Source organism: Emys orbicularis, chromosome 20 (genome assembly GCF_028017835.1).
Source record: "Emys orbicularis isolate rEmyOrb1 chromosome 20, rEmyOrb1.hap1, whole genome shotgun sequence".
Taxonomy (NCBI): domain Eukaryota; kingdom Metazoa; phylum Chordata; order Testudines; family Emydidae; genus Emys; species Emys orbicularis.
The window spans coordinates 8,279,877-8,334,242 of record NC_088702.1 but is presented as its reverse complement, the minus strand read 5'-3'; the positions used below and the strand labels follow the sequence as shown (position 1 = coordinate 8,334,242).

Genomic DNA, 54,366 nt, shown 5'->3' with positions numbered 1-54,366 from the left:
TGATATTCTATGATTCTATGACTTTCCCAAGGCCACCCAGCAAATTGATGGCGCTAGAACCCAAGAATCCTGACTTCCAGGCCTGTGGGTGCAATCTGTCTTCTAATCTGGTGACAATTAGTGGGTGCAGCAGGAGGAAACTAAGTAGAATTTCTCTAGTCCCCTCTATAGCCATTGAATGTGAAATACAAGGCACTGTAGCCCTAGTTTCTTCCAAAACAGGCTATAGTTTCTTTCTCAGCAAAGAGAAGAGAGAGTGACCAATGCTTATTAAATGTATAGTTTTAGAGGCAATGAGAAAACGTTCTCTATTGCCAAGGAAAACGGACATATTTGTATTCCCGTGGAATACATGTCTTGCCTTTTAATCATTATTTACCTTTCACTGCTGAAAGTTGTGCAATGGCTGCGAAGTGGGTTGTATACCTGAGATTCCATTCTGTCTGCAGCACCTGCAGGCAAATCCTGTGTGACGGAAATGGTGCTGACTCATTTAGAGTACTTTTTTTTTTTTTTTTTTTTTTAACTGTCTCATATTTCTGACTGCCTGGCCAGCACAAACTTCAAGGAGTGGCCACAAGATCTAGTCACCATGGGTCCTGATTCTACAGTGTGTTCCACCTTGCACATTTTAATGCAGTATGTGATGCCATTTTTTGTGTGTGTGTGGCCCTAAGATCACTCATACATTTGGAATGAAGGGTGGCTACTTTTCTGACACCACGCTCAATCTGTGCCGGTAGATATGCTGGCTAATTGCAAATGGATTGCAATTCTTGTGGGCCCACACTGGAAATGGCTTAAAACGTTGTGGAAGGGAACAGGAGGAAATAGTAACCATTTCTTTCCATTGTGCTAGTTAAAATAGGAGGGCATAACTCAGTGATGTCACTCTGGATGTGGTCTATCTGGCCAATTCCTTAGACTATTCCAAGACTTGAGACTTGTCTTAAACAACATTTCCCATATGTAGAGCCCTGCCAAATTCATAGTCCATTTTTGATAAATTTCAGTCATAGCATTTGAAAAATCTTGAATTTCACGGTGTTGTAACCATGGGGGGTCCTGACCCAAAAGAGGGTCACAGGGTGTGTGTGTGTGGAGATATCACGGTAATAGACACCATTACTGCTGCGCTGCCTCCAGAACTGGGTAGCCCAAGAGTGGCAACTGCTGGCTAGGAACCCAGCTCTGAAGGCAGTGCCGCTGCCAGCAGCAGCGGAGAAGTAAGGGTGGCAATATCCTACCATGCCACCCTTCCTTCTGTGCTACTGCTGGCAGCGGCACTGCCTTTTGGGCTGGGTGCCTGGCCAGCAGCCGCCGCTCTCGGGCCGCCCAGCTCTGAAGGCAGCGCGGAAGTAAGGGCAGCAATACCACGACCCCTCTACAATAGCCAGCTTTCACGGAGGAGGCCAGATTTCACGGTCCCTGATGCGTTTTTCACAGCTGTGAATTTGGTAGGGCCCTGCCTATATGTGATACAGCTGTTTCTTCAGTAGCCATAGGGTCTAAATTACAAACATTGAGCTGTGTGATCATCTAGGTGCATTTTCCCACATCTTGCAGATGTTCGGACTCTAGATTTCCTTTTTGAATTAAGAGGATTTATATTGCAGCTCTCCACTTGTTTTCCATTCTCTTTCTGCCAGTTGCAAAACACCCTTTTGGGTTAACCTGTTCCCAAAGGTTGTGGTATTATTGTGGTACTATTGTGTTACTATCTCCAGGAGCGGAAGTTGGCCTCTTTCCATCAGTAAAACAGTGATTCAACAGCCCCAGGTTGGTGTTGGGGGTGTGTGTGTGTGTGTACGCGTGTGTAGACCCATTAGCAGTCTACAGTTGCCTTTCCTGTGTTGTCCCTACTTCCTTATCTTAACTCTGTGGGCCAAATTAATCCCTGCGATATACCACTGAAATGGCTTGCATGAAATCCGGCACAGGCTTTGGTCCTTCAAGGGCTTCCAGCTGGAGGTATGCCTATACAGCAGCGGACAGGTGTGGTTCCCAGCTCAGGTGGGCGTACGCGTGTTAGCTCGTCTCACTAGACATAGCTGTGTGGCCACTGGCTCGGGCTAGCCGCCTGAATACATACCCAGGGGGCTGGGCAGGATAGCACTCTGGCAGCTAGCCCGAGCCACCACCTGTGCGGCTGCCGCCACGCTGCTATTTTTAGTGCCCTAGGCCATGTAGAGCGTGTGTGTGTGTGTGTGTGTGTGTGTCTGCCCAAGCTGGGAATAGCCCCTCCCAGCTGCTGCATGGATGTACCCTGAGAGATTGGAGTCCCAAGTTCTAGCCTCCTTGCAGAATTACTCAACGCTTGTGCTAATCCAGCAAACAGTGGAGAGGCTATTGCAGGGCAGAGTTAAGATGCAATTGTGTCCTAAAGCTCTAGTTTGGCTATGGCTGGGTGAGCAAAGTGCTCTTCTCCTCCCCCCTCTGTTTTGATGCGTGCTATCTTGTACACACTCCAATCCCTTCTTTGGGACAGCGTTTGGGCTGGGTTTCCCTCAGGACTGCTCTTCCCCTTTTTCATGTGGGAGCGGAGTCCAGATAGGCTGTTTCTCAAGCCCCTTTATCAGCTGAGCTGGACTGTAAGAATTCCTGAGAGATTAAACATTTACCATGACTCACCCACCTCCTCTCACGTCCACCTAGGACAGGGTGTGATTCAGATGCAGCATACTCCTACACTAACTCTATTCAGGTAGCACCGAGGCACCCCAGTCATGGATCAGGATCCCACTGTGCTAGGCGCTGTACAAAGAAAGCCCCTCCCCCAAAAGCTTACAACCTATGTAAGTCTCTAGTCCCTGCCTCTGTCTAAACGTGGTTGTATGCAACAAACATACGGGAGTTGCAAGGTGCAAGCTAGGGAGTTCTGGGGTTGTGAGGCAGTGTTAACATTCCAGCTGTGTGTTCTGCTTGATCAGTGTTTTTGCACACTGTAATAGTGATGTTACCTCTGCTTCCCCTGGCACTAGTTCCTGGAATCTGGTATCCTCCAACTTTATTGCCTTTCTGCTTCCTGGGTACTGTCTCTTACATTGTTTGTTCTCTCTTCTCCCCCTGCCTCTGTCAGACTTACCGCATGTACTTCTTATAGTGGCTGTTATAGGTAAGCACAGCTGATGCATCTCAACTTCTCCCTCTCCCGTACCAGTTGCTGTTTCCTTCGTGCAGCGGCACGTCGTGCGTGCTCTGTCTGACTGTCTCTTGAGGCTAGGGATGGCACCTACGAGCAAGGCTATCTCTGACCTGACTTCACTGTCTCCATTCCCCCTTGATGTGCTGCCGCATCTGTTCTTTTCCTGTTACAAAATCCACCCACCACTTCTGACTTGCTGTGACCAGCCAGGCTCCTGTTGCTTCTCTCTTATATCAGTTGCTTTTGCCAGATTTTGTTCCTTCTTCTAGTCACTAGGTGGTCGGAGAGTCTTGAAACAGCTGTTCTGAATCCTTGATCCTGTCTTTCCTCCGGCACCATCCAATCACAGAGGTGTCTCTCACTAGGTGTTTAGTATCCCTCTGCTTTACAGGGTCTTTCCTCCCATGCATTCAGAGAGGAAGATACTTCTGCATCTTGTTGATGCTCTGCATCGCCTAGCCTGGAAATATGAAAATAATAGGATTGATTAAGGGTATTTGCGATCTGCTTGTGATCTGGGTATATTTACAGATGCTAGGGATAAACTCCCCTGGATAAAATCAATCTTGTTATCTCAATGCTCTACAGACTGTGTGAATAACCAGCTCAGGACACGGAGTGTAGGGGGATCCAGCATCTTGACACTCTCTGTATGTTGCAGAAGGCTAGTTGTCTGGTGATGGTCAATGTCTGGTACATGTCATGCTGAAGACCTCAGGCTAGATTCAGTGTGAAACAGGTGTAACTATGGAGTTACCACATTTATGAGAGTATAGACTGGGGATTATTTCCTGTCTTCTCTCTCCCTGCCCCAGGTACATATTTTAACTAGACCGTGCTTCCCCACTCCTCTCCTCCTCCTCCCCCCCCCCCGCCCCCCGGGCACAATATGGACCTATTTAAGGACAAATTAGATATGGACAAATTGGAAGATTGGGCTAAAAGAAATCTGATGAGGTTCAACAAGGACAAGTGCAGAGTCCTGCATTTAGGACGGAAGAATCCCATGTACTGCTACAGACTAGGGACCGAGTGGCTAGGCAGCAGTTCTGCAGAAAAGGTCCTAGGGGTTACAGTGGACGAGAAGCTGGATATGAGTCAACAGTGTGCCCTTGTTGCCAAGAAGGCTAACGGCATTTTGGGCTTTATAAGTAGGGGCATTGCCAGCAGATCGAGGGACGTGATTGTTCCCCTCTATTCAACGTTGGTGAGGCCTCATCTGGAGTACTTGTCAAGTTTTGGGCCCCACACTACAAGAAGGATGTGGAAAAATTGGAAAGAGTCCAGCGGAGGGCAACAAAAATGATTAGGGGGCTGAACACATGACTTACGAGGAGAGGCTGAGGGAACTGGGATTATTTAGTCTGCAGAAGAAAAGAATGAGGGGGGATTTGATAGCTGCTTTCAGATAGTTGAAAGGGGGTTCCAAAGAGGATGGATCTAGACTGTTCTCAGTAGTAGCAGATGACAGAACTGCTACTTGGTCTCAAGTTGCAGTGGGGGAGGTTTAGGTTGGATATTAGGAAAAACTTTTTCACTAGGAGGGTGGTGAAGCACTGGAATGGGTTACCTAGGGAGGGGGTGGAATCTTCTTCCTTAGAGGTTTTTAAGGTCAGGCTTGACAAAGCCCTGGCTGGGATGATTTAGTTGGGGATTGGTCCTGCTTTGAGCAGGGGGTTGGACTAGATGACCTCCTGAGGTCCATTCCAACCCTGATATTCTATGATTCTAAGGGTGGATTGTAAACCTTAATTCTGAATTTCCACTCAGAGGATGAACCAAACACTGAGACTGGTACTGTGATTGGCAGAAAGATTTCCTCAAGTCTTCACCTCCACCCATACAGTCCTAATGTTAGCTAGTGGAGGCTGTGAATTGGGACTGCTGGGCTCCTGTAGTGTGTATCCTTTTAAAATAGCTGTGAGCCTACTATTGGTGCCCATTGTGTTCTATGTTAGAAGCTGCAGAACACACATGGGTATGACTGGCCCCAAATAACTGTGCTTACTGAACATACACAAATATTTCCAACCTAGCTACTCACATGCTCCTGCTCCGAAAGCTTCTAAAGTATAGCACACAGTGAGCACCACTGGAGGGCTCTCAAACTATTTAAAGGGATACTACCCTCCACTTCCAGTCCAGATCTGGACTGGGAACCATGGTGTCGTGGCTAGTGCAGGGACTCCTGGGTTCTGTCCCTGACTTGCTGTGTCACCTTATGTGAAGCAAATTTTACCTCTTTGATGTATGTGCACAGCTGTAGGCGACTTCACTGGGAACTGCTCACACCTCGGGGAAGAATCTGTCCCTCTGTGTTGGCTTCTCCACTTAAACAATAAGTGATGAGAGGTATGAGGAATAGTGCCCATCTTCATAAAGCACTTGGACCCAGCACAGTGGGCCCTGGTGTGACCTGGGTGATACTGAAATACAAAGGACATGAACAGCGCTAGATTAAAAGGGGCAGTGTTTGGCATTTTCCTTTTCTCATAACTTTAATAATCCCCAGCTCTCTTCATCCCTAGCTTTCAAGCACTTTACAGTGGAGGTCAGTATCCGTACCACCATTTTACAGATGGGGGAAACTGAGGCACAGAACGGGGCCGTGACTTGCCCAAGGTCACCCAGAAGTTCCGGGGCCGAGCTGGGGTGGGGGAGTAGCATATCTGCTCTTGCTCCTGGTCCTAGCCTCATGTCTTTCTCGCTCTCTAACCTGAGTGATGGCTACGGGGATGTAGCGGAAACCACTGGCCTCCTCTTCCAGAATCTGCTCAAATACTTAATTGCCATGACCTCATTACACTAAAAATGAGACCTTTTAGAATCTGGCAGAGGTGGATTAATAACACAAGCAGTTGCTCAGGAATAAGGTTTTGCAACATGGTTTTAGGCTTTTACCTTTTGTGCCTATTTGGAGCAGTGATGATCAACTGGCAGGTTACTGTATAACAGAAATCATCCTGTTATCTTCCTCCTTCCAATAGGGCTATGCCCAATTTTTCCTCCTTGCTTGTCCTGAAGTCTCCCCATCAGACTGAAGATATGTCTGTTGCTTCCGGTCTCAGTTTTGGACACTAGGATAAAGTGTCTCTGTGTGTGTGTGTGTGTGTGTCTCTCTCTCTCTCTCTCTCTGTCCCCCTGGTTTATTCCTGGATGGATTTGTGCAGTGCTCTGTATCACCCAAATTTCTGCTCCTGGGATCTGTGTCTGGGGAGAGTCTGCCAGCACCTCGCTAGTAGTGCTTGCTCTGTTGTGGTACCGTGACCTGCTAGCATGAAGCCTCCGTGTAGGAATCTGTAGCAGGCTCATGACTCTTCCAGGGGCTTGCACTCTTGTAGGGAAAGCTGGATAAGTGACCCCCCAGCAGGCTCCGCTAAACCTTTAAATCCTCAGCTGAGAGTAGCCGGAGTCCTCCACTTACAGCGCAGGGTCTTCCCCCTCGAGGTAGAGAGGGAGGAGGAAATTGATCCGTGTGTGTGGTGGTTTTTGTTTGTCTATCTCCCTCCCTCTCTTTCTCCCCCCAACTGATTTTGCACATGGAGAATTCAAAGGTCAGCCTGGGCCCGATCAAGCTGAGTGCTGGGCACTTCACAGAATCGGGTCCCTTTTTATCAGCTCTCTGCAGTGTGTGGTGGAAATACCAATTCTTAGGCTGCCTTGCAAGCTTAATAAACTGAGAGCAAATGGCTTCTTTGCAGCCTTTAAAATAAATAACTTGCTGTGCTCCCTGTGTCTCCATATGCATTCTGAAAACTGACTCGTGCCATGAGGGCTGGTTTAGTGCTGGATGGGGATGGTAAAGAGACCAATCTGAAAAGGTTTATTGTAGCTCTAATTAAATCTCTTCTTCAATAATCCCGCTGTTTCTGAGAGCAACCACTTAACTGCATGTGCTACGGGTGCTGAAATAAGACCAAATGCATCTCTTTACCTGTGTCACTGCACATCTTGCTAGCAGTTTTAAATAAGCGATCTGCTGATGTGCTTTTAATGGCTCCTCGCTAGCTGAATCTCTTCCAACGTATTTTTTCTTTAGGCTTAGTGTTGCCCATTGATGCCAGCTGATTAGTCTTGCCACCAAAGAGTCTGGACAATTCCTGGCTGAAAATACCTTTTTGGGTTACGAGGCTGCCTACATCACACAAGCACCTAGAGGTCCAGATTGCAATAATCAGGGTCCCATTGTGCCAGGCGCTGCATAGATGGGGTGCAGGAGTCCCTGTCCTGAAGAATTCACAGTGCAAACTGGTGGAAGGAAGGAAGTTGCAATCCCATTTTACAGATCAAACTGAGGCCCAAGGCAAAATGATTTGCCCAAGACCACAAAGAGTCGATGGCAGCCGGGATTAGATTGTGACCTCTTTGGGGCAAGGACTAATTTGTTCAGTTTGCACAGCTCCTGGGTCCTGGCCCACTGTGACTGAGGCTCCTAGGGGCTACAATAATAACTCTGCTTCCGCTCTGCCTCCGGTGGGGAGGAGATGCTGTGAGGTCCAAACTCATGCCTCTTCAAAGGCTCTGTATTCAGGGCTGGCGCTTCCAGTTTGAAAGGCTCATAAGCAAGCAGAGGGCCTGGGAATCCTTTCAAAAATCAAACGGGGATGGGGGCCAGATGATAGCTATCCATAATCTGGGGGAGAGGTGAGAAAGCTGATTCTCAAAAATAGCTGGTCTGGAAACACAAACCAGTTGTGATTTAAAAAGTCTCCTTTCTGGATCTCCATCACGCACTAATTAGGATAACTGAAGGTTGCTACCTGGTTGCTGAACAGCCAGTGCCTATCGGCTGACTTGTCTCCTTAACTGTGGTCTTGAGGCAACTTATTTACAGAAAAATCTAGCACCGTTGTGGCTGGAAGGTGGCAGGACTTTGCATTAGAGTGGAAATCCTTCCTGACTTCAAAGCGCTAGAAAACCTCCTCCCTTCCCCCAAACAGTCACACTTGCCAGAGTAATCGGCAGGCTCATTTCTGTCCAGAGTGTCCCTGCCGCAGACCTGCAGGAAAACCAGGAGAGGGGTCATGTGCTGCTTAAAGAAACTAACTCAATGCTGCCCTACAGGGAGGCTGCCTGAATGCAGGCGTTGCAAGTAGGGATCTGACACTGCTTCCTGGGGAAGACAGGGATTTTTGTGTTATACAAACTGTGCTACATGCCATGGGCCTTTGGAAAAATCCCTCATTGTCCGTATTAGTCAAAGAAGCCTGTATTTAATCGTTTTGCTAATCCATTGCTTCCGTAGCACTGAGGAAGGATGGTCAGCAGTTCGGGCTCTTTCCTAGCACTTGGGAGATCTGGGTTCAAGTCCCTGCTCCACCACAGACTGGGTGACCTTGGTCAAGTCACTTAGCCTCTTTGTACCTCAATTCCCCATCTGTACACTGGGGATAATGGCACTGCCCTACCTGCCAGGGGGTGGGTAGTGAGGATAAATACACTACTGACTTTGAGGTGCTCAGATACTATGGTCATGAGGGCCAGATAAGAACTTTCAGGTTGTCCTTAGCCATATTTACCTCCCAGAAATGTAATCTCTGAAGTGCCATAATTATTGTGGTAGCAGCCCCTATCCTGAATCAGAGCCCTCTGGAGTTAAGGACTCAGAAGCCCAAGAGATGGCTTTCAAGTGCCTGGCTCCCAAGGCATCCTAGCGAGCGGTGAAATGCTGTTGCGGCGCCCTGGAAATGAAACAGGACCCCATTGTGCTTGGTGCTGTACAGGCTGCTGCGATCTCTCTACCCTTGTACCAGATGTATAAGCGACACTGCTTGTGAAGTGATCCCGTGAAAACCTGTATACAGAGGGGTACGGTGGCTTTAGGGCCTCACTGCCTGAGATTCCCCCCCACACACACACACACTCACACTCCCTATGTTCCACCACAACAGCTAATACAACCTACCCTGGTTGCTTTTAACAATTTGTGTGTGTGTGGGGGGGGGGGGAGATGAGGATCCCAATTGGAAACGTCTTAAAGGGGCCCAGATTGTTAAAGTACAGAGCACCTGTCCTCTAAGGTGCCTGCCTAAAATCACTGGTCACTCTGATGACTTAGGGCTGGTTAACACTAGACTAGAAAATTTACATCAACTCAGCTGTGTCACTCAGGGGTGTGAAAAATCCAGCTAAGCCGACCTAAGTCCCTGCGTAGACAGCGCTAGTACTAGACTTAGCTACTGCTTCTCGAGGACATGGAGAGAGTCTCCCATCAGGGTGGTGGCTTCCATATAGGGTCACACTTGGGGTCTTTTGCACACCCTGAAGGCTCTTCCTATAAGCCTCAGGTGTCGATTCAAATGTAAGCAGCAGAGCTTTTGTGAACTGTTCGTAGTCCCCAGTATCAACTCTGTCCATCTGGCTGCACGCCTCTATGGCTTTGGGACGAGTACCGGGTGAAACAGCGGGGCCGGTCCGCAGCATCAGCCAGGTTCAAATGGCAAGACTGCTCAAAGGCAGTGAGATAGGCGTCTATATCTCCCCTCCCCTCTTAAACTGGGGCAGCAACTTGGTATCGAGGTACCCGAGAGCAGAATCCTGCTTTTCCTCCAGCTGGAAGGGCAGTCTCCAAGCTGCTCTGCAGATCATGGGTAGAAGGAGCCCTGGGGAGCTCAAGCAGGTAACTTGCTTGGCTATCAGACAGCTGGAGTGGAGGCAAATCAAACACGCCTACAGACGCCCTGACTGCCGGTCAGTTACATGCTGGAGGGAATTCAGGCAGGCTGTCATTCCCATTATGTGCTGCCGGCCGCCTGCCCATGCCTACGGTGAAGCAGTCCATGTAGCTTATGGTAATTGCTCATCTAACATATTGCAAAGGGAACTGATGCAGTGAGGCTCACTGCATCCAATGGGGAGCAAAAGACTCTCTTCAGGCAGGCTGCCCCTGGGACTGAGGAGTGTTGCATCACTTTTGTGCTCAATATGTCACTGCTAATATCTGTTCCCACCAAATGGGAGTCTTACGGCTACCGAAGTGCCAGGGACGCTAGCCTAGATCGGACACCGGTGACCGGGTGCAGTGGCGTTCTTATTCAGATCTCTTGTGGATGTCGGGCTTCTGCTTTCGTACCCAACAGAGGTGCTAACCTTCAATTGCAGTGAGTATGCAGCACTCTGCTTGTGTTTCTTAGGCAAGCAAGCCAGAAGAGGTGGGTAGTCTGGTCTTCAGAGTTTTCAACACATGCACAATTTCTCTAAGATCGTATCCTGCTTTTCTCCTCTACTTTCCCATGTGAGCATGTACATGTTGTATTTGCTGCCGCTGCATATTTTTTAATAGGAGCCCGAGACTGTAGGCGCTTGAGCTGTGCGGCTGATCAGGATTTTGATCGGAGAAGGAGAATAGGATGGGTTGCATCTGGAATGCTGGTGACCAGAAAGATGGCATGTACTCCGTGTTAGGATAACAGGCTTTCAGTGTGTGTGAAACTGCTCTGTCCTAGAAATGCAGCTCGGTTCAGCGGTGGTAGCGTGAGGCTTCTTGTTTGTCATATGCTTTTTTGGTTTAGTGTCTCATAACGTTTTAACAATTGCATGTTTGTCTGCTTCTGGGGAGATTTTGAAGGAAAAATGCTGCTTACAAACTTCAGAAAGCTATTAATCTCCAGCCTGGCTAATCCTCGCATGAGATGCATTGCTAGTGGGACAAGTAAAAAGGAATCTTCAGTGTTGTCTAAGGTTCTGCAGTAAAATTCCCCCTCCCCCTCCCCGAGATATTGGAAACAACAACAAAATCTTGCGCTTGAGAAGCGTGTGTTAATTTATTTATTTAAGGGGTGTCTGTTGGATAGAGAGAGAAAGGGAGTTGAGACTCTTGGGTTCTATTCATGGCTCTGTTGCTGATTTGCTGTGTCCTTGGCAAGTCACATAGGCCCCAATCCTAGAAGGATGTCAGCATGGGGGAAAACCAATTTGTGGGGCTTTGCTTAGGCCCTGATCTGGTGATGGATCACTCTCTGCTTTGAGCACCTTGAATTTCTATGGTCCTGCTTTTAAAGGGCCCTGCCCAGGGCGCCTTCCGCTTGTACCTGTTTTTCAGTAATAAACGGAGACACGTACTAGGCCTGCCAAACTTTAATCTCTTGAACACTGCTCCTTATCTCCAGTGTAAATAAACTCTGTATCAACAAAGCATTCCAGATTTGAATAGGATTGAGAGAGAGCCTGCCTGCTCTGGTGGGTTATGCTCTGCTTTCATGAAGTTAATCACATGCCTTTATAGGGGTTGAGCTCTTTAGCTTAACAAAGAGGAAGTTTAGAGGTGACTTGATTAGCCTGTGTAATGGGGTTCAGTCACCACTGTGGTGCCTCCTGCTGGCTGTCTTGGGAATTGGCAGCAAGACTCCACCTGAAGAGGGCGCTGAGCTATCACTCCTGCTCTAGGACCCAGGTGTCTCCAAGGACCGTGGCGTCCTCTTCAGCGACGCAGCCCTCTGGCCGTGCCACACACTGTGCTCCCCTCTTCCGGGGGACCTGCAGTCCGCTGTTAAGCCACTTCCCTTAGTGGCTACTGCAGCTAATTGGCCACTTCCTCATGGCCCCAGTATCCTCTTTGCCCTTGCCTCAGGGCTTCAGCCTGCAAACCCCAGCAGCCAGCCAGAAGCTGTCTCTCGCTCCCCCAGTCCCTGCTAGCGGCACTGCTCTGTCCAGAGTGCTGGCAGTTGTCTCAGCCCTCCCAGGGACACAGTCCTTCCTCCCTGGGCTCCTAGCAGAGAACTCCCCTCCTCTGCCCTGCAGCTCCCTTTTTATATGGCCCTGCTTGGCTGCTCCCCTCGGCCCTTCTCTGATTGGCTGCCACCTATGCAGCCTCCCTAGGGCTCTATTAACCCCTTAGAGCCCAGTGTGGGGCAGGCGCCCCATCACAGCCTACAAGTACCTACATGGGGGGGAAAATATTTAATAGTGGGCTCTTCAATCTAGCAGAGAAAGGTCGAACACGAGCCAATAGCTGGAATCTGAAGCTAGACAAACTCAGCCAGGAAATAAGGTGTGTGGGTTTTTAAAAGTGAGAGTAACCATTGGAACAATTTACTAAGGGTCATGGTGGATTCTCCATTGTGGGCAATTTTTAAATCCAGATTGGATGTTCCTCTAACAGATCTGGCCTGTGTGATCCAGGAGGGCCGATTGGATGATCGCAACGGTCCCTTCTGGCCTTGAAATCTATAAGCCCAGTTTCCTCAAGCGCAGCCTTGCCAGCAGTTGCTCCTGGCTCCCTACCTAACCCCAGCTGGGCCAGTGGCATGAGAGTGTTTTCCTCTTTCCCCTGCAGGAGGCGGGAGTGCTTTTAACCCCCGGGGATGGAGCGGCATGTGAATGGAGCTATGGCCGAGAAGCCAAATCCCGTGGACTACGGGGTTCAGATCCGATTCATAGATGACCTGAAGGAAATGAAGAAGCCCCAGAAGATCAGGCCCAAGCACTCCAAGGCAGGCTCCTATGGGGTCGCGGTGAGGGTCCAGGGTATCGACGGGCAGCCCTTTGTGGTCCTGAACAGCGGGGCGAAAGGAGAGGACTCCTTCGGGGTGCAGATCAAAAGCGAGAGTAAATACGGGAACCCCGCTCCCAGCCAGTGGCCTGAGCAGCTGCCCCCCAACTCCCTCAGGGAAGGCCCGGGCTCCATCAGCTCTGATTCTGAGCTGCCGGAAAGCCGGTACGTGGCCAGACATTCCCAGTATAACTCCCAGTACAGCACCTCTGACGAGGAGCTGGGCTCCCAGCGCTACCCGAGGGAGACGAGGCCTGTCAGAGCTGAGGCAGCTCATTCCTACCGCAGGGATGGCTCCTCGTCCCCTCAGGGCAGCTCCAGACAGCTGCCACCCCAGAGGCCTTTTGGGGAGGAGCTGAGGAGGACTCAATCTCACAGCTCTCTGTTAAGCCCCAATTCCGAGGAGGGCTATGGCCCAAGCCCCCTCAGCATGCAGAGCGGGGGCACATACCGATCCCAGGCTCCAGCCAGTGCCAAGAGCAGCAGCACGCTGGACATTGCAGGCAGGAAAAGGACTGACCCCGGCCAGGAATCCCGTGCAGCTTCTGGACAAAGGTTTGTAGGCAAGCAGCCATCACCAGACCCAGAGTCCTCCGGGCCTCGGCAGCCAGCTGACCAAAGTGACATTGACACGAAGCCGCTGTCCTCGGTGGATTCCCTGATCACGAAGTTCGATGGGAAGGTTCAGCAGAGGGGCCGAGCCGTCAGGAGAAGCCGGATCTCCCTGGAGGAGAGGAAGCGGTCGCAGAGTCTCGACAGCAGGGTGTCCTACCACGACACGGCCGATGCCAGAGAGCTGAGCTCCGTCCAGCTCCAGGATCGCCTCAGGGAAGGGCCGAAGGGCCTGGCCGCCAAACAGCCTGGTGCGGCCAATGCGCCTCGCACCGGCAGCCTGAACCGAGCGCTCCGGGAAGATCTGAAGGAAAACTCAGTCAAGGCCCAGCTGACGCGAGACTGGAGCCATAAAAGCTTGGAGGAGCCTGTCGTTGAGCAGCAGCAAAGTCAAGTGCAATCAGAACTGCAGGTAACTGTTGGTTCGGGGCTCAGGCCTGCCCGGGGCTCGGCACGCTGGCCGTGCTTTGGCACCTATTTCATTCTAAGCACGGGAATAGCGATGTGCTTGACTTCTCGACAGCCCAGCAAACCACCTGCTGTCGGTGCTCAGGATGGAGCCTTAATCATAGAATCATAAAAGATCGGGGTTGGAAGGGACCTCAGGAGGTCATCTAGTCCAACCCCCTGCTCAAAGCAGGACCAATCCCCAGACAGATTTTTACCCCAGTTCCCTAAATGGCCCCCTCAAGGATTGAACTCACAACCCTGGGTTTAGCAGGCCAATGCTCAAACCACTAAGCTATCCCTCCCCCCCAATTAGCTCTCTGGGCCTCAAGGTCACTGCCCAGGTGACGCCATTGGTCCCTGATCTCAGGATATGCCTCCACTGCAGTCGGGAGGTGTGATGGCAGTAAGGGTAGCAGTGAACCGCCGCTGCCCAGGCTAGCTCCGCCTGGCACCCTGGGGACAGAGTCAAGCCACCCCTGCTCGTGCTGCTGAGACTTTGCTGCTGCGGTTGCCACTAGCTTTGTGCTCCAGTCGCAGCGTAGACGTGCCCTGCCAGACGCTGGTGGTGGCTGCAGCAGTGTGGTTATTCAACCGGAAATCGGCATGCCCCATCTTCTGCTGCTTCCTACGGAATGCTGTTCCCAGCTGGCCTATTTCCAAGTGCTTTATGCACTAGAGTTCAATGCCGGGAGCGTAGATCCCGAGGTGCATTTGACTCGGAAGTTCGCTAGGCCCTTAAGGGCTGCAACCTAACTGCCACCTACACCTAGTTACATCCGATCCCAGCCACGTTTGCTTGCAAAACTGCTGCTGTTGTCCTCTCCTAACATAGGGAGCACGGTGACGGCGTCCTAGGTGGATGCAGATCTTCCTGCTTCGGGGCATAAGCCAAGCACTCATTGCCTGGGCTTAAGAAGAAACTTACCCTGTGGGTAGGTTATTCTATAAAGAGAGTGGTGGGGTTGGCTTGCGCCTTGCTCTGAATCAGCTGGTTCTGGCTGCCATCAGATGGGATACCAGGCTAGATGGGCCCATTGGTCTGATCCCGTCTGGCAGGTCCTACTGCTGTGCAGTGAGCATCAGGTGACGCTTGTCCTGTCTCATTAGCAGCTTAAGTCCACTCCAGACCTTCTGAAAGACCAGCAGGAAGTCTCTCCGCCTGGGAGCAGCGAGTACACCAAGGAACTGATTTACAGCATCCTGAAGGATGGGTGAGTGTTGGGCCGAGCGCTCTTGGGTCCAGTGTTAGACAGGATAGCAGCGTCTGATATGCAGCTTGCTCTGTTGGAGCATGGGGGACTGGAGGCATTGAGTGCTTCGCTGCCATGAACTATGGGTGACGAGGTGGGGGAGGGAATATCTTTTATTGGACCAGCTTCTGTTGGTGAGAGGCACACGCTTTGATGCTTACAGCTCTCACCAACAGAAGTTGGTCTAATAAAAGAGATTCCCTTGCCCCGCCTTGTTTCTCTCATATCCTGGGACCAACATGGCTCCAACAACACTGCATAAACTCACTTTAGTGAGAGGTTTCTGAAACAATACAAAGAAGTGCTGTATCATCTCGGGGGTGAGATCAGGGCTGACCAGAGGCAGGGGGTAAAAGGGGGCACAATTCTACTGGGGCCCTGAGCTCAGGGCCCCCCTCCCCAAAACATCTGTAACATCTGTGTAAATAAAGTGAAATGGGAGGAGGTGGGGCCCCAGCAAACATGATGTATCAGGGACCCACATTTCTCTCAAAGGGGCGGTGGTTCTCAAATGAACTCTGCCCCACAGCTCTCGCTAGGCAAATCTATTCTAAACAGGAGCCTAGCTATCGAGTCTGTTACACAGGAGCTCAGATGAGCTGATCACAATGGGCCCTTCTGGCTTGGAATCTAGAAAATCTAGATCTTGGAGTCTAGAAAATCTGGCCCCAGATGTGCAGGAAAATTGGTCCTTTAATGAAACAAAACTCTGTCCCTTTAAATCTAACCTTGGGATAGGAGTCTAGTGCCCTGGGCATCTTGTGGGAGTGTACGCTTCAGAACCCTTGATCTACAGCTTAGCCCACGAACTAACAACTGTAAGCCTCTTGGCTAAGCAGTAGCGACTCTAGAAAGGTGGAAATTGGCAACCTTGGAGCCGACAAAGGGAATTAATTCCTAGCGTAGTTGCCTTCTGTTTTAAATAATCCTGTGGAGGTAGATAGTGTCTGTTGGGTGGGAGTACAGGGCAAATGAGGCAGCTGATCCGCTGAACTTAATCACGACAAGGATTCTCTACGGGAAAGCGAGGGTTTAAAGACTACCTCTCTTCTTCCCCCTTCCCCGCCTTGTGGACACTTGACTGAAACACTCACTTTCAGATTTTCACTCCCCTGGCTTCTTGTAAAGAGGGACTTACCCCTTTACCTTCAATTCATACAGTATGAGCCTCAAACTGCGGGGAGCGGTGAACAGAACTTTCCTCTAACTTGCCCCAGAGATGCTCATCTGAAGTGTTACCTGCAACAACATTAAGTTAAAAATTCCGGACAGAAGTGTGTATGTCTCTTAAGTACTTACCTGGTCCCTGTTACCAAAGTACCTGAGCACTTCACAATCTTTAATGTATTTCATCCCCTCAACGCCCCTATGAGGCAGTGAAGAGCAATCATCTCCCTTGTTCATATGGGGAAACTGAGGTACGGAGGGGTTAAGTGACTTGCCCAAGGTCACACAGGTCCTGTGGCAGAGCCGGGATTAAACCAGAGTCATAAGCGAGTGCCTTAAACACTGCTCTGCTTCTCCCCGCGGTGGCTATGTCCCTTTTTAACCTGAATGATTTTCTTTGTTGGTATTTGCTTGTTTCTTTTTCAGGAGCAAAGAAAGTGAAAGCTCGCTGAAGAGAAAAACCAACCTGATGTTTGAGAAGATCCAAGCGCTCGCTGTAAGTCTCCATACCAGCCTCCCCTTACTTTGCAGAGAGTGACATTCACTCCTGGATGAAGTCCAGTGCAAAAGCCCTGTGAGATTTGTGTGGCACCCGGCTCTCCGCAGAAGGGTGAATTTTTCACCCCCTGTATTATCAAGCCTGGGTGGTGCTGATCGGCCAGGATGACTGCCCTCTCTCTTGGTGTACATCTGCACTGCAGCTGGAAGTGTGATTCCCTGGTTGGAGAGACGTACACCCGCTAGCTCTGATCAAGTTAGTGCACTAAAAAGAGCAGCATGCCAGGGCCGCGGGAGAGGCTAACCGTCCTCCTACTTAGCTACTGTTTCACATGGGATTGTTCTCTGGGCAACTTGCATTGCTATGGTAACACTGCTATTTTTAGTGCACTAACTCAGTCAAAGCTAGCCCAGGAATGTTGACCCGAGCTATAAAATCATGACTGGTGTAGAGAAAGTAAATAAGGAAGTGTTGTTTACTACTACTCATAACACAAGAACTAGGGGCCACCCAATGAAATTAATAGGCAGCAGGTTTAAAACAAATAAAAGGAAGTATTTCTTCACACAATGCACAGTCAACCTGTGGAACTCCTTGCCAGAGGATGTGAAGGCCAAGACCATAACAGGGTTCAAAAAAGAACTAGATAAATTCATGGAGGATAGGTCCATTAATGGCTATTAGTCAGGATGGGCAGGGATGGTGTCCCTAGCCTCTGTTTGCCAGAAGCTGGGAATGAGCGACAGGGGATGGATCACTTGATGATTCCCTGTTCTGTTCATTCCCTCTGGGGCACCTGGCACTGGCCACTGTCGGAAGATGGGGCTAGATGGACCTTTGGTCTGACCCAGTAGGGCCATTCTTACATTCTTCTTATGAGCTGGAAACTTACAGCTGCAGTGTAGACATTACCCTCTTCTCCTGACCAGCACCAATGGGCTGAGCGTCTCCATTAAGCCTTTTAGTTCATCGCAACGATGCAAATCTGTAGCAGGAAAGGGCCTTCCCCAAAGTTTAGCCCTTCTGAGTTGTTCCAGCTCAATGCATCCTGCTGAAAGAATACCCCCCCACACGCACACCCATTTCTGGGGAGAACTGGTGAAATCGCAGTCTGCTTATAGCTTCATGCAGTGTATAGCCCACCTGTGGAACGCCCTGTTCCAGGAGGGAGCTGTACTATGTCCAGATTTCTGCAAATATTCATGCCCATGCATGTGAAGATAACAAGGAGAGTCCAATCTCGTACTTGAGGTTTTAACTTGGCTGCCTGTGGCAGGGGGTCAGGAAGGATGCTTTTCTCCTCCTCCTCCCCCCCCCCCCCCCCCGCCTCCCAATACGCAGCGTGGTCAGATGCATTGTGGGCTTTTCAGCGGTTGGCCCCAGCTGGAGGTTGGATTCCAGGCTTGACAAGTTGGCGATCTGACATGCTTTGCTCTGTAGGGCTCAATATTTTTACCCTTTCTGAACTGCAACTGTAAGCAGTTTAAAGCAAGAATGAAAGTTTTGGGGCTGGGAGTCTGTGTGTGTTTACATGATCCCATTAGCTGGAAGAGATCAGTTTCTCCTGTGGCCCTGGAATTGGTTGTTTTTTTTGTTTTTGTTTTTGTTTGTCACCTTCTCCAGGGAAGCAGACAGAAATGACTCTCTTTAATACCTAGAATTAGCTGTGTATGAAAGCAACATGGCTTCCTTTCAGGAATCTGCTCTGACGCTGTTGGAGATGTTAACAGAGAGTGCATTTCCCGTTTAATATTCTATATTAAAAGATCTGAACCCATTTTGCCGACTCCACCATTATCGCAGCTCGTCTGGTGCTGGCTGCTGTGTGCTGTGCTCGGAGCTTGCCTGACATGACAGCGGTCTTGATTAAAACTGGCATTTCTGAGCCTCCTGCTTGAGGCCCAACATACCTCTGGCAGGACTCGGAGCCATATCTTTTGATGCTGGCATCAGAGGGCTGCTTGCTAGTGTCAGGTGTGTGTGTAAAAAAAAAAAAAGCATTTCCCGCCCTTAACTTAAGGGAAGTTTAAAATTGGTGGCCCGAACTACTTGAGCATTGAGGGAGAAGGACGAAGAACACTGGACTGGCACTCAGGAGATCTTGGTTCCATTCCTGGCGGAGCTGGGACTTGGCCCCAGGGCTCCAGAGTCCCATCCCAGTCGGTGTCTTAACCACAAGCCCGTCCTTCTTCTCCAGTAATTGACTTCAGGCAGCATCTCCAGAGTGCTTGTGTTACACAAAGAGGGGGCTCTGTCTGACAGGTGGTGCCTCCTGAGGACGCGAGAGCATCTGTTTCCCAGAACAGTGAGCTGAAGAGGAAGGTGGAGGAGCTGCAGCAGAAACTAGATGAAGAGACCAAGGTGACGCCAGTACCTGGTCAGCTAGAGGCACTGGACAGTAAACTCCTGCTTTGCTGGGCGGGTGGTGGGAGGCTGCCAGCCCTATGGAGCTGCCACCCCTCCACTGCCTTGGGTGGGGGTGGGCTGCAGGGGGGCCTGGGCTCTGGGCTGTCTCCATACACCCCAGCATGGAATGGGGAGGTTTCGGGGGGAGACTCGGCCAGTGACTCTGTAATTATACTGGTCCAGGGGCTGTAAGTACTGTGTAGGGGTCTCACCCTTTACTCCTGGACTGGAATATCCGCTGTAGGGCTGCCTGTGGGTTGTGTTCTCTCTCTGCCTACCCCTAACCAGTTCCCTGCACAAACTCATCCCCTTTTTACCCCCTTCCCTCCCCCTGAATTAGGAGTGAGGTGCCTGATCCCCTTAGGACCAGATCCTCAGCTGGCCCAGTTCCGGTGAAGTCAGTGGGCTGGCTTACGCCAGCTCAGGATCTGTTTGCGGGATGCCGCGAGAAACCTTCTCTGAAGCTAGCTGGTGGCAGCGTCCCTTTAAATCCTAGCCCCTCCCTCTTCCGTGGCCGCTAACGCTCTATTCTCCCCTCTCCCAGCTCCGCCGGAAAGCAGAGCAGGCCAGGAGCGGTGCTGCTCGGAACCTGGAGAGCCGGCTGGAGGAGGCGCAGGACGAGTGCAGGCGCCTCAAGGGGGCCTTGGAGAAGACGACCCAGGAGCTGAAAAGCCGTTTGCAAGAGTAGGAGCCGTTTCTTGTGTCTGGGGTGGGCTACGCGGGTCCTGGCAGAGCGCTAATGATCCTCGTGCTGGATACCGTGCTCGCCCTCATTAACAAGCCCTTTCCACCCGCTGAGTTAGGCTACAGGCATCCCTGTGTTATAGATGGAGAAACTGAGGCACAGAGGAGGAAGTGACCTGCCTTCTCTAGCTGATCCTAACTACCTGAAGGCCATTAATGGCTTTGTCCTCTTGAGGTACTTTACCCCGCTTGAGGTATTATTCCCATTGTACAGCTGGAGAACTGAGGCACAGGGTAGATGGAATGACTTGCCCAAGGTCCCACAGGGAGTCTGTGTCCGAGGCCAGGAATTGAACTCCGGTCTCCTGACTCCCAGCCCAGAGGCCTACCCACTAGGCCACCTGGCCCCTGAGGGGGATCACAGCAAGCCGGTGTCTGGGCCAGAATTGTATCTGGGGCTCTGGCTGTACTGTGCTGAGACCCGGCTCTGCCCTGGCTGGCTCTGAGCAGGCTCGCATGGTCTCCTCTAGGCTGATGGAAGTGAAAGTTGCCAGAGAGCAGGCAGAGGACAAACTGGGAGACGTGGAAGAGCAGCTAATGGGGATGCATGAGGAGCTGGACAGGCTGCGGAAAACCTCGGTGGACTCTGCAGACAGAGACGAGCTCATGAAGGTACGTGACTCTCGCCGCCCGATCGCGCGTCTTGGATCCTGAGTGCGCCGTGGGCCCGGTTCTCAGCCGGGGTAAATGGATGAGGCTGTTGAAGCCGACGGTGCTGCGCTGAATTACAGCACTGGGGGGAGCAGGGCCTCTCCCTGAATCAGCGTTTCAACAATAATCCCTAGCGCCCTTCACCCCTCTGCACCGGAGGTCAGTCTCATTATCCCCACTGAGCAGATGGGGAAACCGAGGCACAGAGGAGCAGTAACTTGCCCACGGTCACCCTGCAGGCTAGTGGCAGAGCTGGGAATGGAACCCAGGTTGCCAGAGTCCCAGTCCAGTGCTCTATCCACTAGCCAAGATTGCCTCTCTACAGCACTGCTAGAGATGTATCGCATAGCTCCAGGTGGTGAAAGCATCTCTGTCCCTGCCCTCCCCTCAGGAGCTGCTGGAAACCAGAGAGGAGCTGGAGGAGATCCTCCACGCCAAACAGAAGCAAGAAGAACAGCTGCGGCTGCGGGAGCGGGAGCTGACGGCGCTGAAAGGAGCCCTGAAGGAGGAGGTGGCGAATCACGACAAGGAGCTGGACCGGGTGACACAGCAGTACCAGAGCGACATGGACCAGCTGAGGCGAAACATGGAGGACGTGTCTCAGGTAAAGCCACAGACGCGTGAAATGGAAGCGTAAAGCGAACACGTTGGGGGAACGGCTGGCGTCTGCTAGGAGATTAAGGCTTGCTCGTCTTACGGACTGGATTTATAAACCATAGAAAATCATAGCAGTGGCCTGCTTCCCTTAAATGCCCTCCCCCCGAGTTATTTTTCGGTTGGCTACGACCTTTGCTTCCTGTCCTAAAGTATCCTAGGGAGCAGTGTGGCCATGGGCACTGCACGTCCCTGCTCAGCGACAGTGACCCTCTGGGCTATACCAGAAAGTTGCACCCGTTTTAACTTAGGGTATGATCTCTCTTAAACAGCTTTCTAGCTGGTTCAGAAAGCTCCATGGATGCTCATTTGGGTCAGAACCTGATTTATTTCTGCTCCGCACAGCTGACCAGAATCCGCGTCCGTGCAGCCTTCAGTGATTTAACGAAAGCCGGTTTAAAAGAGGTCACAGCTTCACTTAAACTGGTGCCACGTCTCAGATGATGCCTTGGTCGGTGAAAAGGGGCACCGTACTTAGCGCTCCTCCTCCCCCAGCACTGAACTTCTGACTCCGCTGACCCAAGCGCTACATGTGGGTGCTCAAATCACTTGCTTAAGTGATAGCTCGAATATGTCTCTCCGTGGTGCTGAATTCTGCTGTGTTACGCTAGTATCCAGGTGGAGGGAGCTCCCTAGATTTTAGAGAAGCTGCTGCAGATGACCCTGGTGTAACGAAGGATAGGATCTAGGCTGGGTGTGCATTGGAAGCATAGGCGCCGACTTCCCCTCTTTCCTGTGGGTGCTCGACCTCCCCTGTGCCCCCGGCCCTGCCCCCACTCCGCCTCTTCCCACCCCTTCCCTGCCCCCATTCCGACCCCTTCCCCAAAGTCCCTGCCCCGGCTCCGCCTCCTCCCCTGAGCGCACCATGTTCCCGTTCCTACCCCCCTCCTGGAGCGTGCTAACGCTGCCAAACAGCTGTTTGGTGGCAGCCAGGTGGGAAGTGCTGGGAGATAGGCGGAGCAGTGGGGACGTGGCGCGCTCAGGGGAGGAGGAGGAGGTGGGGCAGGGGGTGAGGGGAGCTTGCCTGCTGGTGGGTGCAGAGCACCCACTAATTTTTCCCCATGGGTGCTCCAGCCCCGGAGCACCCACGGAGTTGGCGCCTATGATTGGCAGGATCCACTGAGTACACGCAAAGCTGTAAGGAACCCTGTGTAAATTTTACAGAGGTTTCTACCAAGGCATAACCTTCCCCAGCCTTCTTGCAGTAAATGCACCCAACCCAACAGCAAATGCTTGACAGCTTGGTTCCTGTCCCCAGGACCAAGCCAGTCTAGAGATCGAGAGGCAGAAAATCAACTCGATCGTGAGGAACCTCCAGAAGGAGCTGGAGGAGAGCAACGAGGAAACCAGCCACTGGAGGGAGATGTTCCAGAAGAACAAGGAGGAGCTGCGCAGCACCAAACAGGAGTGAGCTCTCATGGATGCGCTGTGTCTGTCCCAGGATCGCAGCTGTGACTGGGCGTGGTCAGCGAGTGCCGATCTGCCCAGGGGCTAGAGTGGCCCTAAAGGGTTCGGCTGCTCCATTTTATCCAGTCAAACTTCTTTCCTGTAAATCCAGGAAAGGTGACTGGGGGATGTCTCCAGACCTGTCTCTAGGGTGTCATTCCAGGGAGAATCGAGGCAGGATTCTTGGCTGGGGCTCACTGGCAGAAGCTGTGATGCGGCCGGTGGACAGGCTTACAGGTGACTGGCATTGCCGATGCAGAGCCCAGCAAGGAGGTGCACGGTGCCTCTCTCTGATCCTGTCAGCATTACCCAAGGGAGGACGGGGGGGTCATGTAGCTCAGGCTCGGCTGGTGTGCACAGGGCATGCTGCCACCATCTGAGTCTCTGCACCCCTCCTGGTGACCTTCATAGGCTTTCTTCCCACTCAGCCCAGCTTCCCCCAGGGTCAGACTCCCCACGGTTCTCCCATGGGGCAACGGGGAGCCCACCTGGCACTACTTCTCTTCCCGCACGCAGGCTCATGCAAGTGAAACAGGAGCGGGAGGAGTTTGAGGAGGAGCTGCGGGAGCTGCGGGAGCGGTTCTCGGCCATGCGGGTGGAAGTGGACCAGGTCAGGAACAGCACCGTGGATGCCAGCCAAGCAGAAGCCCTGAAGAAGGTATGATGGGCAGGGCGTGGTCAGAAGGAAGGTGGCTCTTGACTCCTAGAGCAGCTGTGTGAACTGCCTGAAGGTTGGGGCCTGGTTCTCCCGGGTACCAACGCCTCTTCAGGCCACTCTGGTAGCAGAAAGGTGCCTTAAAATGAGCTCTCTGAGATCCCCATGGCACGTGGGGCTACTGTACCACTGGTGTAACCGCTGGCATAGAGGGCAGGGTAAGGGAGTGATCAGAGCTTGCCCCACTATTCTCTGCTTCCCAGGGCCCAGGGGGTTATGGCTAGAGCAGGTCGGGAATCTTTTGCTGAAAAGGTTCGTTCGTTCTCTCTCTCCAAAGGGGGGACAGGAAAAACCACTTCCTGCCCAGGCCTAGCTACCACAACGCAGTGGCCTTAACGGGGACCACCGCTATACTGGGGGTAGCAGGCTCTCTGGGAGCCCAGTCCCCTCTCTGTTAGGCCGCTGGCTACCTCGTGAGCGCCTCCAGGACACCCAGAGCTTGGGGCGTGTATTCAATGCTCTTTAAAGCCTGTCAGCAACTCTCCTCCTCCTCCTCCTCCCCCCGCAGGAGCTGCGTCAAGCCCAAGAGGAGCTGAGGGAGCTGGCTTCAGAGAAGCAGGCCCAGGCCGAGCTGGTCCACCAGAGGGAGCGGGAGCTGGCCGCCCTGAAGGGGGCGCTCCAAGAAGAGGTGGCCAGCCGTGACACGGAGGTAGAGCAGCTGAAGCAGCAGTTCCAGAAGAACTTGCAGCAGCTCAGGAAGGACTACGACGAAGCTGCCAAGGCAAGAGCCCAGGATCTCCCAGCTCGGACCCCCTATAGCAGAGGACCCCCGGGAATGCCTATCCCGGCCTGACCTCAAGCCAGGCGTGCTGAAGGCTGCACACCTGGGTAACTGGCACCGGTGGGCAGTGACTGGAGCCGCTCAGGGGGAGTGGGGCACAGGACTGTACCCAGGCCACAGATCTGGGACGCCTTCTGCATAGCTTGTATTGCTGCACCTTCCCCCTGAGATGGCAGCAAATCTCTGAGCCCACAATGCCCCCTGGGCGTGTCTGGCTGCGTGCTGCCTCCATCTCCTTGGAGTTCCGTCATATGCTCCATTTCCCACCCCCCAGCCACCTCCCGTTGACCCAGCAAGCGAGAGGTGCTGCCTCTTGCAGAGATGCCCGCTCACTGTGCATGGGGCCATAGCGGAACGGGCACCCTCTGTCCAAAGATCCGCACCTGTGAGCCCGTTGGCCCTCCGCTGGGCAGAAGCCTCTGGAGACCTGCTCCTGTGAGTGCCGGCTTCCCATGTGCCAGCGGATGGTGTCCAAGTCTGGCCCTGGACTCACCAGTACATGTTTTCTTGCCCGGCGTGCAGGTGAAGGTGGCCGTGGAGAGCGAGAAGGAGGCCACGGAGCAGATGAGGAAGGCCGTGGAGTCTGCTCTGCGGGAGACGCAAGAGGAGAACGACGACTTGAGGAGGAAGATCCTGGGCCTGGAGATGCAGGTCAAGGAGTACAGGCACTTCTCCGAGAACTGGGAGGGCTCGGAGGCCAGGCTCCGGGAGAAGATCGGCAAGCTGGAGGTACAGGAGGGCCGCAGCACTGCCCTGCATACAGACCCACCTCCTTCCCCAGCTTCCTCCCCAGAGGAGCCTCTTGAAGGCCCCATGGTGCTGGGTGCTGCACAGACCTAAAGGAAGTCAGTGCCTCAGGGCATGTCTACACTATAAAGTTAAGTCGGCCTATAGAGTTACAGCCACTACTAATCACTGCCCCGTGATTTGTGTCCACGCTGCCCTTCTTCTGTCAGTGGGACACGTCCTCGCCAGGAGCGCTTCCACCAACTTTAGAGGGGTAGTGTGGGGGGGCTGAGAGTCCCGGCAGGGAGCTGAGAGCCCAGGGGGATCCACGCCCGGTGTCCGGTCGGCTGCCCCATTCCTAGCGGGGAGCTGAGAAGCCCGGGGGGCAGCCTGAGCCAGGAGCGGAGGCGGCGCAGCCACCCTGCTGGGGAGCTGGCTTGTCAATTTCACGGCTCCAGCTCAGCCCCTGAAGTCCCCGGGAGCTTTGTGTTTCTCTGAGAGCTCCTCCCCTTCCAGGCTGATCGCAGACAGATGGAGGAATCCTTGGAGGAGGCGGTGGAGCAGGAGCAGGAGCTGCTGATGGCCAAGAGGTCTCTGGAGAGCCGCCTGGAAGAGGCCCAGAGGAGTCTCAGCCGGCTGTCTCAGGAGCACCAGGTGCTGAACTCCTCGCACCAGGAGGAGATGAAGCAGAAGGAGCAGCTGAGGAGGACCAAGAATGAGCTGGAGGAGCAGAAGAGGCTGCTGGATAAGACCACCGAGAAGCTGACCAGAGAGGTTTGTGAGATGCCTCAGCTGATGTCACCGGCTTAAAGCCTGGGGGAGGGGCCAGGTGTTGCCTATGGTGTCCCATGGCGGCTTGGATCAAGTTATTGCACTGCATGCTGGGACATGTAGTCTCTGTGGGGTGTGGCCATCTTAGTCCTGAGAAGTTCACACTTAAATCTCCCCCCACCCCCACCAATCTTACACTGGTGGCATTTGCTACCAACAAGGGGAGAGGCCTCTGTTTGCAAAGGGCTGGGATTCTGATCTGTCCAGCAATTAGGGTGACCAGATAGAAACTGTAAAAAATCAGGACGGGGAGCTGGGCTGGGGAGGGGTAATAAGTGCCTATATAAGACACAGTCCTGAATAATGGGACTGTCCCTATAAAATTGGGACATCCGGTCACCCTACCAGCAACCTTCTTGAAAACAGGACTTGGCTGCGTTGAAACGTTAACGCTAAGACGCATCAGGTTCATAAGCCGTTCCGCTCCACCCCACCATGGTGTCCTGTTGGCTGGGGGGGCTTTCAGAGACATTGGGCTTGATCCTCTGAACATCAACTGGTGTCACCAACAGATTAGGTGACTTGCACCCTACCTGGGCCGTACTAGCACACAAGGTGGGGAGGTGGTTTTCTAGGGGACGCCTCTCTTCTCCCTGTTAGGCAACCAGCCTGCCCACTCCCAGCTAACACATCCGGCCCAGCCAGCAGCAAGCACCGCCGGTCACTGTATTTTGCTCCTGCTCACAGTTCCGTCTGGGAGCCCTTTAATAGAGCACACACGGAATAGTCTTTCTACTTCCTCTTCCTCCGGCTAGAGTAGAATTTAGTCTTTTAATCTCCGGCGCTAGCAGAAGCCAATGAAACCTTTTGGGGGGGAAAACAAGTTAGTCATATTCTTAGCCATAGAACGAGATGGTTCTCGGGTGTATCGTTCTAGCTTGTGAGCAGCGAATACATGACTAGGAGTTGCCATGCAGCTGTCCTACAAGCTCTGACACTTCTGTTTTTGTTTATAAGAGGCTCTCTTAACCTCTTGTGAGCTAGTATTTCATCAGCTTGTGAGAGTGGCCTCTACTGCGCTAGGCACAGAGGGCAGGGTAAGGGTCTCAAACCCCGTAAGAGACCCCAGCAACTGCAGGGAGCTTTTACAGATAAAGTCAAGCTTTTAATAATCCCTGGCTTTTATCTAGTGCTCCTGATCAGTAAATCCCAAAGGAGGTCTGTACCATTGTCCCCATTTTGCAGATGCAGAAGCTAAGGCACAGAGCAGGGAAGTAACTGGGCCAAGGTCACCCAGCAGGCCAGAGGCAGAGGCTTGGTCCACACTGGGGCGGGGGATCGATCTAGGAAACGCAACTTCAGCTACGAGAATAGCGTAGCTGAAGTCGACGTTTCCTAGATCGAACTAAGTTTACTTACTGCGGGACCACGCGGCGCAGGCAAGCTCCCCCGTCGACAGCGCTTCCTCCTCTCGGCGAGCAGGAGTTCCGCAGTCGACGGGGGAGCGCTTTTGGGATCGATTTATCGTGTCCAGATGAGACGCGATAAATCGATCCCAGATCGATCTCTACCCGCCGAATCAGGCAGGTAGTGTGGACCTAGCCAGAGCTAGGAATAGACCCCCGGTCTCCTGAGTCCCAGTCCAGTGCACTGTCCACTAGGCCACACTACTTCCCATTTAGGTGTTTCCAGTCTAGGTTACAGATAACGCAGTGAGGAGCAATAACTGGCCGTTGTGGGAAGCGAGCAGTAAAGCAGGTGACGCCTCTTAGGCGGGGCGGCTCTAGCTTTTTTGCCGGTCCCGCGGATTCAGCGGCATGCCTGCAGGAGGTCCGCCGGTCCCGCGCCTTTGGCGTACCCACCATTGAATTGCCGCTGAATCTGCAGGACCGGCGGACCTCCCGCAGGCATGCCGCCGAAGGCTGCCTGACTGCCGCCCTCACGGCGACTGGCACACCGCCCCCGGCACTTGCTTGGAGCGCTGGTGCCTGGAGCCGCCGCTGCTCTTAGGAGAGATGCTCGTTGTTGCAGCAAAAGCTTCTCTGCCGCTCTACCAGCGACCCTCCAGACTCTCTCCAACGCTGCAGGGTAGGAAAGTTATTACTTGCTCAGTGCCTGACACAAGGGGACGGCCAGATCATTACACAGTGTCTCATGGCTGCCAACTCCATTTGTCGCCAAGGCTTACAGAGCTGACACTTGGCGTTCGGCTGGGATTCTGCAGAGCCGACTAGTGACAGGCGCGGCGGGCTGGCCCGCTAGCTGGAGCGCATGTGGCTCGTGCTGCCATGGCTTGGCTCTCCAAGGGGTGGCATTGGGAGCTTGCCCAGTAGAGTAACTGGAGCTGCCTTGCAAAACCAGCTGAAATATGGAGCCATCTGGAAGGTGCTGAGCCACCCAGCTTAGGAGGATATTCGCATAGATGAGCTTTTCTTCCCTGCTAGTCTCCATAAAACCCATTACATCTTCCCAGCTCACTAGAGACCCCAGGGGATGCAGCATCCTGGCATCTCCCGGGTGCTAGAAGATTTGGGAGTTGTAGGGTGAACTCTGGTATCCATTCTGCAGCCCTTTGGCCCCGCCAGGCTTGCTAATGAAATTCACTGGAGGATGAGCTCTGGCGCTCGGATTACCCCAGCGATAGGTGCTGTATAAATCTAAGCTGTGCTGCTGGGTGACCTGCAAGGACTTTGTAATGCTGGCCCCAGCCGGGTTAGCCAGCTGCGTTTTTAATAGGCATTTCTGTGCTAAATCTCTGTTTTGAGTTCAGCTTTGCACATCTCCTTCGGACGTCAGTGCCATTCCTAGCCGCCTCAGCTCTGTCGTTCAAACCAAATGTCTGGGGGGAAAAGGGGAAAGTCTAGCCCACTGACCAGTATTGTAGGGACATCCTCGTATTTCCTTCTCTTCCTCTTCATGGTGGGTCTAAACCTACTAGAGCTCCCTTCCCTCCGCTCCTATTGAAGTTAACTGGGATTCCCCCGTGTGACTCCAATGGCATCGTTGATCCCCATGTGGCCTGGGGGAGGTGGTTGGGCGTGGACACTAATTGTGGGTTCCTAAGTACTCCTTCTCCTGTGCTCTAGCTGGACCAGATGGCCCAGGAGTCCCACCGCTCACTGGCCATGCTGCAGTCGCAGCTGGAGGAGTACAAGGAGAAGTCACGGAAGGAGATTGCAGATTCCCAGAAGCAGGCCAAGGACCGCAGTGCAGAGGTGGAGAAGATGCAGTTCACCATGGGCCGGCTGCAGGACGAGGTAGACCACTGGCTCTCGGGTGGTTCGTCTTGCTCACAACCTGCCAGGGGCTGTCTTCAGAGAGGGCATCTACGATGCGTTTGCCAGGAATCACTAGCGCAGGGAAGATGTGAATGTCCCTCGTCCACTTTCAAATTACCCAGTGTAACCAAGTCGTGCATTTTCCCTGCCTCAGGCAAACTTCCTGCTCAGCTCAGGCCTTGATCTGAAGGCAAGCATAGCCCTGTTAGAACACAGGAGAATACAGGAGCGGCAGCCAGTGTAACTCTCGACAGTACTAGAGCTCCCTTGCCCCCAATTCCAGAAGAGGCTGCGCTACCTGAGACTGGCCGCTTTGTATCCTTGAAGTCAGCTGTGCTCAAGGGCATTGCGGGGGCTGTATCGCCAGCAATCACAGATCAGATCTGCTCAGTAGACAAGTAAAGGGATGAGCGTCTGTAACAGCAAGCGCCAGCAGGGACCAGAGTCGGGCTGGGTGCCTTCTGGCTCCCACATGGGCAGCAATAAAGATCCTGCAGTCAGAATTTAGTGATTCTGTTTGTGAGCCAGGAAAGTGTCTCCCTCCCTCTTGCATCGCTGGGGGGACTTGGGGACAGACTCTGGTTCCCTCCCCTGGAGCTGGGCTGGCCCTCCCTGGCTAAGAGGAGTGACAGGTAGTGGAATCTCCCTTGAGTTCAGTCAGCTGCTGTGCTCCGACGGAACACAGACTGGACAGATCGAAGCTGGAGTAATTCCCGCCGTCCGCGTGAAATTGCAGCATCTCTGCCTGCCTGAGACCAGAAACCTCTAAGGTGCTTCCTGGGAAACCCACAAGCCCGGTGCTGAGCCCAGCATGTGTGGGTGGGGTTGTGCCCTCGCAGGGCTGGAGAGCTCTGCCCGGCTATTCCGAATCCAGCTGCTGTTCAGAGGGCCTCTCGCTACCTGAAGTACATAGCTTGGTGGTGTCTGGCCCCTCCTAAACCTGTTAATCACCCTGATGACAGAACTGGGTGTTCTCCGGTATTCAGAGAGCAGATCACTGGTACTATGCGTGGGTGCCCAGATGTGTCCTTAGACCAGAGCCTGCTGGGTGCGGGGGAAGAGTCTCCTCTCGCCACCCAGTGCAGAAACGGGGGCTGTTGCTCTTTTCTCTCCCTCTCTTCCAGCCGAAGCAGGTTGGCCATGGCTGTCTGCAGGGCTCGCTAGCGCTGCAAGCATCAACCACACGGTATCACCAGAGGCCCCTAGGTGGGTCGTTCCAGGGTTGGCACCACACTGGTCCTATCTGGCCCAGCCTTTGCTTCTCCCCCCACCATGATCCTCTGCTTTGTCCAGCAGCTGCTACACCTGTGAGCCAGCCTTATATTGTGGTCACTAGGGGAGATCTTCAGATGCCTGGCGCGTGCAGCTTTCTGCAGGCTCTGGGGGAACGCTGGGGGAGCGCGGTAGCTCTCTGATGCCGTCTCTTCCCGCAGATCACGCGGCTGAAGCAAGCACTGCAGGACAGCCAGGCCGAGCGGGAAAGCGCCATGCTGGATAAGGAGGTGCTGGCCCAGCGCCTGCAGAACCTGGAGCAGGAGGTGGAGTCCAAGAAACGCTCCCAGGACGATCGCTCTCGGCAGGTCAAAGCGCTGGAGGTTCGTTTGCTCTCCCTGACCCTAGTGCTGCTTTGAACTCCTCTGGCACAGGGAGCTCGCTGGTCTTTATGACCAAGTCCCCCATCTCCACTGGCCTCCTTGCTGCGATCCTGTCTGTGCCGTCTTCCTCCAGAACGTCTCACCGGCACTAAATCCCCACGCACAGAACGTAGCGTTGTTCTCCGTTCCGCCGCAGAACGGGCGGGACAGCGAAACTGCAACTAGCTCCTTTAGCGACGCACCCCAGCCCCGGCACCCTGCCTGGGACCCCCAACAACACTCTGGTGACTAGACTGCCCTGGTACCAGTGCTGCCTCTCATGCTTGCAGCCCCAGTAATGCCGTAGCTGGGGGACACCGCCCCATAGTCTCATCCATGAGCATGCAGTGGGTGGGGGCCGTATCTCCAGGTCTCGTTCCCCAGAGTCCAAGCCTCTGGATTGGCCTGTTTTAGTGCTATCGCTATGTAGGTGCTGGTCAAACGCTGCTTCTCCCCAGGAGCACCTGTAAGCACACGGTCTGCTCTCCCCTCCAGCACGTGCAAACAGCAGGTCGGTTAATGCTGATTGCTGAGGTTCTGGGCCAGTAGGAGCCTGATGGCCACAGCCTTTCCTTAGGCCAAACTCCCACTGACTGCATGTCGGGGGCTTTTTGTGATGTAACCCTGCCCCCCTCCCCATAGTGGTCATGAAACCATCAGAGTTAGTAGAGCCCAAATGTTCACCTGTTTTTAAGGAGGACTCTTTCAGCTCCACATCCTAGGCTGTGGGGCTCTGAATAGGTACTCAAGAACAATAATCAAACTTTCTTGCAACAGCCACGGGCTTCGTGCTGTTAAAGGCAACTGCTAACGAGCAACTATATCTGCTGTAACTGGGATTTTTAAAACCAAGCGCTTGTAGATGTTAGACTAAAAGCAACCAAGTAAGTTTTTAAGAGGAGCCAGCTGTTGCATCTGTGTAATGGTGAGACAAATCACCAGGGAGCGAGACTTTGGGAGCTGCCTGGCTAGAAATGACAAGGGAGGACTCTGTTTTGAGGGAGAGCGGAGAGTTTACCCCAATGTTCCGCCCACGGCTGAGAGCATGCACTCAATCCAGGAGAGCATCTGCGCTGTTTGTGGTACAAAGCCTGCTTTTAACAGCAGAGGGCAGAGTTGTCTTCAGAGTCTCTCATTCACTTGGAAACAGGACCTTTTGTTTAACACTTTCTTTAATTGCCAAGTAACTGATTTAGTTTCAGCTCTTTCAAGCCTTGCAGCATAATTGTTCATGGCAGAGACTTGCTCTGTTTCCGGGGTTCTTTATTTATGGATTTATAAAGTGGCTATTTTGGTCTGAATGCCAACAGCAGGCTTGAGATTCTTTGGGCAGGTCTGTAGTGATCTGCAACCCACCTTACGGTAAAACTTAAATCCCTTTGGATCAAATCCAAGTCCTTGTTCACCAGCACGTTTAGATGGCGCTCCCAGGCAGATCCAACCCAAACCAAGCCCTTCGAAAAGTCAGATGGCTTTTGCGGTATGGAACAGAGCAGAGACAGCGGAACCCAAGCAGCCGCGGACATGGTGTCTGGAGATCAGGCCTTTCCAAGCCACGTTTGAGTTCTGGAAAGTCTTCCGATGCACTCGAACCGTCTGCATTGTCCGTGCAAACGATATGGTTTGAAACCAGCTTAGTGGCAGTGAAACTTAACGCAGGATCAAACTCTCTTCTTTCCAAGCATGGTTCAGATCCCATGGCAGACGGGTCCTAAGGCTGCTTAACTGGCTCTCTGCTGCAGTCTGCATTGAAATCCCCAGTGCCCTGCAGTGCAGCGAGCCTGTTAAAGAAGGGATTTCACGAGGGGACACTCTCTCTGTTGGCTGACAAATGCCCCCCTTCAAAGAGTGTAAATTGCAAGTGCTGGGGGCCAAGTTATCTCCTGTCTGGCCTCAGAGAATAAATAGCTTTCCAAATCTGACGCCCTTCTGCTCCCCCCTCCGACCTGGCCCGTAGGAGTCCTTAGAAAGTTGTGGCTCTGTGAGGAAGGAATTAATGGGTTGGGGTCAGTGCCTCGTCAAAATTAAAATGGCCGCTGATCTTTGGTTGCCTGGCTTGAGGCACCCTTGCTCAGCACCTCTGAAAAAAGTGAGGGCCACCTGCCGCTGACTCCAGTTCTGGGTGCTCAGCGTTCTGGAAATTCAGCCAACGGTGCCTCCTGTTGGGCGCCTGAAATCAGCGGCCCTTCCTGGAAAGGGTGCTAGGCATCTCCTTCCTGCAGGCTGTTCTGTAGGGGCAGCCCCTGGGGCTCTCGGCGCCCCGCAGCAGGCAGTGAGGCTCTGCACAGGCCCAGGGACCAACTTGTGTGGATCACGTTTCAGGAGTAGGGACTTGGGGGTCCTACCGAGCTCTCCCACTGAGTCCCCGTCACACACACATCCTTACTCCAGCACTCTCGGGGTTAACCGCCTAGCTTCACTGATGTCTTAGTGAGCCCATAACTCCTGGGAGTGCCACAACACTCTGTGAACGGCCCTCTGTCTGATCCAAGGTTGGGGTGGGGAGCGTTAGTGTCCCATAAAACACCCCCCACCCCTGGTCCTCCCCAGAATCCGAAGCTAGAATAACCCGGGCTCTGCTCACAGGAGAAATCCAAGCGCCTCGAGGTGGAACTGGACGAGGAGAGGAACACGGTGGAGCTGTTGACTGACCGGATTAACCGCGGCAGAGACCAGGTAGGGGAGTGTGCTGCAAAGGGAAGGATTTGAAAACCGCACCATAGCCCAGCTTCAGCCAATGGGTTAATGGAGACCTGGTGTGGTGTGGGGAGGAGTGGGCCAGCACAGAGTCCCTGCAATGGGGGAGAGACTGAGGACCCCTGGTATGGGGGCAGGAGGGGGCCAAAAAGGGAATTTGGGGGGGATGGAAGGATGCAGGGAACCCCTGGAGCGTGCAATAAGCTAGGCTAACAGAAGCCTGCTAGTCTAAGCGCCCTGCATTGTAAGCTCTCTGAAGCAGGGGGCCATCTCTTCGTTCTGTGTCCTTACAGCTCCTAGCACAATGGGGTCCTGAGCCATGCTTGGGGCTCCTTGCTGCTGCTGCGATATGAACAATGACCAAATAACCCCTCCCTTTGCAGATGGGGAAACTGAGGCACAGAGGTGGGGACTTTACCAGGAGCCCTGGTGCTCCAGCAACTAGACTATGACTCTGCTCCTCATTTATAATCGTTCAGCATTTCTTTCCAAGCTAGTGTCTGACACAGCACGGAGCCTGCCGGGCGCAGAATGCAGCCCTTAGCCTTACTGATGCTAACGTAACTGCTTCCTGGAAGCTCTCTGCTGTTGACAGACTTGCCAGTGGAGCAGGGGCTTAGCTGTCTGGCTCTTGGTTCTCTCCTCCCATCTATTCCCCTGCATCATGTCGGCGTGTGACTGAGGTGGATGCTCTGTAGCTTCAGTTGCTTCAACAAAGGACACTAAAGCAGAACTTCCCTCACTGCAACGGACCCATACAAGTGCGCTATCCATGCCCAATAGGTGCCATTATTTTAGCAGTGCAGTCCCGTTCAGACACCGTGATCTAGTGGCTAGGTCACCCAGGCATCAGGAGTCCTGGATCCTTTTTCCTAGCTCGGTGACTGAATCCACTGTGCAATCTTGAACGAATCCCTTCCTTCCCCTGCCCTTTTTCCTCGGCTTCTCCGTCTGCAAAACTGGTGGGGGGTGGAGGGAGAATCTGTGTATGTTCATGTCTAAACTAAGTTTCATCCTCTCAAGCGACCTCTGACTAGGAGCTACTGCCTCTTGGTTGTTCCTAGAAATATTTGCTCGGCGCGAGCTTTTTCTTTTCTTTTCTGCTTTCCCTGCCCCCTCCTTGCCAAATGCAGCAACAACTTAAGGCAAACATTCCCCATTCTTGCGGGGCTTCCCTGCTTCACAAACGTGCTACTAGAACTGACTGTTGGATGTTGACCGAGCTCCTACAGACCCGGTCTCTATTGCTTTCCATCTGGCAATCTTAGCATCTCTTAATAGTGCTCTGAAAACATGTTCGTAGCTTGAATCCCTGTGGTAACAAAATCCTCTAATGTGTGCATAAAACATAAGCGACGATGGAGCCTCTTAAAAATAAAAAGCTCGTTAGAAGCTTCAGATGCTGCTCTTCCGCATTTTGCAAACTGCTCTGCCACTGGCATGAGTTCCCTTCCCATTATCCTGCTTGAATTATGGGTTCCTGCTGTATCTCGTTTCTCTGGTGGCCTTCTGACCACTCCCATCTCTACCTAGGTTGCTGTTTTCTGAATCCAAATGGCAGAACCCTATTGACGCCGCAAGTGCGTTTTGAATTGCATGGTGATTATTTTAATAGCAGAGAAAGAACCGGTTACATACAGGTGGCATGGCTTTCTTGGCGCTTAAATTCGCCGGGCAGAATTGTCTATGGCTTATTAACTCTTATTAGAGCCAGCCTGGAAGTGCTGTGAAGGGTACATATTTTTGAATTGCAGTCTATATTTTGTCTGCTCCCAAGTTGCTGACGCATGCAATCTGAAAGCCAGCTGTCAGCCCCAAGCCAGCTATTCCGTCGTGCTAAGCCATCAGTGGTCTATGGAGAAGTTGCAAAAAGTTTGGGGACTGCCTGCTGTAGAGAGAGACTCAGTGCTTCTTAGAGCCAGGTACAGCCCTGGTGTACTCTCCAAGTAGCCACAGTTCTTCAGACTCTACATAGCTGTTACTGAATGGTCCTCAGTTCTCCATCACATGCAGTTTAAGACAAGACTGGACGTCCCTTTCTCAACGATCTGCTCTAGCTTGGTGCAGAAATGATTGGGTGAAGTTCTCTGGCCGGCGTTCATGTACGACGACAGACTAGATCGTAATGGTCCCTACTGGCCTTACCGTTTACTAATCTGGGTGCTTCTTGCCTTCAAAGTCTGAGCGCCGCATTTTCAGACTGGGAAAGTGAGGCACAGAAATGGGGGGCAATACCTGGATTGTAAGATCTTCGGAGCAGGGACTCTTTTCTTCTGTGTTTGTACAGCGCCTAGTGCCATGGGGGGGGGCGTGACTACATCCATCAGTAGGTGCAGGGGAGATGATGTATAAGCCAAAGGTGCTAGAAATGCACTGCTAATGCCCTGCAGGTCACTGATGTCTTAAGAAAATTTCTACATGCACAACAGCAGTAAGAGCCTAAGTTCTCCTGCCGGGTCTTTCAGGTGTGTCTACATTAGAGTTGCCAACCCTCCAGGATTGGCCGGGAGTCTCCCGGAATATGCCCTAATCTCCCGGTGACTATTAAAGGCAATCTGGGAGATTTTGATAGGTCAAAGTCTGGTCGGCAGTGCAGCAGGGCTAAGGCAGGCTCCCTACTTGCCCTGGCGCCGTGCAGCTCCCAGAAACGACCGGCATGTCCCTTTGGCTTCTAGGTTCAGGGGCGGCCATGGGGGCTCCGCGTGCTGCCCCCGCCCTGAGCGTCAACTCCGCAGCTCCCATTGGCGCTGCGGAGCGGTGCCTGCAGGCAGGGGCAGTGTGCAGAGCCGCCTGGCCATCCCTCAGCCTAGAAGCCAAATGTGCCAGTCACTTCCAAGAGCTGCCCGAGGTAAACGCCGCCCAGCCGGAGCCTGAACCCTCTCCTGCACCCCAACCCTAAGCTGCACCCAAACTCCCTCCCGGACCCCTTCTGCACCCCAACCCCCTGCCCCAGGCTCATCCCGAAGCCCCCTCCCACACTCCGAACCTCTTGGCCCCAGCCCGTTGAAAGGGAGGGAGGGGGAATAGAGGGGGGCGGGGTCTCAGGGCAGGGGCGGGGCAGGGGTGTTCGGATTTGTGCGATTTGATAGTTGGCAACCTTAGTCTACACTGCAGCCGGGACAGACTCGTGCTAACGGGGCATGGCCGCTGCACTCAGAATAGCAGTGCGGACATTGCGGCATTGACAGAGGCTTGGCCCAGCCCTCCGAGCTTGGACCCAGGGACTAGAGTGTCCACAGCGTTCACACAGCCGTTTGTAGAGCGCCAACGGGAGTCAGAACCTCCCAGCTGCAGTGTAGAACGTCCCCGCCATGGTCTCTGCTCGTGTCAGCTAAAACGCCCGTCGGTTCTGCACCCAGCCCTGCCTGGCAAAGGGAAGGGCGTTGTCGGCAGGGGGCTGGCAGCATGTCTAGCGCCTAACCTTGGCGAACGTTAAGAAAATAAAGATCTATCTGGCTGCTGAGTAAACAATGATCTAATCTCGCTGGGGATGAAACGTGCTGCTGCCTCTGCACAGTGTCTCATACGCAATTAACTGGCATCAGGGACTCTGCCAAGCCATGATCTCAAGCTGGGCTGCACCCTGCTGTACATGCATCCCTGGGTATTCATGGTGTCTCTAACTCACTGAACCCAGCTGCGGCAGCAGGGGAGCAGCATGCACTGCTGTGGGCTCACACCAGCCACGGGCAATGGACGGCAGCTGAGAACGGCTTCCCCTTTTAGTGCTGCCTTGTTCCGTGCCTGCCGCCGGTCACCAGTGCGGGCCTGCAGCCCACCAAAGATTTATCCCCCTGTTGATGGCCCTGGAGTACTCTGTGTCGCAAGAGGCAGCAGTCTGAACTGGAATTGCCTTACGTTGCCTCTGAGTTCTCCGCACGTTTCAGTTGAAGACATAGCACGTAGCAGTGGCTTAAGCAGGGTGGGCCTATGGATGGGGGATTGGCGTCTTCCATGTCATGGCCTAGTGGCTGATTTAGAGCCACCGGGAGAGGTTGGATAGCCCAGCCTTCTAGTATCGGTTTGTAAAATAGGGATACTCCTGTCCTGCCTACTCAGACTGAACTCTACGGTGGGGGGAGACTTTGTACAGCACTTAGCACAAAGGGGCCCTGATCCTGGCAGAGGCCCCCTGGCTGTTCTACAGGGAACTGGAATCTCTTAGTACAATGGCTTTCAGCTCCCACTGAACCCACATTAATGTAATGGAAGCACAGTGCCCGTTACTTGTGTCGTGTTTTATGGGCCAGCCACTCCAGACTGCCACTGGTGTGACTCCATTGATCACGAGGGACTTGGGTTGAACTGAGGATTAGGCCCTGGCGACTTTGATTTCCCGAAAAATGCCAATTGTGCCTAGCTTCATTTCTCTCGAAATGCAGTGCTGCCTCTAATCCTTACAGCCCTCCGCAGGAAAGGCAGGTGACAGATGGGGAAACTGAGGCATACCGTGGGGAAGGGACTCGGGACGTGTGTAATAGCCAAGATTAGAACTTGAGAGTTCCTGACCCTCCCACCCCCCCAAAGTCCTCTGACTGGCTGTATCCATGAATGGCCTCAGGAATCTTCGCCGTCTGCCAGGGAGAGAACTGCCACTGGCTGGGAGAAGCCACACCAGTCTGACCAGAAATAACCCCTAAACCAAACCACCCTTCCTTCCTCCAGATTGACCAGCTGCGTGCGGAGCTGCTGCAGGAGCGCTCCAGCCGGCAGGACCTGGAGTGCGACAAGATCTCCCTGGAGAGGCAGGTAAGGCTGTGACTGGATGCGGGATTTGGACACCTCGTTCAATGCTGGAAGCGGGTGCTGCTCGGGGTGTGCTGCTGCACGGCTCTGCCCCTCTGGAGCTAGCCCTGCTGCCTGCTTGGGGAGCTGACGGCTGCTCTTGTAGCTTCGTGCAAATGCAGAGACGTCAAGGGGTTGCAAGTCTGCCCCCTCCCCCACGTGACAACGCTAGACAATGCATTTAAGCCAGCATGCTCTTGTGACTCAGTTGATCACCTTGCTCGGATCCTGGAAAAACTTCCTGACCTAGAGATCTGTCTGGCTGTGGAAGGGTCCCCAAAGGAGGGGGGTGGAAGCCTCCTTTGCTTGGGAGTTTTAAACTAGACTGGAGAGCACACTCAGACTGTGTCCCGCAGGGAGTGACCCTGCCCCAGCTGGGGAGTGGGGTCACCTGGAGCAATAGGTCTGCCCCATTGCTACTGCCGACAATGTGATGGTCTTAGCTCACCACCAGCCTACTTAGTCTATGCAAGACAGACCCTACTGGTCCTGCTTGTTTGTATTTATCAACAAATATCCCCTCACTATTGCAAAGTCTCCCATGCCACCCCCACCCCCATCACAATTCATAAAGCTGTCACTTCGTTAGCCCCCTCAAAACCTGCCTCTGCAGTAACCCCTCCCAAAGGGCTCCTGTCTGGCGCTCGTACTGTTGTTTCATCCTCACGTTGCGTCCATTTCATCCACCTGGGAAGCAGCGACTCTGAAAAAGATTTGGGAGTCGTGGTGGATAACCAGCTGAGTGTGAGCTCTCGGTGTGATGCTGTCACCAAAGGGCTAATGCAATCCTGGGATGCATAAACAGGGGAATCTCAGGTAGGAGTAGGGAGGTTATTTTACCTCTGGGCACTAGTGCTGGACTCCTGCTGGAATCCCGTGTCCAGTTCTGGCGCCCGCAGTTCCAGGAGGATGCTGATAAATTGGAGAGGGGTCAGAGAAGAGCCACGCGAACAATTAAAGGATTAGAAAACCTGCCTGAGAGTGATAGACTCAAAGAGCACAAACTAGATAACTTAACGAAGAGGTTAAGGGGTGGCTAGATTAGTCTGAACCCCCACATGGGGACCAAATAGTTAGTTAATAACGGGCTCTTCAGTCTAGCAGAGGAAGGTCGAACATGATCTAATGGCTGGAAGTAGAAGCTAGACAATTTCAGTCTGGAAACAAGGTGTAAATTTTTAACAGGTGGGTAATTAACCATTGGAACAATTTACCAAGGCTCATGGTGAATTCTCCATCGCTGACCACTTTTTAAATCAAGACTGGATGTTTTTGTAAAAGCTCTGCTCTGGGAATTATTTGGGGGCCGTTCTCTGGCCTGGGTCATACAGGAGGTCAGACTAAGTGATCACGTTGGTCCCTTCTGGCCTTGCAATCTATGACCTGTTGTGCCCTGCTCGAGATCTCAGTCTCAAGCTCCCTGGGGAAGGGAAGGTCTGTCTGTCTTCCTCATCTGCCCAATGTCTAACACAAAAAGGAACCCCGGTCAAGGATCAGGGGCCATGTTACGATAATAGCAACAATAAATATGCGCTGTGTTCCCAGCTCGCCTATGCAAAGAAGAGTGTATCCCTGTCATCCCTTCCCCCCCTCTCATCTGCATCCCAAAGTATGACTGTATGCACTCTATGACAGATGCGACACAGCCCCTGCTCCGGGGGCCCTGTTTGGTGTCTCTGGGGGCTACTGGAATATGAACAACAAAATGCTGCGAATGGCTGAAGTGTTTAACCTCCTCTCCCAGCAGGGACAGAGTCAGAGATCCTCGGGATTTCTTCTGGCAGCATCACTGCGCCTCCTGCCAGCGGCTCTGCCATCCCTCCAGCGGCATTGCAAAGGCGGCTAGGATAATAAGGGGTGTCTCTTCTCCTAATCCTCACTCTTAATTTTCAGTTTATTGCACACGCCCAGCTTGGGGGGGGGCCCTAGGCGTGTTGCACCTTGTGTAGGGAGCTCTTAATGGACATGATTTTCTAATCCCCGGGAACGCCCATAAACCTCTCCCTGCCTGCAGGGGAGTGAGGCTAGCAGCCTGCCCTGGGAGGCTGAGAACCTGGGGCTTGGCCTGATTCTTAAAGGGGAAGAGGAATTTATAGGCGAAATGCAGGGGCTGTCGGCGAAAGGAGGGTGGGGAGTCCTAGATAGCAAAGCAGAGGGGCAGATCTCTGAGACAGCCGAAGAACTAAACTGTCTGCTTGCCCAGCCTAGGAGACTCGCTCCCAGCTGCAGCGTAATGCGGTGCCCTGAACGGCCTTCAGTGGAAGTGAACTCGGCAGCAATCCATGGAGGTGTTGTACCAGCATGTGCCACATGGGACTGCTGGAGAGCAGCTGTGTAACTCTCTGCCCTGCCCTTACCTCTGAAAATACCCATCCGCTGTGCTCCGTCCAGCGCTGTGACCCTCCCGAGGCCCCTGCCTGCCCCACGGCTGTGAGCCAGGGCATCTCATTCATGCAGCCTGGAACCAGAGCACCCTGCAACAGGGCTCAAGTGTTAAGCAGTCGGGGTTTGTTCTTAACCTGGCTGCAAGGGTGCAGCGAGCTCTTGCTGCAGGTTATCGTGCAGTCAGTATTCCCAGGTCTCCTGGCTCCTTTGTAGATATGGAGATGGGGCCTTTTATGGGCAGGCTGATGCCCTTTGCCTTTCCAGGAGAAGGGGGGCCCTGAGCTATTGGGGGTCCAAGAGGCAGCTCTCTCCTGCCATCCCAGAATGCTGACCTCACTGCCAGGAGCCGTTCCTGAAGGCAGGGAGAGGGAGGGCCTGGGGAGGGAGGCTTTGTCACCTGCCGTCCACAAGAAACTCTTAGGGTTTGAGTTCAGAGACTGGGACCCGGCTCCACACAGCCCTGGAGTGGAGGCTCAGGTGCCGGTGACTTTGTGTCTCTTCCGGATACTGAGGCTACTGAAGCTAAAGCTGCACCCAGGGCAGCTCTAACCTGCACCTTGGCTGCAAGGGGGCCCCAAGTAGCAACATGGACTAGCCAGAGGGCAGAGTTCTCTGCCCTTTCCTTCCTTAGACACACTCCTGCATGGGGGGGGAAGTGACACAGAGCATCTCCACTGTCTTATGCCGGGGCAATCGGCAGAAACACAGACCTGAGGCCTGTCATCAGACGTCGCAGGTGCATTGCTCTGCTCTGTTCAATGTTGATACCAGTCGGCTGCGTGCGTGTGTTCCCTCTGTGTGCGGCCCCGGCTCTGCGCAGGTCGCTGGCATAGCAGACCCTGAGAGAAACCCCAATGACCACAGACTCCGATAAGGTACGAAGGCACCCGGCCAGGTTTATTGTCAAGCAGACTCTACAGGACATACTACGAATATGTGCCCCCTGACAATGGACCAGCTCAGTCCGTGGTGGGACTTACCACTGCCCCCTAGGCTGGACAGAGACCCCGCCCCAGGGCTGCATTCTTATACACAGGTACAAACAAGTTACACATCACTCCCGATGTATTGAGGTGCAACCCCTCTACGTAGCAAGGTGCCGCCTATTACCTTATACATGTTGATTCAAGCAAAACACTCTATCCATCATATTACCCTTTTGCCCCTGTCTTTAGGATGGGTCAACCTGTTCCTTGTTATCAGTGTGGAATGTGCAGGTATCGGAGTGTTCTGGTACCATCCTAGCACATGTTTATATCTCTAGTGTCCAGTACCTTTTTAGGTATGTGTATTTTTTGCAACATCAGCCCTTTCCTTGCCAGCTTCTGTGAGCAGGGCCTGCCTCTGGCTCACAGCTTAACTTTGCTTTATGTTAGCAAAGTCTTGACCATTACTTTAGTTCAGGCCTTAGGCCTCAAACCGGGCCTCTGATATAAGGGTTTATGTTTCAGGGCTTCATCTTACTACAAGGCCCACATCTTCAGGGTCTATCTGCAGATCTGAACTGACTCATGTTTCAAATCCACTCGGAGCCAGAACTCGTTGACCCACACTTTAGACGAACCGGCTGATTTAAGACCGGTCTGTAATGACTTGAAATTGCTCCCGATGCCTCCTAAACAGCTTTCCCTGCTGCCACGGTTCTGTGGTGCTCCTTAATTTGTAGATGGACTCTTAATTCCCAAGTTTAAAAAAAATGTGGTGGTAAACTACAGGCCGGGCTGCCTGTGAACATGCAGCAGCTGCTTGTCTAGACTTGTTACCGAATTCTCTGTTACACAAGTGTTTGCTGGCTTAAAAAAGCAAATCCTTCAAGCTGTTCTTGTTCTCTGCATGTAATTAACCAGAACAAAACAACACTCGGCTTGAGCTGCTGACTTAAGGTGGTGCAAAAAGTCCCCTGCAGTGCACCAATCTCATTCTTCAAAAGTTTTCAGCCTTATTTCTCCCTCCTGGATGTCGCCAGTTACCGAGGCGCATTTAATATTGGCATCTGCTGTCACTTCCTGTGGAACAGGCTAGAGGAGCTGTGATGGCTCTTAGGGAAGGAGGTGAAGCTGGCAAATGTAGCTCTTCGGGCTGAGGAAGCTATTAAATACACTGGTCATTAATATCAGAGTTCTGCACTGGATTGTGTCCCCGCCAGGAGATCTTTGGCTTGCTGCTAAACCGGTATCCCTACAGGACTGTGGGCCTGTAAACTCCATTCTGTGGGGCAGGTGTGCGGTTTTTCCTGCTGAGCGTGATGGAGCATTGGGCGGCGTGGCCTAAATGAAGATGTCAGCTATTCCCTGGCCCGTGACCCCAGCCAGCATGTTCTGACAGCATCGGCTGTGCAGAGCGGGAGAACGGTCTTCACCTGTTTTTTAGCGCTCGGATTCCACACACGGTTTTAAACTACGCTCTGTTGGCAACATTTTTAATGCAGGAAAAATAATTGCCATTATATAACCCAACTTATTAAGCTTCCTATTTGTGAAAGGGATTTCACCGCGCTTGACTCACTGCCAGGGTTTACATAACGCTCCGTTCCTGCTCTGTTTATAAGGCCAACTTTCTCACTCCGCTGCTGGCTGTTGGTTTCTTGGGTGACTAATCAGATGTAATTTCTCCCACCAGAACAAAGACTTGAAAAGCCGACTGGCCAGCTCGGAAGGCTTGCAGAAACCGAGCGCCAGTTTCTCTCAGCTGGAGTCGCGGATCCAGGAACTGCAGGATAAGCTTCAGGCAGAAGAGAGGTAAAAGATGTGGACTTGGCCCCGTTCTGGCAGAAGATCACAAAGCACGCAATGCTAAGCCCTTGTCTAAACACAGGTTGTACCACTCTAACAGTATAGAGAGCTACAACCCTTCCCTTCCCACCCCCCAGAGCGGATGCAGTTCTACCAGTATAGCTGTTTCTCTGTGGAAAGGAGACTAAGCTATACCTGTATCTGGTATAATACTGGTATTATATACTGGTAAGCTATAACTGTGTCCACACTAGGGGTTGCACCGGTATAACCATATCAGTAAAAATTCACACCTGAACTGACAACCAGCCCTGGTTTACACTGGAAAGTTTTACCACTATAAGTGCATAGAGATGGAGGGAATCACCATCCCCAGTTTATAGATAGGGAAACTGAGGCACGCAGCAGGCATGTGACTCCTCCCATGTCCGTGGCGCAGCTGATAATGGAGGGTAGGAATGCTTACCCCCATAACCAGAAAGCTGAAGGGTCTCCGCACAGGACTGCGGTTTCAGGGGAGTGCTCGGGTTCTAGCCCCATCTGTGCCCTGATTTTGCTTTGCAGCCTCAGGAAGGGGTTTAGTTCGGTAGTACTGGTGCTGGTCTGTGGGCCTTCACGTCCAGAATCCTCTCCATCCTACGTCCCATTTCTCTCCCCCCATGCCCCTTTTCAAAACGGACCTCGGCCTGATCTGCCTCCCAGGCATGTTCCGAGGCTTAATTTCAAGATACCCAACATCTGACCTCTCCCGAAAGTAGTTAAGTGTCAACAACATTCCCGTGCGAGGTGGCGTGAGAATGTGTGGTTAACCCTTGAACTGGCACGTGCGAGTTCCGCAGTGGTCTGGTACCAAGTGTGGCAGGCTGGAACTGACTCCCGATCAGTGGAGGAGGGTGTCTGCCATATGGAATCGGAAGCCTTTCTCCTAGCTGGCAGGAGAGGGCCAGTACATCACTTATCTGTGCTTCTGGCTGGGTTTGAACTACCCTAGTGGCACGAGGCAGAATAAACAGCTGTGCGGACAGCCCCTGCTACTGGGGTCTCAGCAGTAAGAGCAGCCGTTGCCACGTTTAAAAAAATCATGAAAAGAAAACCATCTATGCGGTGGGTCGCACTCAGGACTAGTCTACACTGGGGGGGGATCGATCTAAGATATGCAACTTCAGCTACGCTATTCGCGTAGCTGAAGTCGAAGTATCTTAGTTCGACTTACCTGGCCGTCCTCACGGCGGCAAGTCAACCGCTGCGGCTCCCCCGTCGACTTCTCGGCAGGAGGAGTAAGCGGTGGAGTACGTGCATCGATTCGGGGATCGATTTATCGCATCTAGACGAGATGCGATAAATTGATCCCCGATAGATCGATTACTACCCACCGATCCGGCGGGTAGTGTAGATGTGGCCTCCGTTAACACCAATTTTTAAACTGATTTTTAGCTAAACCACTTTAAACCCCCATGTGGATGCCTTGGTTTCAGTTTAAGAGCGTTTCCCAATGTTTGTTTTATTTAAAATGTAAATACATTGAAATCTGAGTGTCCTTTTGAGTGTCTGATTTAACAGAATTTGGTTTAAAATAACCCCTGAAATGCACCCTTTCTCACCAGTCGCTAAAGACTGCCTCTAGGGGGGTCCCCATCTCAGACCAGAGTTTTAAAAACAGACATTCCTAATTCGTGTAACTCACATGGCTGAATTGGCTCATTGTTTGTTGTCTAGTGTTATGGGGGTGGAAAAATGCATCATCCAGAGATTGTGGCACTGATTGTTGCTGTATAAAAGGGGGCTGAGAGACTCCTCCAGCTCAGGTTGGCCTTGTCAGAGCCGCCACCCTCGGACGATGACCCGTGTGCACAATAGGCTTGACATCGCTCAGCTGCGAGTGCTCGGCCTTGCGTAATAACCTCGTCGGCAGCGTCTGGGGGAAGCGTGCTCAGCGCTGTCTGTTTTCAGGCCTGTCAACCTGGCACCTTGCCCCAAAACTAAATCCTTGTGCACCATCGTTATTTTTCTTGAGCCGAATCTAATTGCAGGTAGCTCGTCCCAGGCCCGTGTGAGCACCAGTCATGCTGCCCTCAAAGGGCAGAGGGAAGGGGTGGCCTAGTGGTTAGGGTGCTGTACTGGGACTTGGGGGTTCTAGGTTCAAATCCCAGCTCTGTCTCTCACTGCTTGTGTGAGCGGGGGCTAGGTGCTTCATCTTTCTGGATCTCCGTTTCCCTATTCAGCCTGTGAGCTCTCTGGGGCATGAGCTGTATGTGCAGCGCCCAGCACCACAGGGGACCCTAGTCTCAATAAGGGCTTCTGGGGGGCCACCATAAGGTAAACAGTCAGAGATCCCATGCATGTCTGGACAGAGCTCAGCGGCTGCTCTGCTCAATGTGGTTTCAGGGAGAAGAATGTCATGGTGTCCTCGAATCGCAAACTGGAAAGGAAAGTGAAGGAGCTGACGATCCAGATCGATGACGAACGACAGCATGTGAATGACCAGAAGGACCAGGTGTGTAGATGACATTCTGCTGTCTCTTTTCCCCCCCTGCCACCTCACACACTCTTGGAGCTACCCTGGGGCATCACTCTCATTCCTCCATTCTTTTCTTCCAATTTTTATCATCCAATTTTTATTCGTTTAAATGGCTTCCACAGCCTCTGGCACCTGCTTGGCAGACAAATGGGGAAACCTCAGCCAAGTTGGCTTTGTGCAGCCCGAGAGCTCAGTGTGTGTGTGTGTGTGTGTGTGTGTGTGTGTGTGTGTGTGTGTGTGTGTGTTCTGTTGTGTGTGGGGGAGAGAGAGAGAGAGAGAGACCCCCTTTACACAGCTGATCCCAGGCTGCTGGATAGCACAGACCCTAGAGAACATCAGCTCTGTGTGTGTGTGTGTGTGTGTGTGTGTATGTGTGTACACATGCATGCATGTTTGCACGTGCGCTTTCAGACAGTGATTTGGCTCCAATTCGGGGCTGACCTCTCCTACTGGCCAATTCAAGCTGGGTACCAAAAGAAACCGTGGGCCAGACCCAAGGATCTGGTCTTGGCTCATCTCCCACCCGTCTCCTCTCTGCTCCTTCTCCTCTTGGTGCAAGAGCAATCCCTGTTCCAACTGCAGCCACCCCATTCTCTCTGCCTTATCGACCCCCCCCCACTCCCTATCCTGATTACAGCCAAATATTTCTGTGTCTCTGCCTCTCGTGTCCTTTTACGGCGTGGTGGGGGTAGGGTTTGGGGGGAAGACCCCATGCAGAATAGTCTTGTAGAAGCATTTTGAGAATCCGCCAGCCCCATCTCACAAGCCACCACCTGGTCTCTGTTGTTGCTCCGTCTTGCCTAATTACGGCTACTCTGCCATCGTATCTCCCAAGCCTGCGCTTCGTTGGACTACTTGACCTGCTCTCTCAGTGTTGGGAGCATATCCTTTGGGTTCTACTGACCACGCATGAGGGAACAAAAAGCAGGACCAACCCCAACTAAATCATCTGAGCCAGGGCTTTATCAAGCCAGCCCTTAAAAACCTCTGAGGATGGAGATTCCACCACCTCCCTAGGTAACCCATTCCAGTGCTTCACCACCCTCCTAGTGAAATAGTTTCTCCTAATATCCAACCTAGACCTCCCCCACTGCAACTTGAGACCATTGCTCCTTGTTCTGTCATCTGCCACCACTGAGAACAGCCGAGCTCCATCCTCCTTGGAACCCCCCTTCAGATAGTTGAAGGCTGCTATCAAATCCCCCCCTCACTCTTCTCTTCTGCAGACTAAATAACCCCAGTTCCCTCAGCCTCTCCTCATAAGTCATGTGCCCCAGCCCCCTAATCATATTTCTTGCCCTCCGCTGGACTCTCTCCAATTTGTCCACCTCATCTCTGTAGTGGGGGGACCCAAAGCTGGGTGCAATACTCCAGATGTGGCCTTTCCAGTGCCGAATAGAGGGGAATAATCACTTACCTCGATCTGCTGACAATGCTACTAATGCAGCCCAAAATGCCGTTAGCCTTCTTGGCAACAAGGGCACACTGTTGACTCATATCCAGCTTCTTGTCCATTGTAATCCCCAGGTCCTTTTCTGCAGAACTGCCTTTTAGCCAGTCGGTCCCCAACCTGTAGCGGTGCCTGGGATTCTTCCATCCTAAGTGCAGGACTCTGCACTTGTTCTTGTTGAACCTCATCAGATTGCTTTTAGCTCAATCCTCCAATTTGTCTAGGTCACTCTGGACCCTATCCCTACCCTCCAGCATATCTACCTCTTCCCCCCCAGCTTAGTGTCATCCGCGAACCTGCTGAGGATGCGATCTATCCAGATCATTAATGAAGATGTTGAACAAAACCGGCCCCAGGACCGACCCCTGGGGCACTCCTCTTGATACCAGCTGCCAACTAGACAGCAAGCTGTTGATCACTACCTGTTGAGCCTGATGATCTAGCCAGCTTTCTGTCCACCTTATAGTCCATTCAGCCAATCCATACTTTTTTTTAACTTGCTGGCAAGAATACTGTGGGAGACCGTATCAAAAGCTTTGCTAATGTCAAGATATATCACGTCCACCACTTTCCCCGTATCCACAGAGCCAGTTATCTCATCATAGAAGGTAATCAGGTTGGTCAGGCAGGACTTGCTCTTGGTGAATCAATGTTGACTGTTCTTGCTCACCTTCCTCTCCTCCAAGTGCTTCAAAATAGATTCCTGGAGGACCTGCTCCATGATTTTTCAAGGGACTGAGGTGATGCTGACCGATCTGTAGTTCCCCGAATTCACCTTCTTTCCTTTTTTAAAGATGGGCACTATATCTGCCTTTTTCCAATCATCTGGGACCTCCCCCGATCGCCACAAGTTTTCAAAGATAATGGCCAATGGCTCTGCAATCACAGCAGCAAACTCCCTCCGCACCCTCGGATGCATTGCATCTGGCCCCGTGGACTTGTGCTCGTCCAGCTTTTCTAAATAGTCCTTAACCTGTTCTTTCACCAGTGAGAGCTGTTCACCTCCTCCCCATACTGTTGCCCAGTGTAGCAGTCTGGGAGCTGACCTTGTCTGTGAAGATGGAGGCAAAAAAAGCATTGAATACTTCAGCCTTTTCCACATCATCTGTCACTAGGTTGCCTCCCCCATTCAGTAAGGGTCCCACACTTTCCCTGACCTTTTTCTTGTTGCTAACATACCGGTAGAAACCCTTCTTGTTACCCTTCAACATCCCTTGCTAGCTGCAACTCTAATTGTGCTTTGGCCTTCCTGATTACACCCCTGCATGCTCGAGCAATGTTTTATACTCCTCCCTAGTCATCTGTCCAAGTTTCCACTTTTTGTAAGCTTCCTTTTTGTGTTTAAGCTCACTGAAGATTTCTCTGTTAAGCCAAGCTGGTCGCCTGCCACATTTGCTATTCTTTCTGCACATCGGGATGGTTTGTTCCTGCGCCCTCAATAAGGCTTCTTTAAAATACAGCCAGCTCTCCTGGACAACTTTCCCCCTCAGATTAGCCTCCCAGGGGATCCTGCCCATCAGTTCCCTGAGGGAGTCAAAGTCTGCTTTTCTGAAACCCAGGGTCCATATTCTGCTGCTCTCCTTTCTTCCTTTTATCAGGATCCTGAACTTGACCATCTCATGGTCTCTGCTGCCCAGATTGCCACCCACTTCTACTCCCCCTACCAATTCTTCCCTGTTTGTGAGCAGCAGGTCAAGAGGAGCATGGCCCCTAGTTGGTTCCTCCAGCATTTGCACCAGGAAGTTGTCCCCAACACTCTCCAAAAACGTCCTGGATTGTCTGTGCACCGCTGTATTGCTCTCCCAGCAGATGTCAGGGTGATCATGCTGGCCTGGCTGCGGGCGCGGGTTCGGGTTCCACTTTGAAATGAGGATGCAGGCTGTACGCCTGATAGTGCTGACAGTCCTCCAGTGCCTTCCCACAATTCCCACCCTCTCAGTGTGCCCAGAAGGCCAGACAAGTTCTCCCACAATTCACTGGGAAAGAATCCTAGAGCGGCTCCGCTCACTGCAGCGCTAAGAACCGTGGGATGTGCCCCCGCGAGGCCTAGTGTCTCTAGGCTCTTGTCCTGCTCCCAGCCTCCAGAGAGAGCTGAGCATGGCTGGTTCCCAGCTCGCTCCGGCCTCCTTCAGCACCAGGACACTGCTGTGGCTGCAAATGGCCCTTGCTGCTAGCAGAGGCCCCGAGTGTCCTGGGGGTAGAGGTGGGGGTGAGGTCCCTCCAGCATTGCCTGGGTGTCTGGGTCTAGGTGGCATCCTCCCAGCACCACAAGCCAACGTGCCCCTCCCCTTATGCCCCCCGCAGCTGAGCCTACGCGTCAAGGCGCTCAAGCGCCAGATGGACGAGGCCGAGGAGGAGATCGAGCGCCTGGAAAGCGCCAGGAAGAAAGCGCAGCGGGAGCTGGAGGAGCAGCACGAACTCAACGAGCAGCTACAGAATCGCGTCAAGGCCCTGGAGAAGGAGGCCTGGTAGGCAGTGGGTGGGGTGGGTGCTGCAAAATCCCCTCCTTAGCCCTGCATCCTAGGGGTCCCTCCAGAGCCAGAGGTAAGGGGCTCCTGGAGCAATACGCGTCCCACCTTAGCCCTGCTCCGTACCAGTCTCCCTTTGCAGCCGGCTGAAGCCCTAGCTCCTCTCCCAGCAGAAATGGGATAGTAGAAAACTCCCCCTTGAGGAATAATTGCAGGCTGCCTGTCCCCTGCCCTCCCTCCCGCCCTGGAGCGAAGCATAGTTCTGCGCTGGGCGCGCTGAGGAAGATCTGCTCTTGGAGAGGAATCTGGTCTAAGCGACCTCCCCGAAGCAGAGTGGCAGTGTGCCCATAATCTAAGCCATGCTCCAGTGCCCTAGCTAGGGTCGTTCATACTGAGCCTGCAGCCAAGGGAAGTCCGTAGCGCGCTGGGCGTGGATAATGAAACGATCCTGCCCCAGGGCCTCTGAGAGTCCAGCGAAGGCTGGGTGCTGACCTGCCCCAGGCTCCTTGGAAGTCTCAGCCCAGCAGGCTTGTAACGGTTACTGTCTGGAATTTCATTCATCTTTTCTTCTCATTGCTGCCCTCTAACGCAGTGTTTGGGGTGCAGGGGGTCTGATCAGGGCTGTGGGCAGATGGGAGCTCCTGGTTGAGCAGCGGGGAGATCCCTGGTGGGAATCAGCCGGCAGGGGCCAGAGTGCAGGGCCGGGTAAGCGCGGCCGCTCTGCTGTGCGGGTATGAACTGGCTCATCCTTTCCCCGACCCAGGCGCAAGGCCACCCGCTCGGCCGCAGAGGCCTCCTTGGAAGACGACCGCTTGAGCTCAGATGAGGAGTTCGACAGCGCTTACGGCCCATCCTCCATCGCCTCACTGCTGACGGAGGGGAACCTGCAGACCAGCTCATGTTAGCAGCTGCCTGCGTGGGTCGTTAACTGGCTCCTGGGGTGCACCCTTTTTCCCACGGTCAGAACTGCTTCGGGTTCTTTGAGAGGCCGGCACAGGGCGTCATTCCACGGGGGAGCGTCCCCTACCTACTGACGTTCCAGTCCCTCTAGGAGGAAAAACAACATCCTAGAGGCCAGCGATCCTTGGATTGGAGTCAGCTGACACGTGTGTCCGTTCCAAAAAGCAGCTAACTGGAGAGGAGCCGGCAGCAGAAGAACTGAGAACAATGTTTAAGCAAGAAGGTTTTCTGCTTAAATTGGGAGGGAGGGTGGGGTGGAATTGGGTGTTAAGCTCCCCAGAAAATTCTATTTAATCTGTTTTTCTCTGTGATTCTCAGGGCATTGCTTAAATTCCAGATGTTTCATATCTTAACCAAATGTTTGGGTGTATATGGGGGGGTGGAAACAGATGTGCAATAAGGCAGGATGATAAACAAGAGGTGAACCTGTCTCTTTGGCCACAGCGGGAGTTGGCTTTTCCCCGCCAGAAGCGGAAGCGTGGTAGGTTACAGTCACCAACCAGAGTCTAGGAGACGGCCCGGGTGTGTGTCTGCTCTGAGAGTCTCTTTAATGTCTATAGACGCCCTCACGGAGTCCTGGGTCTAAAATCCAGCGGCTGCTTTTTCCAGGACTTTTGCAGCAGTCGTTTCTTCACGCCGTGTTAAAGAGAAATTCCCGGCCAGCCCATCAATCCGTGTGGCCTACGTGCTGCTCTGCCCTTCTCTCCATTCCTTGTGAGCATGTTGCTGCACTGAGAGACGGATCTGCCTTTGTAACGACAGAGGATGGGGAGTGGGAGCCTCCACCTTGTGAAACTCTACAGGGCTAGTGCGCTTGGGCAAGGGATTCTGCTGCCGCTTTTTTGGCCCTTTCCGTTGGCCCTGCTCTGGAGGAGGAGGCCAAGGATTGGGGCATAGGACAGGAAAAGTTTGCGATCGCCCAGATTGACCAGAACCCCAAGGGTTCATGGCCTGTGTGAGAGGAACTGGGGGGGGGTCTCGGTCCAGTCCCCAGCTGTCAGTGGCATTACACTAATCCCCTTCGCAGCTGGCCCATGGAGGAAGAAGTAACACAGGTTCTGGAATAGCTGAGACTTTTATCGGACACGATATCACTTTGTTGTTGAGACTGATGAGCGTGAGAGCTTGCCCCCACCTCCGTCTGAGCCGAGCGATCAATCGCGAAATGAGGCAAGAGCCCGGGGGTCCATCCAGGGCCGGGCTGCCTGGCCGTCCTGCTGTCCACTCTGTGCTGTCCTGCAGAAAGGGACATCCAGCCTCCAATACAGAGTTAACAAGAAACACCTGGGGTCTGCCCGCTGGGGGCCCCTCCTATCTTGGGCCTCTCCAGCAATTTCTCGCTTCTGGTTTTTGGCAATAAACCAGCCAGGGAAAGGCAACCCCCTGCGTTTGGAAGCACATGTGCTGCAGATGTTAATGGAAAAGCAAGGGCTGTACCGGCCTTGATGGGACGAGCAGCCACATTCTCTCACCTGAGCTCCGTGTCCCCAAACACTGCTCCTGCTTCACCCACCGAGTTGCAGTCATGGTCAGTGGAGTGTGGGCTGGGCTGTAATGCATCCAGGCTGTTCAGAGGGGAAAGAACAATACGGAGCTAGCCCTGCTTGAGACCTGTATATCCTTAAACAGGAACCTGCCTATCCACTCCCATTGAGCCTCATTTTGTAGCTGAATTTGCACCTGTTCATAAAGTGCCACTTTATAGATTGGGAATATACAGGGCAGGGGGGGTCCACTAAGTGTGTGACCTTCCCCCCCCCTTCCACCCACTTCTGTTGTGGGTTGAGCTGCTAACACCTCCGTCTCCCTCTGTTACTTTTTTAAACTTCACCAGCTCAGAGGTTTCAGAGCAACCTGCAGGTCAGGCCTTGACCGTTGTGCCTTAATGGGGAATGTCCAGTGAATTTCTGCTTGGAAGGGAACTGGAGGTAGAACCTTTAAACGTGTCTCTGTTTTAAAGTAACCTACCTGATTTAACACGCACCTGCCCCCCGCCCAAGGCAGCGAGACACAGGAGCAGGGGTGGGGAGGTGACAAATACACCCTGGTGCTCGGTCTGAGCTCAAGGGCTAACAAAAATCCCCAATGCCCAATATAGCCATTGCCTTGTCTTGCATGATTTCAGCTTCCACTAGTGTTCATGCCCTTCTGCTTCCAACAGGGGCCTTATCTCTGGACCCTGCTTCGCTTGGCGTGCTGCCCTAGAGCAGGTCTCCGTAGCCACGCAGATGAGGCGACGCTTTGGATGTTTGTTTTTTGTCCTGACGCTTGGTTCGAATGTCTGCAGCTACAGGCCAGGCAGTTAGCAAAACGCCATGGGAACAGCAAGTCCTCTGAGCTCTCATTTGCTCCAAGGCAGCATGCTGGTCTCACAGCCCCTCGAAGACGCTTGCTTGGACCATTTAAGTAGCTGCCCCTAATTGGGAACTCCAATAGTTCCCAATTATATATATATAACACAAACTGCTAATCTAGTTATAAAAGGTGTTTGGCTCTAGCGTTTCCAGGCCAACCCCCAAGAAAACCGTAGATAAATTCTGCAGGATGCATCTCGGGTCATCGACAAGCCAGTGCTGTCACCTTCTCCTGGGAGACACTGGTTCAGGGACACCTTGACAATCTCTCGACCTGCTCCAGCTCTGCACCGAGGCTTTCGGGAGGCATTTGCTCAGGGAGCCAAGATTTTTTTTCTTGTTTCGAGGCTGCCGCCACTGAGGAAGAGCGAGCAGCGACTTAAGAATCAAGGCTACAGCATCAGCTGGTGTGAAGGGGAGTAACTCCATTGCCATGGATGGAAGCCTGCGGATCTGCACCAGCTGAGCATCCAACCCCAGCTTTCAAACAGCTGGATTTTCAGCTGATCTTGGTGGCTTGGGTGTCTGTCTGTCTGTGTCTCTCTCTCTCTCTCTCTCTCTCTCTCTCTCTCTCTCTCTCTGTGTGGGTTTTAATTGGAACTCTTCACACTGGGTATTTTAATAATTGAAACAAAGATTCCTTGTTAAAACACCCACAGACGGGTGGGGGGGAAATCCCCTCCCACCCCCCCCCCAACACACCCCCCCAAAAAAGCCCTGGATGGCTGTGGCTGTATCCGCACAACAGCCTGAACCTGTGATGCTCTGTGACTGTAGGAATGTGCCCATTGCAAAGGCTTTGCTGGAGCGACCGTTTCTCTAACCAGGTTGCAGTCTGCACCTTTTGAGGGCTGTCCTGTTCCACTCTCCGTCTGAAGGGCCCGTGTGGGTTTTGTTGCAGGCAGCCTCTGCCTTCTGCGCCTGGCTTTGCTTCTCCTCCAAACCCGCCAGATCTGTAGGAGGTGCAGAGAGGGAACTAGCCAAGAGCATTTCTCGAGAGCTGGCCAGCCTCTGGATCCCAGGGAGGTCTCCCGAGACAGCAGACGCCTCATCGGGGCTCTGTTGATTGGGTGCAGAGACCCACCCCCTGAAGTGTTACCGGCAAGCTGCTCAGTGAAGCAGTAGCTGCAAAAGGGAGGCTGTAGGGATGGAATGAGGAGATGGAATTTAAAGTTCCCTTCCCCCACCAGCCGTCAAAGTAACGGGACGTGGGACTCCCCAGAAACAGCCACTGATGAGCTGTGTGGCTCAATGAGCAAGAAGAGGGTCCTCCCAGCAGAGTTGTGGGGTGGTTTTTAGATCTAACGTGCCTCCCGCTTCAGGAGCCTGATGGGAGCCAGTCCTGCTTCAGAGCCGCTGAGGGACCCACAGACTCATTACAGACCCTAGCGGCGGGAATGGGCATGGCTGGTTGGAGTGACGCTGGGCTGGGACCAGCTCAGTGCTGGAATTTCCCCTCTCCCTCTGCTGTAAATGCAGAACCACCACCCTGAAGTGAGTGACGCTTCTCCCAGGGCTGCACTAGGGTAACAAGGCCCACTGATGTTTTGCAGCAGCGAGAGCCAAGGAGCTGCAGAATTGTATGGTCTGATTGTCAT

At 52.9% G+C, this 54,366-nt stretch overlaps 1 protein-coding gene across 1 annotated transcript; it reads left to right on the top strand.

The window, feature by feature from the left end:
* The first annotated feature begins 12,447 nt into the window (after positions 1–12,447).
* Positions 12,448–50,359, top strand: CGN (cingulin). Its single transcript, XM_065420245.1, has 20 exons — positions 12,448–13,659; positions 14,805–14,908; positions 16,541–16,610; positions 18,876–18,974; positions 19,564–19,703; positions 20,234–20,375; positions 20,806–21,018; positions 22,327–22,475; positions 23,031–23,172; positions 23,738–23,950; positions 24,533–24,739; positions 25,253–25,510; positions 28,594–28,764; positions 30,219–30,380; positions 33,006–33,095; positions 37,782–37,865; positions 42,906–43,024; positions 45,404–45,512; positions 49,291–49,454; positions 50,218–50,359. The coding sequence occupies exons 1-20, from the start codon at positions 12,448–12,450 to the stop codon at positions 50,357–50,359; spliced, it is 3,990 nt and encodes a 1,329-aa protein (XP_065276317.1).
* The last annotated feature ends 4,007 nt before the right edge of the window (positions 50,360–54,366 follow it).

Bases quoted from the DNA above. Each gene is read 5' to 3' on its own strand.
- CGN (XM_065420245.1), top strand. From the start codon at position 12,448: ATGGAGCGGCATGTGAATGGAGCTATGGCCGAGAAGCCAAATCCCGTG. The intron at 16,611-18,875 runs GTAAGTCTCCAT...TCTGTCTGACAG, and splicing joins AGAAGATCCAAGCGCTCGCT to GTGGTGCCTCCTGAGGACGC. The intron at 20,376-20,805 runs GTACGTGACTCT...CCCTCCCCTCAG, and splicing joins ACAGAGACGAGCTCATGAAG to GAGCTGCTGGAAACCAGAGA.